Below are 72,089 nucleotides of genomic sequence, written 5' to 3' on the forward strand. Positions count from 1 at the left end.
GGGATGTGCCAACTTAGGTTTTTAAGGTTCCTCTATCCTACCAACAAAGGGAAGCCTTCAATAATTAACAATTTATTTATTTAAATTATCTACCTTGTTCGCTTATGCTCTAAATCTAAAATGCCTAATTTTTAATATTTTTACTTCGTCTTACAACAACCTCAAATAGTATCACTACATCTATTTAATACTCATATACAAGTTATTACAGAATCCTTACTCCAGACCTTCCAACAAGATCAATTTCAGCCAAGAAACTCATTCATGATAGAATTCATACAAGATAATTATAAACAATTAATAATAATAAAGTATTACTATAAATGATCATATAAGAATACAATATTTGACAATCATAAAAATAATCTTAATATAAAAATTCATGGGGAAACAAGAAGTTGAATCTGGCAGAGCCGGTTAGACAACCTCTAATCCATCCAAAAGTACAATATAATTAAATAACAAGAATAATAACATATATGGGGAAATAAGAAGTTGAATCTGGCAGAGCCGGTTAGACAACTTCTAATCCTTCCAAAAATGCAATAAAATAAATAAGTAAAGCAATAAATAGTTTGGGGAAACAAGAAATTGAATCTGGCAGAGCCGGTTAGACAATTTCTAATCCTTCCAAAATACAATAAAATAAATAAAGAAAAACAATAAAATGTTTGGGGAAACAAGAAATTGAATCTGGCAGAGCCGGTTAGACAATTTCTAATCCTTCCAAAATACAATAAAAACAAATAAGGAAAACAATAAAATGTTTGGGGAAACAAGAAATTGAATCTGGAAGAGCCGGTTAGACAATTTCTAATCCTTCCAAAATATAAAAATAAACCATTTAATAGCATACATATGGCATAACATAATCAACATCACATTTTACAACTATCACACTTGGATCTAAACACAGAAGCATATTCTCATCCAAAATTCAAAATCATACAGAAACAAAATACTTCACATTCAAGATTTAAGATCAACAAAAGTAACATATACAAGACTCAAAATAATACCAAACAAAAATGTAACTCCCCTTACCTCTATTCCAGACTTAGTTTCCTCTTCTCAAACCGTTCTCCGGAAACTTCCAGAATTTCCCCTCTTCAACTATAATTTACTCCAACTCTCTTCTCTCACAATTTCTCTAGAATTTTGGTGTAAATTTCCAGCCTCCCCCCCTTGGCTATTTATAGTAAAAAAATTACTATTCATTTTTACTATTCATTTTTACTATTCATTTTTTTATTCATTTTACTATTACAAAAAAATAATTTTTTATTTGCAAATTGGTTAATTCTGATCTCAAAGCTACGTGTAACACTTATCCTTTCCAAAAATATTTTTTTTTTTTTACTATTCACTTTTTTTTTTACTATTCACCTTTTACTATTCACAATTTACTATTCATTTTTTTTTCTAGTATTTAACTTACAAATATTTTTCAAGGATCTTACATTTTGGCAGACGCTACAGAAGGCTCTGGGAACACAATTGAGGATGAGTTCGGCTTATCACCCTCAGACTGATGGTCAAACAGAAAGAACTATTCAGTCTTTGGAGGATTTGCTAAGAACTTGTGTATTAGACCATCTTGGAAGTTGGAATGAGATACTACCATTAGTAGAATTTACTTACAACAACAGTTATCATTCCAATATTGGTATGCCACCCTATGAAGCTTTATATGGAAGAAGATGTAGGACCCCGTTGTGTTGGTTTCAAGATGGGGAAGCACTGACAGTGGGACCCGAGCTATTACAGCGAACCACAGAAAAAATAAAATTAATCCAAGATCGGATGAAAGCAACTCAAAGTAGACAAAAGTCATATGCCGACAAAAGAAGAAGACCGTTAGAATTTGAAGAAGGAGATCACGTATTCTTACGAGTAACACCAACTACAGGAGTCGGGAGAGCTATCAAGATGAGGAAGCTGACACCAAAATTTCTCGGACCGTATCAAATTCTCATAAAGATTGGGCCAGTGGCTTATGAGATAGCATTACAACCTCGATTGGCAAAATTGCATAACGTTTTTCATGTATCCCAACTGAGGAAGTATATTCCAGATCCAAAGCATGTGTTAGAAGTTGATGAAATCCAGGTCAAGGAAAATTTAACAATGGACGTTGGACCAGTGCGTATACTAGATGTTCAAATGAAAAAGCTAAGAGGAAAGGATATTCGCACGGTAAAGGTACTTTGGAATGAAGACACAGAGGAAATGACTTGGGAATTGGAAGAATTTATGATAAAGGAATATCCATATCTCTTTTGTAAGTAGTCTTTTGTTAAAAAGTCTTTTATTAAATAGATAATTTTCGAGGGCGAAAATAATTGTTGTTGGGGAGAATGTAAGACCCATAAAATATATATATATATATATTTCTAATAGTAATTTTTAGCATTTTATTAGTAATAATAATTTTAATGGATAGAAAAATGTAAATTTTTGGATATAAAATTATAGTAATTCTAGAGAGAGAGCTTCAAAATTTTGATAACTTATTTAGGATTTTTTTAGAAAAGTGAATAGTGAATAGTAAATAGTAAATAGTGAATAGTGAATAGTGAATAGTAAATAGTGAATGGTTAAAAAAAATATTAAAATAAATTGTGGAAGAGAACACTCCACGTAGAATTAATCATTCAGAGATAAGAATGGTGAATAAAAAAATAATTTTTGAATAGTAAAAGTGAATAGTAAAAGTGAATAGTAAAAATGAATAGTAAAAATGAATAGTAAAATTTTTGGCTATAAATAGCCAACGGGGGAGGCTGAAGATTTACACCAAAATTCTAGAGAAATTGTGAGAGAAGAGAGTTGGAGGAAATTCTAGTTGAAGAGGGGAAATTCTGGAAGTTTCCGGAGAACGGTTTGAGAAGAGGAAACTAAGTCTGGAATAGAGGTAAGGGGAGCTAACTTTGAGTAATTCCTTTTATATTATCTTGAGTCTTGAATATGCTATATTTTGCTTTTGTTTGATCTTAAATCTTGAATATGGAATATTTTGTTTATGTATGATCTTGAATTTAAATGAGAGTATGCTTTTGTGTTGATATCCGAGTGTGATAGTTGTAAATTGTGATGTTGAATATGTTATGTCATTTGTATGTTATTAGTTGTTTATTTTTGTAATTTGGAAGGATTAGAAATTGTCTAACCGGCTCTGCCAGATTCAATTTCTTGTTTCCCCAAACATTTTATTGTTTTCCTTATTTATTTTTATTGTAGTTTGGAAGGATTAGAAATTGTCTAACCGGCTCTGTCAGATTCAATTTCTTGATTCCCCAAATTTTTTTATTTCTTTCCTTACTTATTTTATTACATTTTTGGAAGGATTAGAAGTTGTCTAACCGGCTCTGCCAGATTCAACTTCTTGTTTCCCCAAACTATTTATTGCTTTACTTATTTATTTTATTGCAATTTTTGGAAGGATTAGAAGTTGTCTAACCGGCTCTGCCAGATTCAACTTCTCATTTCCCCAGACATGTATTGTTATTGTTATTTAATTATATCGTATTGTTGGATGGATTAGAAGTTGTCTAACCGGCTCTGCCAGATTCAACTTCTTATTTCCCCAAACATGTATTGTTCTTGTTATTTAATTATATTGTATTGTTGGATGGATTAGAAGTTGTCTAACCGGCTTTGCCAGATTCAACTTCTTGTTTCCCCATAAAATTTTATATTAAGATTATTTTTATGATTGTCAAATATTGTATTCTTCTATGACCATTTATAGTAATATTTTATTATTGTTAATTATTTATAATTATCTTGTATGAATTCTATTATGGATGTTTATTGTGATGAATTTATTGAATGAGTTTGTTGGCTGAAATTGATCTTGTTGGAATGTTTGGAGAAAGGGTTCTGTAATAACTTGTATATGGGTATTAAATATACAGATACTGTTTGAGGTTGTTGTGAGAGGAAGTAAAATATTAAAATTAGGTATTTTAGATTTAGAGCATAAGAGAACAAGGTAGATAAATTAAATAAATAAATTGTAAATTATTAAGGGCCTCCCTTTGTTGGTAGGATAGAGGAACCTTAAAAACCTGAGTTGGCACATCCCTGATCATAGAGCAGCCCTGGCCTGGTCCAGTCAGTTGTAACTAGTCATATGTGCTGGCGTCGAAGGTGAGTTTGATGCGTTCAGACATCTGGGTCCTCTCCGGTGACCAATTGGGGTAAAGAAAGATCTCTAATAGGATGAAAATAAAATAAAATAAGTCAATTGTAGATGCATAACATTATCATGGTAAAAACTTCATATATATCTTATTTGTTATTACATTGAGCCCAGACTTTATTATGTAGTTCCTAAGATATGTTGATATATTTTTGTTGATCCATAATCTTTGTTTGGTGAAAATATGTTGAGTTATACTCGTTATGGGCAAAATGAGTTTATAATATGAAGCATGATATTTGGCAATATGTTTAATTTATTGATACCAAAACGGGTTATTATGAATTCATGATTAAAGAATGAACATGATTGAGTTAGGTGAATAAGAGGGTATGAATTGTTGGTTTTATGAAATGTTGGGGTGGATATGAGAAATTCATTACTTATGAAATGATGTTACTACCGGGAGTAGTATGATCGAGTTATACCATGAGAGTTTGGTATGAACAAAGTAACATTGAGGTTTATAGAAGCAGGCAGAGAGGGGTCTGACCATAAGGCTTCAGAAAGTAAGACATAGTATATAAGTGAGGCTTAAGGAAGCAGGCAGAGAGCGGTCTGACCATAAGGCTTCATGAGTAAGCATGGTACACTTGTAAGATTTATGGGAATGAGGAAGATGATTTTGATAATGATGAATTAATGACATCGGAATAATGATATTTTATCAATTGCAAAAATACATGATTATAATATCTTTATTACAAGTTTAATGATTTTATGATATGGTTGGCTTACCCTTATTTGTTTGTACTATGATCATATAACTCATGTTATATGTGATTAGATAATGTTGCAGATGCGGTTGAAAAAGCTTAGAGATGAGAGAGATGCGGGGAAAAACTTTCAGGAATTTTTGTAAAAAGAATAAATTTGTATTGGGAAGATTATGTTGTGTAAAACTTATAAGTTGAAATTTCAATGGTGAAGACTATATTGTTTAAAGTTTGTATGTTTGGTATTGTACTTTGGAGTAATTGAAATAAAGTTTGATTGTTTATATGAGATATTAAATTAATTTAGTCTTTACTATCAGTAATACCCTGTAAAATATTTGGGTGTTACAGGGAAGCCAGTCATTGGTGGACTAGTATGAAGATGATTTTGGCGGACGCCCAAAGTCCCATCTCTTGGGAAGTATTCAGAAGCAAGTTTTATGAAGAATACTTCTCAAATAGCGTTCGTTTTGCCAAGGAAGTGGAATTCCTTCAATTAGTGCAAGGAGGGATATTAGTTTCAAAGTATACCATCAAGTTCAAACATTTGGTTCGTTTCAATACCATGGCTACGAACGAGGAGTGGCAGTGCAGGAAGTTTGAGAATGGGCTGAGAAGTGACTTGAAGTTGTTGATTTCCAGTTTGTGCATCAAGTCCATTCCTGCTATGGTGGAGAGAGCCAAAGTTTTAGAGAAGAATATTTGGAAGTGGAACAACAGAAGAAACAACAACAACAGGCATCAAGAGGACCAATTTCTTCCAAGAACAATTTGAATCTGAGGAGGACTCCTTACGCTCGTCCAGTGTTACCCTCAAATTCTGGTGGGTCTCATTCCCAGTCTTTGGTTGCTGTCGGTCAATCTGGACAGCAAGGGGCGGTGACTTGTTTCCAATGTGGAGGACCCCACTATCGATCGTCATGTCCTCAATTGGCGGGAGGAAAGTTTTGCACTCGCTGCAGAAGAAATGGTCATCTGGAAAGCGAGTGTAACATGGGAAGGCGATCGGTGATGAGACCACCAAATGCTGGGAGAGTTCGACAAGGAAGGGGTGGTCGAGCACAAGCGGCTGGTCGTGTGTATGCTATAACGGGCGCAGAAGCAGCAAGTTTTATGAAGAATACTTCTCAGATAGCGTTCGTTTTGCCAAGGAAGTGGAATTCCTTCAATTGGTGCAAGGAGGGATGTCAGTTTCAGAGTATACCAGCAAGTTCAAACATTTGGTTCGTTTCAATACCATGGCTACGAACGAGGAGTGGCAGTGCAGGAAGTTTGAGAATGGGCTGAGAAGTGACTTGAAGTTGTTGATTTCCAGTTTGTTCATCAAGTCCTTTCCTAATATGGTGGAGAGAGCCAAAGTTTTAGAGAAGAATATTTGGAAGTGGAACAACAGAAGAAACAACAACAACAGGCATCAAGAGGACCGATTTCTTCCAAGAACAATTTGAATCTGAGGAGGACTCCTTACGCTCGTCCAGTGTTACCCTCAAATTCTGGTGGGTCTCATTCCCAGTCTTTGGTTGTTGTCGGTCAGTCTGGACAGCAAGGGGCGGTGACTTGTTTCCAATGTGGAGGACCCCACTACCGGTCGTCATGTCCTCAACTGGCGGGAGGAAAGTTTTGCACTCGCTGTAGAAGAAATAGTCATCTGGGGAGCGAGTGTAACATGGGAAGGCGAGCGGTGATGAGGCCACCAAATGCTGACAGAGTTCGACAAGGAAGGGGTGGTCGAGCACAAGCGGCTGGTCGTGTGTATGCTATAACGGGCGCGGAAGCAGCAAGCTCAGGTAACCTCATTATCAGTACTTGCTTACTGTATGGAAAATCTTGTTGTGTATTATTTGACTCGAGGGCAACACATTCCTTCATCTCGAAGGCGTGCGTTGAGAAACTAGGATTGATTGAGAGTGAGATGCAGTTTGACTTGGTGGTGTCAAGCCCAGCGGCTGGTGAGGTTAGGACATCTACTATGTGCATTAGATGTCCTACTGAGGTGGAAGAGCGTAGATTTAAGGTGAACCTTATTTTCTTACCTCTTCAAGGTTTAGAGGTAATTCTAGGAACGGATTGGTTGGCTGCTAATCACATTCTTATAGATTGTGGTGAGAAGAGACTGGTATTTCCTGATGGAGAAGAAGAGTTTTCTGTAACGATCGGTCAGTTGAGGGAACATATCATGGAGGGTGTCGGTTGCTTTTTGGTATTGTCTTATCTGGAAGCAGTTGAGGACAAATATTATGGACATTCGGTGCAAGGCGAACAGACTGACAACTGTTCGATCATTAGTGAATTCATGGACGTGTTTCCTAATGAAGTCCCAAGATTACCCCCTCCAAGAGAAGTGGAATTCTCTATTGATCTAGTGTTAGGGGTCGGTCCAATCTCCATTGCACCATACAAAATGTCTTCAGCAGAGTTGACTGAGCTCAAGGGTCAAATTGAAGATTTAATGGATAAGCAATTCATTAGGTCGAGCGCATCACCTTGGGGAGCGCCAATCCTCTTAGTTAAGAAGAAGGATGGAAGCTCTCGGCTCTGTATTGACTATAAGCAGTTAAACAAGTTGACTATCAAGAACAAGTACCCCTTGCCTAGGATTGATGATCTATTGGATCAATTGCATGGGGCTGTTATATTTTCGAAGATTGATTTAAGATCAAGGTATCATCAGATTCGGGTTAAGGAAGGGGACGTCTAGAAGACTGCATTCAGGTCTCGATATGGTCACTACGAGTACGTAGTAATGTCGTTTGGTGTTACTAATGCTCCTGCCATATTCATGGACTACATGAATCACATTTTTAGGCAGTTTTTAGACAAGTTTGTGGTCGTTTTTATTGATGACATCCTCATCTACTCCAAGAGTCGTGAAGAACATGAAGAATACTTGAGGATGGTGCTTGGTGTATTAAGGGAAAAGGAGTTGTATGTCAAGTTATCCAAGTGTGAGGTTTGGATGAATGAAGTGCAGTTTTTGGGGAACGTAGTTTCGGTTGGAGGTATCTCAGTGGATTCGGCTAAAGTACGAGCGGTCTTGGAATGAGAGAGTTCAGGTTCGGTCATTGAGGTTAGAAGTTTTGTGGGGCTGACAAGCTACTATAGGCGATTCATTGAAGGATTCTCTAAGATAGTAGCGCCGTTGACGTAGTTGGCCAGAAAGGATCACCCGTTCGCTTGGACTGATCGGTGTGAATCCAGCTTCCAAGAACTGAAGCAAAAGTTAACGAGCGCTCTAGTCTTGGTTATTCTTGACACGACCAAACCATTCGAAGTCTACTATGATGCTTCTCACCAAGGTTTGGGCTGTGTGCGTATGCAAGAGAGGAGAGCGGTCGCGTATGCTTCACGAAGTTGAAGGTACATGAAAAGAACTACCCTACTCATGATCTGGAGTTGGCAGTTGTGGTCTTTACATTGAAGATATGGAGGCATTACCTGTACGGGGCTACGTTTCAAGTATTCAGCGATCACAAGAGTCTCAAATACCTATTTGATCAGAAAGAATTGAATATGAGGCAAAGGAGGTGGCTTGAGTTTCTGAAGGATTATGATTTTGAACTGCTTTACCATCCGGGAAAGGTGAACGTAGTTGTAGATGCTTTGAGCAGAAAGGTAGTTCATGTCTCGTCAATGATGGTCAGAGAATTAAGTTTGGTTGAGAGTTTTAGAGACTTAAGGGTGCAGTTCGTGTTAGAACCAAGCAGTATAAGGTGTTGTACTCTTAGGATATCTAGTGATGTCTTTGACCCAATTAAGGAAAAGCAGTCAGCTGACGAAGATCTCCAAAAGATCTTGAGCGCGATCGGCACAGACAAAGCCAAATATTTCAATACTGGAACGGACGATCTCCTACGATACAAAGATAGGACGTGCATTCCAAATGATGGTGAGTTGAAGAGGATAATCCTGAAGGAAGGAGACATCACAGTCGTCTTAGCATGCATCCTAGCATGACTAAGATGTATCAAGACCTCAGGAAGTCCTTTTGGTGGCCAGGAATGAAGAGTGATGTCGCTTGGTTTGTGGCATCTTGTCTAACTTGTCAACGAGCCAAGGCAGAGCATCAAAGACCGGGCGGCCTACTATAGCCATTGGAGATTCCAAAATGGAAGTGGGATAACATCTCTATGGATTTCGTGACTCACTTGCCCCGTACGATAAAGAACTATGATGCCATTTGGGTTATAGTTGATTGTTTGATGAAGAGCGCCCACTTTCTCGCTGTCAATTTGAAGATGTCCATAGCGAAGCTTGCACAACTTTACATCAACGAGATCATTCGGTTACATGGAGTGCCATCCAGCATCATCTCCGACCGAGATACAAGGTTTACGTCTCGGTTTTGGCAGTCCCTATAAAGCGAATTGGGTAGCAAACTGCAGATGAGCTTAGCGTATCATCCCCAGACGAACGGTCAATCTGAAAGGACCATCTAGATGCTTGAAGACTTACTGAGAACATGCGTACTGGATCACTTGGGCGTGTGGGATGAAATTCTTCCTTTGGTTGAATTCACATACAACAACAACTTTCAGTCCAGCATTGGAATGACACCTTTTGAAGCTCTTTACGAGAGGAAGTGTCGGACGCCACTCTATTGGTTCCAGGAAGGAGAAAAGGTGTTGACTGGACATGAGCTTATTCAACAGATAACCGAGAAGATGAAGTTAATTCAAGATAGATTGAAAGCGTCACGAAGCAGGCAGAAGTCCTATGCTGACAAGAGAAGAAGGCCTTTGGAGTTCGTTGCAGGAGAGCATGTCTTTCTTAGACTGAATCCAACTACCGGAGTGGGCAGAGTCGTTCGTCCTAAGAAACTGTCTCCCAAATTCATTGGGCCGTATCAGATTTTGAAACGCATCGGACCCGTGGCGTACGAGATATTCTTGCCTCCTCAACTATCCAATCTTCATCCAGTCTTCCACGTTTCTCAACTTCGGAAGTACATAACAGATCCTTCTCATGTACTGGAATTAAAAGACATTCGTATTCGTCAAGTATTACAAGAGAAAAGCCATCAGATTGGTGATAGTGGTCTGGGACGAGAAGACGGGAGACTCTACATGGGAAGTGGAAGATGCCATGAGAGACTTATACCCTCCCCTGTTTTCTAATAAGTCATAATTTTCGAGGACGAAAATTTTTGTAGTTAGGGGGAATGTCATAACCCATTTAAAACGCACCCAAAACCCCTCTAAGCGGACGCCAAGTGTCAAGCGAAGGGGATCTAGAAATCAGATAGTGGGAGACAAGTGTGGGCAGCGGAGTGGCCGTTCGTCCTTGACGGTGGTAGCAAAATTCAGTTTTTCAAAACTCACGCCACTCTCTCTACATGCAACCTTCTTCTCCAAATCTCTGAACCATTTGCTCCTCCATCTCTCTAAACAAACTCTTACTTCTCTCTACACAATCTCATTCTTTCTCTTCTCCGATCACCACTCAGGCAGCAGTTCTACTCTTCTGGTGTAGTGGACGTCCGTTTGAAGCGATTAGTTTAGGATTCTGGACTGGTAAGTTCATATCTCCCTCAGCCGTGTGTTTTCCGTAGCATGCAAACCCAGATTTGTGGTTGCATGAGTTTATCCTCCCATTCTGAGTAGTTCTAGTCTTGTGTTTGTTTTAGTTTCTTAAAGCGTGATTGTAGAAAGCTAAGGCCTCTGTTAGAGAAGAACCCTATTCTGCATTGTTGAACGTTCGGTCACGTTAAGAGGTAAGAGAAGCTTATATAATTTAATTGTATGTTAGTTTTTACGTTCATTTTAATGGATGCATGTTTGTTGAGTTGCTGAACGAATATGAAGTATGATTGTTGATATGTTTTGACTGTATGATATATGAATAGTCACTATGATATGGATGTATGAATGTATGAAAATAGATGTTGAGGAAATGAATTGATGTAAAGAATGATAAGTATGTAATTCCACATGAGAAATTATTTTCGTCACTGAATGGTCTTTGACCGTTCGATTTTCCAGTGGACTCATTTTGGAACTGGATTCTTTCATTTGGGAAGAATTCTACTTGAGGACGAGCGTCTTTGTTCTATAACATCTGTATGTGAGCGTTCACCCAAGGGTATTTATTCCTTGGTGTTTGATGGTAAACCTAAATATATCTATATATATAATTGTATATCTCATTCATTCTTGAATACTAGTTAAATAGTAATCTTATATTTATCAAGCCTTTATTCTATAATTTTTGTAGTGTTCGGTCTTACACCATGTTCTCATTCTCCTTTCTGTAATATATATTGATAATAAGAACGTTCGTCCAAACCTAATATGGTTCGCTCGCTATGGTGTTCAGTCTTTGACTGACATTCTGATTTTCTTTATGTTTAACTCATTCAAAAGCTAAGTATATATTGACGTTCAGTTTCTTCACCGAATCCAGTTAAGTCCCATTATTTGATGTCCCCTATTGTCTGTCTCAATTGGTTTCAGCCTAGAGTTTTAGTCGGCCTAGGCTTATTGGCATTCGGTTTAACTCTCGTGAGTCAGTTCATTCAATTGGCTCACCTAGTAAATAACATTTAGTTCTATGCGTCATCGAGAAATATTATGGTAATCAGTTTTTTTATAACCCGATATTCACTCCCTCGAGTTTGATACGTTTTTGGAACTGGAGACCTTTGGTCTCACTCCAAGCATTCGGTCTTGTTCAGGGTTAAAGTTCAGCGTTCGGCATTTTGATATCCTAAGAGATATTTATTCAAATTGATCTTATTAAGGTCTTATTAATGAAAGATGATGAAATATGATATGGATGAAATAACTTGAGTTATGAACGAGCGTTCCGGGGAGGGATAACTCATGAATGTAAATTGGAAATTGGTAAAGTATGAATGTGGGCATGCTAAGCTGGCGGTTCATCTTGATATTTGTGATTACTCGTTTCTCACGTAGAGAAGGGTAAGTCATGTGTGAGAATGGCAGGAGGTCCTCGTCCTTATGGTTAATTTGGACGAAACGGACTAACCTCGGGTGGCAGCTGTTGAGGGTATCCCAGTTACTACATCACCTGGGTGCACAAACATCGTAGCTACACAGAATTCATACAGTCTGGACAGTCAGAGTTTAGCATTAGGCTTTGCATGTAAAATTGAATGAAATGATCTTGTTTATGTGAATAGTGTGAAATTTATGTTGATATTTGAATTGAATTACATAAGCTTACCCTATTTCTTGTCTTGTCTTTTTGTACGTTCTTTGGTTGTCTTTCTATTGCAATGATCATCTGTATGGATGTGAGCAGAAGGAGAAGATTTGCTAGAAGAGGCATTAGAAGAAAATCTGGTCGAAGTGGAAGTTAAGGCCGAACAGTAGAACCGTTCGGTCAATTATTGATTTTTCTTGGTATGACCGTTTGATCATCTTTTGGCTATTTCTTTTGTAGGATCGTTCGGTATAGGTCTGTTGTAAACCGTTCGGCCTAGTTGTATCTAATGTGCTGTTTTAACTCTTCGTTATGTTGTAAGGCCGTTCGGTCGTAATTGTACTGAATCTCTTTTCAATGACTGAGCTGTAATATTACTAGATGTAATAATTCTATTATATGATTTTATACTATATTTTTGGATGTCACAATTGTATATGATGCATATAAATAATTATAGTTTTCGAACAAATTATAGATGATCATATAAAATATAAACCATTTTATGACAAAAGTTTCTTAAATGTAAAATATATGGATAAATTTATTACCTTATTATATTTATATATTTTAATACAAATATGAATTTAAATAAAATAAAAGATCTGAATACTATTTTATTAGAATACAAAAAAGTAAGTACTTGTTTAAAAATTAAAGACAACGTCATGCGATATAATTTATTTGTTTTATTAATGGCAGGCAACAATTTTTAAAATTAAAATAATTTCACCTAATTTTATATAATTACGAGTATATTTTTTATATTAGCTCAGAGATAGTTGTCAAAATTAAACATGAGATAATAAGATGAAATAGTGTTTTTTTTGCCTTCGTCTTCTTCCTTTGTTATACACAGGTGAGTATAAGTGATAACGTTATATTTAGTTCATTCATTGATTTTCATTTCCTCACTGAAAAATGCTACTATCCACACTTCAAACCCCTCGCTCCCTATCTCGCCTCTCGCTCACTCGCCACTCCCACTCCTACAACTCACGCGCCTCCCTTACTGACCAAACCCCAACCCTCACCACCTCGCCTCCGCCGCACTCCGAAATCCTCTCTACCCGCCAAACACTCCTCTCCCGCCGTGCCTCCGCCGTCGACCTCGCCCTCTCCCGCCTCGCGCGGCTCCGCCTCGCCGAGCCCCGTCTCCGCGCCTTCCTCCACCTCCCGGACGATGATGCCCTCCTTGCCCAGGCCCGCCGGCTCGATGCTCGCATCGCCGCCGGCGACGACCCTGGTCCCCTCGCCGGCGTGCTCGTCGGCGTGAAGGACAACATTTGTACCAAGGACATGCCGTCCACGGGTGGGTCGCGCGTCCTGGCCGGGTACCGGCCACCGTTCGACGCGACGGCGGTGAAGAGACTGAGGGAATTGGGGGGAATTGTGGTTGGGAAAACCAATATGGATGAGTTTGGAATGGGAAGCACCACTGAAGCTTCTGCATTTCAGGTTCTCTCTCTCCTAATATTGCATTTATACATTTTTTTACTATGGTTTATATTGCAATTTGAATTTTTTTTTGTTTAAAAGTTAATTGTTTGATTAACTTTGAAACTTAGTACACTGTATGCATTTTTAGGTTTGAATGAGGATTCAAGCTCAACCAAGCTCTGCTACCACTACTTCTGTTATTATTTAGTTATACTAGTATTATTGGTGTTTTAGTCTCTGAAAATTTTATAAATTTTGATTGTAATATTTAAGTTTTGAAACATTGGTTTTGGGTACTTCATTTTTTTAATTACACATATTTTCCTACCCTTATGCAGGAAAATGTTTGGATATTTGAAAAAAAAAAAGTTTAATGGGCGTCTCAGTCGTCCAGTCACAAATTATCACCACCCATATAAGTTATAAAGTCAACAAATTTACCATGTAAATGGCAATGTAACACTATTTTAAAATGTTAGTACATATTCTTTTCTTCTCTTTAAAAATACATGGGCAAAATTGATTAGTTTTAAAAATTGATAATAAAATCAAATTTTGGATATGCTTCATGGACTAAATATTCCTTTAATCCTTTTTATTTATTATTATATAGAAAGTACTTTATGTCAGAAATGAGGCAAGAGAGGAGGATTTCTGTATAGGTAGGTAGGACACTCACTGAATTTTTCCCACACACTATTGTTGATGTTTAGAAATTTAGAGTTTGTAAGATTACTTTTAGAACCCAATTCAACCTCACAAAATTAGCTTAATAAGGTGAGGTTTGTACACATCTATCTATTATTATTTGGTCAAATCCCAAGATGATATGAGATCATCAACACATCTCCTCACTTTGATAACATCAAGTATGGGAATAAAGGAGGACCCGATAATGGGTTGCACAATAGACCCTGCAAACAATGCTAAGGAAGACTCTGATATGCTTTGATACCAATTAGATGGGTTACATTTTCATCATTCCTATTTGTAATAGTTAAAACCTTTAAAAGAGAAAATAAAATATGTTGAAATGCATAGAAAGATTATGAAGATATTTTTTCCTAATTACTATGGGGATATTGAGAATATTTTTATTCTAATAATCTGCTATTTACAGAAGTTACATTAGAAACGTGATTGAAGATTCAGAAGGTTGATGTTAAATGGTGTGATCTTAAGAGCATTGTGGGATGCTGGGTGTGTCTAAGAATGTATCTTCTAAAATGTCGAATGCCCACTTTGCGTTATTTGAGGATGGGTGACTTTATGACTCTGTTTTTCATTTGTCTCTAGGAGTTGAAGTATTGATTATCTGTTCTATATTGAAAGCAGGATTTCAGTGTATGTTTGGTATAGGAAATGGGGAATGAAAATTGTCAATGAATGACTTGATGGACCTTACATGCATTAATGTGTTACTAATTTTCATTCCTGCTATGTTATTTCCCCTCTGTTATTGCAAAGCTTAATGGGATAAAAGAGGGGTTGTGTGTGGGTCCTATTATTTGTATTTCCCATTTATAACTGCGATTGGTTTACTCAGGTGCTGCATATGTTCATTCAATAGGTGACTGCCAACCCTTGGGATGAGTCTAGGGTGCCAGGAGGATCATCAGGAGGATCAGCAGCTGCAGTTTCTGCCAGACAGTGTGTTGTATCGCTGGGAAGTGACACTGGTGGAAGTGTGAGGCAGCCGGCATCTTTTTGTGGTGTTGTAGGCTTGAAGCCAACATATGGGCGTGTTTCAAGATTTGGACTTATGGCATATGCATCATCACTTGATACCATTGGCTGCTTTGGTTCATCAGTTGCCGATGCCGGGATTCTCCTTCATGCAATTGCAGGTCATGATAGATTTGATGCCACTTCAAGTAAGCAGGTAGGAGGAGTATGAGTTTTCACAAAGTTTGGTCTAACTATTATAATCCTTCCAATTTCTCATTGTTTGCAAGGCATATTAATAATGTTAGTAAATTCTGTTCCTCAATTAGATTGGTGATTTCTGAAATCAGTGGATATAAGCGTTGTTGATTTCTTCTTATTAAGCCAATGTCTTTCCAACAATATGGTTTCGTTTTTCAGGATGTGCCTGACTTCCAGTCTCACTTTGTCTCTTTGAGCTGCTTGGAAAGTAAACCCTTGAAGGGACTGAGAGTTGGTCTGATCCGTGAAACAATTGACAAGGGTGTTGATGCTGGAGTAATTTCAGCAATTCGTGCTGCTGCTATGCATTTTGAGGAATTAGGATGCTCTGTGAATGAGGTTCTATATCATCTTTCTCTATGAATGACGACTTCTATTGGTTCTTTTGAAGTTTGTATTATTGCTGTTTATATTTCAGGATGTCCTTATCTTTTGCTACGAACTTATTACAGGTTTCACTGCCATCCTTTTCCCTGGGCTTGCCTGCATATTATATCCTTGCTGTGTCTGAATCATCTTCCAACTTGTCTCGCTATGATGGTATCAGGTCAGTGACTCTAATCACCTTTCTTATTTCTCTCCCCTCTGAATACATTTTCATTGATAAACCTTTAGCCTGGCTTTAATTGACCATTTGTATATATTTAGATATGGAAACCAAGTTTATGCTGACGAACTAGATTCTCTTTATGGAGGTTCCCGAGCTGAAGGGTTTGGTTCTGAGGTACTCACCTGTCCTTCCTTCTTAATTTCAAATTTGGCTCCAAGATGAGTGGTAGCTTAATGTTACAAACACCGGTTTTAGAGAAATGGTTCATATGTGTTGGTATTGCTATTTAAGCTACCTTTCAATTTTAAATGTCTTAGGTCAAAATGAGAATTTTAATGGGAACATATGCCCTCTCAGCTGGTTACTATGATGCATATTACAAACGTGCACAGCAGGTACTAATAATATTGTTTTATTTATTTCTTCGTAGATCTCTGATCTAAGTCCTAATAATTGTGAATTCAGTTTCATACGTGTAAATACATGATGCTTTAAGAAGTTTTAAGTTTCTGGATTTAATCAATTTCATCTTCTTCTAGAAGTGCAGTATTTTATGGACAATATTCAATGTTTGTGATTATTGTTACAGGTGAGGACCATAATTAGGAATAGCTTTAAGGAGGCACTGAGTCAAAATGACATCTTGATTTCCCCTGCAGCTCCTTCAGTTGCTTATAAAATTGGTTAGCATCTTCCACTCTTAGTGTTTGCATTATTGCACTTCATTATCTGCAGTGCTAAAATTTTAATGGCCTTTGGAACTTGCAGGTGAAAAGAAAAATGACCCTTTGGCCATGTATGCAGGCGATATTATGACTGTAAGCATTTCATTCTTGAGCGAGATTTCTGTCTCATGGTTGTGATTGTGTCCAGATAGTGTTAGTTTGAGGTCTTCGAAGTGTGGTATTGAATTTCTTGAACTCCACTTAGCCCAAGCTTGAGTCATACATGAACTACTTAATTTAAACACTGCTAGCACTTCAACGGGCCTTAATCAGATCTGACAAAAATTGTAGATTAAGCCTTAGAAAATCAAGATGGGGTGCTAACTCATCCAGGAATTATCTTTGCTAACCATTAACTGTCAGGTTGGTCGCATTGCATGAGTTTATTCTCAACATGTGCCTAGTATCTAGTAGTTCGAGTTCTAGAGGCTCAACGAGGGAATTTCCTTTTGGAATTAAGTCACAATTGAGCATAACTAATTATACATCGTTAAGAGTTTGATATTCTCTGTAATGTCTGAAATTTCATTCATATACAATAACATATCAAACATAGTTTTTGACCTTTTTATTGATGATTTGTCTTTTTACAGGTAAATGTTAATCTAGCTGGATTACCTGCCTTGGTTTTGCCATGCGGCTTTGTTGAGGATGGACCTGCAGGGCTTCCTGTTGGTCTGCAAATGATTGGTGCAGCCTTTAATGAGGTATTGACTCTTCCTATCCACTGCACTGGACTCCTTGTTGATGGAGCTCTTTATATAACTGGTAGTTTTGTTTTCTTTACTAGTCTTTTAGTTCTTAAAGATATTAAATAGAGATGGTGATAAGTTTTAGATTTTTAGAACTTTAAGTTGAAGATGATAGAACAAAGATGAAGGGACGAAAAAAAAAAGATAAAAACATAGAAAACTTTTGGGCCAATGTAAAATTAAAAAAAATAATTTGATTCCTTTTTTGCCTCAAATTAGATATTTGGTAAATACAAATCACATTGATATCATGTTTCATATTGTGTCTATTTTTTTTCTTTTCGGGACGGTTCAAAGATTTTTGTTCCAAAATTCTGCTTTTCTGTGAGCATGGATGTTTTGTTTCATGCACCTAGATTTGATAGAAAATCTGTTTTTTTTTTATCTTTTTTTATTTTTGTGATGCCACAACTTGGGAAAAACGGGAAAAGGAAGTGTAAAAGTTCGAGCTGAAAAGACTATCAAAATTTGAAAGGTAAAATACTAAAGAGAGGAAAGAAGTAAAAGTTTATGAATATAATCTAATATAATAGGCATTCCAAACCTCGTGGGAGATTTCGGGACAATTCACTGAAAAGTTATTTGGTGATGTAAAAGTGATTTTGACTTGTAGAAATAAACAAGTGATTCCTCTCGTGTGTTAAAATATCCATACATCTTTAGGATAGCTAGTTTATCTGATAGGATACTGGGTGATAGGATAGAAGGCAGGGGAGCTGAAAGGTAGGAGGCAAAGGGAAGCAAGCCGAATGGTGGAAGGCGGTGATGAGCTGGAGCCGAACAGTAGGAGACAGGGGGAAGCAAGCTGAACGGAAGGCGGTGAAGAGCTTGAGCCAATCGGTTGAAGAATGACTATTGTAACTAGGACAACAGTTAGGATGGGCGAGAAATAATTATAGTAAATAAGGCCATATCCTAGGGAAATATTTAGTATAAGTTAATTGTAGTTGTTAGAATTATTGTATTTGTATTTAGATGTGAGTTGTGAGTGTGTTGTATGTGAGTGTGTGTGAGGTGTGTACCACTCACTTAATCCTATAAGTATAGGATTAAGTGAAGGGATGTAATAGCAAGAGAACCATTTTCATTCAATACAATACCATTTTCACATGGTATCAGAGCAGGTTCTCTGATCTACCTCTAGGTCTCTGCTGTCTGCCGGCGGCCGGCGGCCATGGCCGCCGGCAGCCCCTATAGTTTCCGGTGACAGCCCTCAAATTCCATTTTCTCTTCTTCTCTGTGCAGCAGTCCAGACTGAGTGTGCCACTGCAGTCGCCGCCACTTTCCGCTGCCATCGCTGCTGACTCCGTCGCCGCCGTCGCTGCCGCCGCCGCCGCCGCTGCCGGTCACCGTCACAGTTTCGACGGGTGACCAGCGGATCTGGACCGTCTCCTTGAGCGACGGCCACCCCTGCCGGAGACAGGACCAGAATCCTCCGAACGCGCCGCAACGGAGCTCTTCTTTCCGGCTAGTCCGCCGCCGGCCGCCGTCACCGTTTCGACCGGTGACCATCGGATCTGGAGCGTCTTCTCCAGCGACGGCCAAACCCGCCGGAGACAACACCAGATTCCTCTGAACGCGCCTCCACGCGCCTCCTCTTTCCGGCAGATCTCGGACGCGTATAGCCACGCGCCGCTTTGTCGCCGGCCACCGTCACCGTTCCGACCAGCGACCACTGGATCTGGTTCGCCTCTTCACGCGACGACCAACCCCACCGGTGCCGGCGACCGAAACCTCCGCACCAGCTGTCACGCGCCGCTTCTTCTCGGCCAGTCTCGGCCGCGTGTTCTGCACGGGCCGCCTTCCCGCTGCCAGAGTTTCACCGCGACACCTCCATAACCGTCGTCGAAGCTCCCTCTCTCTGTTTCGACCATCAGAGCAGCCATTGCTGCCATCTTCGTCTCCACCGTTGATGTCCCGCGCCATTTCTGCTGTCCCGCGCCATTTCTGCTGTCTGGCGCCGTTTCTCCGTTGTCCAGGCGCCGGTTGCTGCTGTCCGGGTACCGTTTTCCGCTGTCCAGCCACTGTTTGCCTCTGTCCGAGCCGTCTGCCTCTGTCCGAGCCGTCTGCCGCTGTCCAGGTGCCGTTTCCACTGTCCGGCGCCGTTTCCGCTGTCCGGCACCGTTTTGCCGTTGTCCAAGCGAAGTTGGCTGCTGTTTGGTGCTAAAGTTAGCACAGTTTGCCGCTGTTCGGTGCTAGAGTTAGCCCGATCTTCTTGCACTATTTGCTGCTGTTCGGCACAGCCGTTGTTCGGTGCTAGAGTTAGCCCGATCTTCTTGTGATACACTGCTACGTATCACCACTTGGGAGTTGTCCAACAAAGAATTTTGGACCTTCAATTTGGATCTTTGATGCCTCTGTTTCAGCATTGTAGCTTAATCTTGTGTTTTGTTTTAGTGGTCCAGCAACTGTGATATTCCACATTTCCGCCGTTCACACTAAGGGGGAGTACGTTTCCAAGACACTGCAAGTCACATGTATATGGGTGTAGTCCCTGCAGTTTTGTAGATTTCAGCTACTACTGTTGATCCCGTCATCCAGCCATCATTGATGAAGATTTAGTGTAGTCCCTGCAGTTTTGTAGCTCTTAGCTTTCAGCTACCACTGTTGATCCCGTCACTCATCCATCATTGATTGGAGAATCAGTCCTTGCAGTTTGTCATTGGAAACCAATGCTTTCCTTTATCCACTTTTGAAGTTGAAGTTTCACAAGCTGCTGTTGTCCATTTATGTTTGCCTCACACTCTTGAAGACAAATCATCTAGTTCAACACCGAGTTCATCTATTCCAAGCTTAGTACATACAATATGTATGCTCCAGCTTGAGGGGGAGTGTTAGAATTATTGTATTTGTATTTAGATGTGAGTTGTGAGTGTGTTGTATGTGAGTGTGTGTGAGGTGTGTACCACTCACTTAATCCTATAAGTATAGGATTAAGTGAAGGGATGTAATAGCAAGAGAACCATTTTCATTCAATACAATACCATTTTCACAGTAGTAAATAGGGCCATATCCTAGGAAAATATTCAGTATAAGTTAATTGTAGTAAATAGGGCCATATCCTAGAGAAATATTCAGTATAAGTTAATTATAATAAATAGGGTCATATCCTAGGGGAATATTCAGTATAAGTTAATTATAATAAATAGAATTATATCCTAGGGAGATATTCATTATAAGTTAATTATAGTAAATAGAATTATACCCTAGGGAAATATTCAGTATAAGTTAATTATAGTAAATAGAATTATATTCTAGGGAAATATTTAATATAAATAAAGCTAGATGCTATTGTTTAGGGCATGCTTTTGATTATTGAGTTTTGTTGACAGGCGGCTATGCTCCTGTGAGGGAGGTTATGCTCCCAAGTAATTGAAGGAGGTTATGCTCCCAATTACCTTGGTTTACTTTTGTTTATTCAGATATTACCATCAATAAAAGAAATTCATTCGTTCATTATCATTCGTTCATTGTTTTGTTACGTGTTGTGAGTGTGAGAGGTTGTTAGATTTCGTACTCAGGTACGTAACATTATCATTCTTGGTTTATAAGATGCATAGTTAAAGGGCAAGCCTTGGTGCAACAGTTAAGTTGTACCTTGGCATTGGGATATGTTAGTTGGATCAGATTGAAAGTTACCATACAGCCAAAGTTAACTGATGTGGTCCTTCTGATATTCTGATTGGAGACTTTTGTTAAATAACATATAAAATTGAGTAAAATGTGGTATGTGATACTCCTCAAGAGTATATTTTTGACATCCTTTGGCTTGGAATTAAATTGCAGGGAGAACTGCTGAGAGTGGGACATATCTTTGAGCAAACTCTTGAAAATTGCAGATTTGTTCCACCGATTGTAGCTGATGATGACATTGCATTCTGAGTATAATTTTATGATTCCACATTTTTGTGTTCCCTCAGTATTCCTTTAGTTTCCTGACAATGAGGTGGCTGGAGCAGGTATTTTTCAGCGCCGGTGATACTTCTCCAAATTTTTAGCCACATTGCTGAAAGAGGGTTTTGTGAGAAATTTCACTATTTGAAATTTGAAAATTTTAACAATAAACCTTCATTCAACTAGTTTTTTGATGAATTAGCAATTGGATGAATTATTAAATGTTGTGTTTATTTAGTTAAGAACTAGATAGATTGATCAGTGTAAAGGAGCAAATGGCCTTTGCTCTTACCAAACAATTGGCCCTTGTAATTTATTCTTGAGGATTTCTTTTGAATAAGGATATTTGTTAACATTTCTAATTTATTGTTAAGTTTGCTTGCCTACAAAGGCTTTAATCAATTTTTAAATTGAATTGTGTTTGTAACTAGGGAACACCTCAGACCTTAATGAAAAAAAAAATCAATTTTTAAAATTTGTAGAGGTTATGTGAAGATTTTATTCCTCGTTTCTTTATTTATTTTTTATTTTTTTTAATTAAAATGGATATGCGTTTATTGTCTTGTGTTCAAGAGGTGGGACGTGTCAAAACTTGATGAGGAACAAAGAAAAAAGATATTGAGTTCATAATATTTATTCTTTCTTTAATAGCTTATAGTGCTTAAGAAATATCGTCTTCTAGACAACTTGTACCAAGAGTGCTTGTATTGTAAGTCATTCACATAGGTATGAAGTTATTCTCTAAACAAAATATTTATAATCATATTTACTCATATGAGTGTGAAATATTGTAAACCCGTTTTATTATTGAATAGATTGAAGAAAGATGTGTTGTATATGTGTGCTTAAATTTCAGGACAATTTAGCATATAGTTCGTAGAGACTGTGTACATGGAAGCCAAAAGTAACAATGTCACTTTCTATTACTTGCGTATTACTTCTCTTGAGCATTAGTAAAACATTTTAGAAAACTTTTTGTAAACCTTCTTTTATAAAAACATTTAGATGCCCTTTTAAGTATCTAATACAACAAATTGAAAAAAAAAAAAAATCTTCCGAGACGTTTTTATAACTTTATTTAAACTCCTTTTTTATAATTCTTCATTCTTTTCTAGATTCATTAAATAACACATTTCCTCTTCTAATCTTTTCCATGCTTTGATTTCGTTTTTCAGTTTTACAGCCAAACAGTGATGAGTTTTGTAATCATGAAAATAGTTTCATACCCGTTTTTGTTGCAGAGATTAAGTTGAGTTCTTATTGCCTCTTACCTACTTTTGTGTCTATTTCAATTTTACCAAATATTACTATTTGATCATTCATAACTTTAAGCAGAATCTAATAACATTGTTACCATTAAATGTAATAAAAACAATTACTTATATGATCAACATAAATATTAGCAATGATCATAAAAAAAAATGAATAGAGAACAAAATCAAATCATCCCTTTGCATGAAACTAAAATGTTAAATTTAGGTTAATTTAAAATCTAAATATTTTTATAGTTCGCGTATAATAAGTGAATTTTCATTTTAGATCTTTTTAATAATTCAAAACTTTCCATCACTATTTTAATCCATACAATTGTGTGAAATTTGTTAATATTTTAAGTGGTGATCAATGACTATTCAAAATGACACTCACTATTCTAAAATTTTATTTCTTATTTTTTTTAATTTAAAATCCATATTAATACTGTACAGACAATGCGAATTTCAATTTCGTCAATTTTGTTATATCTTCCACTTCTCCTCTTCTAGATAATTTCAATTTCGTCACAGTTAATTCTGAAAATTTATTTTTATACCTAATTTATTACATTGAATTGAGTTAATCTACAAATAAATAAATAAATCTTAACTATTTTTATGCTTTAAATTTCAATCATTTACTAGTTTTACATCTATAAATAACTTTTTCAATCGTTAAAACAAAATATGTTTAGGATTAAAAAATCAAATAGACTTCAATTATTTTTTTCTTTATTTATAAAATATTATTTTTATAATACTTTAATGATAAAAAAAATGAATGGTAATAAAAGAAGAAAAATATTAATGAATTATTAACATTTAATGTAGATGATTTACCAGAAATACGTTAGAAAAATATTATTTATAAAATATTAAATTTAAGAATTAATTTGATGAAATTAAAATTTTAGTGTTTATTTACAAAAACCGTAAAGTTTAAGCTAGATAAATGAATCAAATTCGGAGGATCTATTTTACTAAAATTATAGTTTAGAATCTATTTATAATGGAGTGAAACTTATAAGAGATAAATACATTTCTTTTCCTTTTTATTTAAGTGAAGGTACATGGAATTACTTACTTGATAGTATGAAATATGGTGTTAAATGGTTAATGGAGAAGTGAATGTGGATTTAATTATATTTTTTCTTATTTTTGTGAGTAAAAATTTATATTAATTTTTGTTTTTATTTTTTTATTTTTTGGTTAGATATGAGATTTGTGTTTTATTTTTATTCTTGATGTGTAGTATGGTAACGTTCCATTTTAATAGTATAAAACTATTAAAACTAATGTTATAAAAATGATATCTCTTCTTGATCTAACTCCTGAAGTCAACTCCTTTTGTAAAACTTGTGATATTTGATCCTAAGAACCTGTTAAGCTTCCTCAAATCAAAATGTTATTTCTGAAAACAAAATTTTTGGAAACCTAAAACTTTGATCTTTTAACTCCCAAACTTCAACCCACTAGATTTCTATACCTTTGAGGTAAGATGTCTCAAAGGCCTTATCCAAATCTCATAAAGGTAAACAGACCAAGTTATCATTAGATCTACATCCATCTACCACTATAGAGCACTTAACACTACCATAGAGGCAAGAACATGACAAGAATCTATATAGAAAACAAAACTCTTTTTCATTCTAACAAACTCAACTCTTTCTTTCCTTAAACTTTTATCAAGATATTTTTTGTTCTCAATACTTCCACTTAGATACACAATCTACATAGTCTAAACTCAACTCTTAAATTAGAAAAGACACGAAAAACTCACAACCTCATGTCATCCTAAGGACGAATTGATGTGACACCATTAATATAACATCTCATTATTGATGTGACACCATTAATATAACATCTCATTTTAATAATATAAAACTCCTAAAATAAATGTTATAAAGATGATAATCAATTAAGTAGATGAGACATAGATACAACTACTATATTACAGTCATTCATAAAACATGTATTGATTATATAAAAAATTATAAATAAACACTCTAACATACAATAGAAATTTTCAAAAGAAAAGGAATTATACAAGACAAAAGATATTCAATTCTAAGTTATAGCATCTCACTTACTCTAGACCGGATCAACTGGAACATCTTCATCTACTCATACCAGTCATGTGATCATTGCAACAGGAAAGACAGACAAACAAATAACAAAGACTAAAGCGTAAGCTAATGTACCAAAAAAATTTAATCTAAACATTTATAAAACACAATACTCATATCAACACACATAAACAATTGACACTAGAGTCAATATCCAGATTCATGCTTTGACATATGTATTCAATGTAGGTTGCACTTGTAGTAGTATTTATACTCTGTAGAAAATCCTAAACAAAAGTGTTATCACCCTACTACTCATGAGGTTAATCCTCTTCATGTCTATAACCTAACCAATGCCCATAAACTATGATCTCATACGACTCTCACCACATAACTCATTCTACTTTATTTAAGTGTGAATACTTATTAGAGTTCATGATAATCTCACTCTTAGAACTCCCATATGTCAAAGGATACACTAACTTTACTACATCACAAAATTTCTCTTTGAAATTCTCTCAACAATATCTCAAATCATATTCTTCATCCACAGAAATAACATCAAACATATCAAGCATGCATAAGCACCACAATCCATCTTAAATTTATAATAATCATGCACATAATCTAAAATAAATCACTCCAAATAGACAAAGAATTAGAAAACTCAGAAAACCACATTGACGCTCAAAGCTCTCACAAATTGTCTCGCTCGTCGAAACCAACCTATCACTTAGCAAAACAAGATGAAAGAGATTCTAGACTTGCAGAGAAAAGTGACGCTCAACGATACTCTACCACCTCTTAGCGTCAGACTGTTCACACATTTTAGTCACTCAATGGCACAAACCTAATTGAGTGGTCTGGAGCTAAAATGCTCTTAGACCTTCACAATCACGCTTGGGCTCAACGCCACACTAGTGTCACTCAACACCATATTTCAAATAAACAACTTTAACTGATACGATCATGTCCAAGAAAGAGTACACTGAATTTGAATCCTCAAGAGGAAAAAAAATAAATAAGAGAAAAATGCGGAATAAAACAGAGATAAGACACCACAATCTAAAGATTAATAAGTCAATAGCAAACACAATAGAAACTCTACATGCCAAACTACAAATTTCAGACCAAATCAAACATGTAACATGATCCATCAAAGCATCAACAACATGAAAAAGTCGTAATTAGTTTCCACTACTTGTTAGGTGATTCAATAGGTCTAAAGATACTAAAAAAACTCCCTTAGCTTAAGAAACTCTATATGCTCTTACAAACCACAGAAACCCGATCAAGGTACGCTCATTGATCATTAAAGAATCTTATAGAGGACTTGGATGTCACATGCAATCACAATTGGTTTACATGTAAAGAAAGACAAAATATACAAAGGAAAAAGAGTAGAAAACCAACTTATTCTATATGATAAATTGATCGGTCCAAATTGAAGAGTTTGTTGCCAAGATCGATTCTTCAACCATACAAACAAATTATACCAACTTCCAGCAAAAAGTTAGAAAACTCTAGAAAAGTATTTTCTAAATATATAATATATTTTAAATAATGAAATTCGTTCGATACAAACTATTTATATTAAAACCTTTTAATATTAAAATCGTGAAACCTCACTATTTTTAAAATACATGTCATTTTCTTTTACAAATATATTCTTCTAAAAAAACTAAAATTCATATAGAAAAGTATAGTTCTTTAAAAATTTCATCGTAGAAAAAAGTACACATTGTTTTAGTGTCAAATCTTAAGAATGTGGATATGAAACATCAAATAATTATAAAAAATAGTAAAACAATTTTTTTCAAACTTTTAGAAGGAAATATCTTTGATATTTGAGTGAATTCAGTGGATATGAAACTAATTGAATGGTTGATAGAATAATGAAAAATTGTGTCGCAAAAAAGAATTTTTCAAAAAAAAAGAAGCAAAAGTAAGAATTATAGAGAGAAGATAAAATTTTTATGCTTAATAAACTAAGACTTTACACTATTAAGTTATTAAAATTGGTAGTTAGACATTCTTATCTGACAAAAATAAATAAAAAATAAAAATAATAAAAATTGTGTAACAAAAAAAAAGAGTTCTTCAAATAAAATAAAAACTATTAATTTTTTTTAAGTTACTTAAATAAATTAAAAGTGTTTTGATTGTTTAAATAAATTAAATGTTTTTTTAGTAATTTAAAACAAAGACTTGATGACAATGAGGATATATATATATATATATATATATATATATATATATATATATATATATATATATATATATATATATATATATATATATATATATATATATATATATATATATATATATATATATATATATATATATATATATATATATATATATATATATATATGCACATTGTCCCATGCTTTATTTAAAATATATACTATTATTCCTGTCCATTATCAACCTGTGTTTGATCAATAAAAGAATTTCTTATTGAGATGACAGATTCTTGAAACTGAATTTACTTTTTTATTCCACTCTTCATGGTAATGGGTACATTTTATTTTTATATTTATTTTAGGAGGAAATTTTTTAAGAAAGAAAATGTATTCCTTCCTCCCTTTTGAGATTCAAAATTTGATTGGTGATAAGAAAAAAATATTTAATTTTTTTTGGTTATTTAAATACTACAAAAATTAAATTTTCTCGATTAAAATTTCATTTTTTATTGATTCAGTAAATCATTTTTGTTTTAATTGTTTTTATCTAACTTTACATTAGTACACCAGAAGAAACATAAGAGATACGAAAACCTTGAATAACCATTGGTGAAGAAATACATTTCTTTAGTCAATTCTTTGCTGTACATTTTCTTGATTTGATCAAGTGCTTTGCTTCATTCTCAGCATTTGCACAGATTGATAAATGAGGTTAATAACTTATACAGCTGCATCGATTTAAATGACACTTTCTTTTCTTTCATCCTCCTAATCACTTCATTAGTGGAATTTGTGACACTGATTTTCAAAAGATTCTTCCACAACTTATCAGTCACAGAGCTGAGATCTCTTCACTGCAAAAGCGCATCAAGCATATCAAATAACCACTTAACAATCGGTGAAAGTGCATCGTAATTGAAAATTGAATCAAGAACAGTAAGAGAAATGGCAAAGCAATGCAGAAACCTAAATTTGAATTGAATGAAGTATAACAGTAGAGATAATTGAAAGAAGAAATGAATGGAATTACAGAACTGGAATTAAAGGAAAGAAAGAAGCGCACACATTGAAAAGAAAACCCATAGACAAAAATGCTCCAAACGTCAGAAACTAGAAAAACTGAAAAAACTAAATTAAACTGAAAAATATGGTGTGGTGTTCTGTGTCTGAGCTGTTCTATTGATAGAACTAAGAGTAATTGAGTACTTTCAGACTTCCTAACTAAGCTATCTGAACTAACTAGACTGCCAAAGGAAGTTATAAATCTGTCCTTACAAGAAGAGAATCTAAAACAATGCCGAAACAGTGTTGTCTCTTCTCTGCTGCAACTTTTCGGAAATAATTGCAATCAGCTCAATCATCGAAAATTCATGTTCTTGTATTCTAATTAAAGCTTTTTGAGTCAGGATTCTAATGAAACAAATTTCAGCTCAATTTGATTTCTGAGGAAAAAGTTATCAACCAAACAATCAGTAAAGGTCAAAGCTACAGAAATGCACTTTTATTTTTATTCAGAAAAAAATTCTATCTAATAAGCACATATTAACACATTTGGAAAAAACAGCATTTTATCTAAGAAAAATCAAATCTAATCCAAAATAAGAAAATAAGAACAAAAGAAACATCAAGGAAACAATTACTCTAGAAAAATATTAATAAATAGAGACTCATCACACTCCCACACTTAGACTTTCCCACTCTCGGACAAACAACAATGAAAAACTATACAAACTTTTTATAGACTTTAGAAGCAGTACAAACTATCCAAACTGAAAACAATAAATAAATCGAAAAAGTGAGCACTACAAATGTAATCTTTGTGAAAACAGTGAAAAGCTAAAAGTAAGAAAACCATGAAAAGTTGTGAAAACTGAGAAAAACAGTGAGCAGAGAAAATTTTCATCCATCAAAGTTTAAAGAGCTCAAACCAGTCAAAAACATGTTTCAAACATCAAAGTCTCACTCAAATCACACCATGGATCAAAAATGATAATCTCTCCGGGAAATGTATCACTCATTCTCTCAAGTGTTTAAGGGTTAGTGTTTACACTCAGCACATCATAAATACAAACATTACCATATGTGTTAGGTTTCTGAGTTAGAAGCCTAACTTTCTCACAACACCCACTCACATAAAAGCACACAAACCAGAGAGAACAAATGAAATGTATGAATTCACTGTAACAAATAACGAAATACAATGACGAATCGGGAGCCTAATCTCCCTCACAAGGTCCAAGACCTGTTTATACAATGCAAAAGGCAATCCTCTTCAACAGAATTACAAAAGGTTTATTTATACTCTCTCTCTTCCTAACAACCTAACAAACTTTCCCACCCTTTTTATTCATCCTCTACCGTTCGGTATTCGTAACCCAAAACCGTTCGGACCTTCACTCCTTCCTCCCTTACAGCCACCGTTCAGTACCAGTGTAGATACCGTTCGGCTCCTTCACTCATATTCCCCTACCGTTCGGACCCCCATTCCCTTACCGTTCAGTACTCTTCTTCCTCCTTTCATAAACTTTCCAACTCCTAACAATATGTTTGAAAAGCCTCTAATTTTCACCACTTGAAAAAAGTACAACTCAAGATCAAAAGAACTTATATGACTTGTAATGTGGTCAAGGTCAAGGTAGGATATAAGAAAGGATCAAAGGCTACAACCAGAGAGAAGTGAGGAAACAATAAGGAAAAGATTGGAAGTATAAGTGCAAGGTTCTGTTTCAATCAAGAATTATCAATCATCCAACACTTCACTCTTTTCTTTCACCTTTTATTTTTCAATTTTCTTTCTTCTTTTTCTGTTTTTCTCTTTTCAAATTCAGCACAGACCACAAATATATTCATATTTTCACATTTTTCTCTTTTTCATTCTTTCATACTACTTTCCAAACTCTTTCAATGCATCATAAAATTCAAAACTGATTCAGCACATGTCCCCACACTTGAACTTCACAATAATTTCCCAAAACAATTCCAAAGCCCCTCCCAACTCAAAGGTTGGGTCAAGTATAATTTTTCAGGTCCAAGGCTTGTAATAAACTAAAATCATCAAGAACCTTTGTTATGTATCCGAGTCAGAGACGTAAATTAAACATGATTACAGTAGCTAGAAAAAGACAATGACTGAATGATAATGAACGAATGAATTTCTTTTATTGATGGTAATATATGAATAAACAAAAGTAAACAAGGGTAATTGGGAGCATAACCTCCTTCAATTACTTGGGAGCATATCCTCCCTCACAGGAGCATAGCCGCCTGTCGACAAAACTCAATAATCAGAAGTCTGCCTTAAACAATAGCATCTAGCTTTATTTATATTTAATATTTCCCTAGAATATAATTCTATTTACTAGAATTATTTCCCGCCCATCCTAACTGTTGTCCCAGTTAGGATCATCACTCTTCAATCGATCGGCTCCAGCTCTTCACCGCCTTCCGTTCGGCTTTGCTTCCCCCTGCATCCAACTGTTCGGCTCCAACTCTTCACCACCTTCCACCGTTCGGCTTGCTTCCCCCTGCCTCCTACCGTTTGGCTCCAGCTCTTCACTGCCTTCCACCGTTCGGCTTGCTTCCCTTTGCCTCCTACCGTTCGGCTCCCCTGCCTTCTATCCTATCACCCAGTATCCTATCAAGCTTTGTAACAAAAATGGCCTAGATCATCTCAAGAGTATATCTTAAAACAAGTAGTATAAAAAAAGAGTCAATGCAAGTCTGGAACACTTATAAAACATGAGTGAATCACACAAGAAAGAAATAAACTCAAGTCTCACAAAGATTAACTGTTATCAAAACTGATCCACCGTCCAATTTTCATGAAAAACTGTCTTAATTCAATGAAAAACTTTCCAGCTCATCGCTCGCGACACCTTTGACCCATCTTTTTCCCAATCCAACCGTGTCTTCGTCCGTGTTGACAACAACCCCGTTTCCTTCCCCGACGCTGAAGATGTCGGCTTCGACGATGCTACTGGTGACTACGATGACTACGATGAAGTTAGCGGTGGCCCAGTGCCCGAGGACGTCAGGAAGGAAATTCTGGAGCTAAGTGGTTTTTGAGAACGTCCGGGAAACGGACAATGAGGGAAAATGGAAGGCTAAGGCCCCCCCTACAGATTTGGAATCGGAGGCCTTCTTCACAATTTTTCAGCGAATCAATTTCTAGGTGCAACTGGATGGCACCTTTCAGGATGGAGAAGAAAATAGCGGAAGCAGTAGAGGTAGGGATGACAACTGACTGTGACGGCAGCGACGACGGCTGACTGCAGCGGTGGCAACTGACTGCATCGGAGAGAACAAAGGGCAGTAGTTGCAAAGTGGAAACGCGAGGTGACACCCTCTCCTCCTCGCGGTTGAGGTGGATCCTCGTCAATTGTTGCGGAAGTGTGTTGCGAGGAAGATGAAGATTCTGTGAAGCAACAAATATGGTAGCAATGGCAACTATGGAGGGTCAGAACAGAGAGGAGGAGGTCCGACGAGTCGACAGGAAGCATCGCGGTGTGATTCCAACACCGGGACAGCGGCGCGTGACAAACACGCACACGAGATCTGACGGAGAGAGGAGGCGCGTGACGGCGCGTGCGGAAGAGTCTGAGACGTCGACCACCAGGGTTAGGTCGCGCTCGAAGAGACGATCCAGATACGCTGGTCACCGGTCGAAATTGCGACGGTGGCCGGCTGCGGACGGTGGCCGGTTGCGGACGGTGGCCGGCGGCGGACGGTGGAGATTGATTGGGTTGCGGCTAGTAACGACTGGTTCAATGGAGGCAGTTGCCTTTCTAGGAATCCCAGAAGAAGAGACTTTCAGTCTCTGATTGGTAGCCAATGAGAATGCCAAAATGATTGGGCATCACTTAAAATATCATTCTGAGATAAATTCTGGAAGTACAGCATATAGCTAGGTCAGATTAAAATCTGGAAGTATAGCTTATAGCTAGATATAAACTGGAAGCATAGCTTATAGCTAAGCCAGATTATGGAAGCACAACACAACTTTGTGTAGTTGTTATCAGAAAAAAAAAAAAAACAAATGTATTTGGTAATATTGGAGAAAAGCCAGAATTCTAAGGCAGAACTTGACTAGGGCAATTGGAGCCCATTAAAAACATATGTTAAAGAAGAGACTTTTAGGGGACCGCCAGCAGTCATGGCGGCCGGCTGCCGGCAGACAACAAAGACAGCGGAAGCGGATCAAACAAGCTCTGATACCATGTGGAAAATAAGACTGATTTATTATTCTCAATTTACAACAACTATCAATCAGCAAATTGAAATAAAACCTCCCCCCACACTTGAGCCAAACATTGTCCTCAATGTAAGAGTAAAAAGAAACAGAAAAACAGAAAAAACAAAGATGTTTCGATTGTGCTGCTGAATCAAATCCCTTCTGCTGCTCTCCTCCTCCAACACAGGTTTCATGAATGTTGTTCCATCTAAATCCAAAACATGTCTGGACAGGTCTACCTGAAGGTTTTGAGCTGGAAACTTCATCTTTAATTTCCATTGCACCATGAGGAGTAACATTTGGCTGAGAACAGCATCATACTGAAAACTGCAGCATTGAACAGTGAAACAGATTGAAACAGCAAAATAGTGAAACAGCAAAATGAACCGTGCTATGAAAAATAACTAGCTATATGCAATGCATGGAAAAAAAAATTATGCGATTTTTATATGAAGTCTATGGAATGTCCTATGAATCTTAGTATGAAAGAGGATGCAAAATATGTACTCACAAAATTATACAGCACAAACAAATGAATATAGTAGAAAAGAAATGACTGAAACACTAAATGGAATGTTCTACATATAAAAGTATAAAAAGAAGATCTAAAATATAAAAGCATGAAAAATCTCTATTTACTGTTAGAAAACACCATAAAAGGTTTTAGAATTTTCTGAATAGTATAGGTAAGTGAAACAAATCTCTGAAATATAGTAAAATGGGGCAAAAATACTAAGAAAATAGAAAAGATATAGTAGATGGTGGAACTTTGAAACTTTGGGACCCCAACATGGCCAGCCGAATTGAAACACAATTTCCAATAACTTTACAGTTCAACACATCGTCATTCCTGGTCCATAGCAAATGTTATGATTATTTCAAGCTTTTTCACCACCAAATTTTTCAAAACAGAATCTATGACTAATATATGCAATGTAAAGACTGTACAAACAAATACACACTAATAAATGTTAGCACAAAAAAATTGACTAAAAAATTAATTTCTACCTATTTTTAGTGAATTTTGCAAAATCAGTACTAGTAATCAAAACTGATATGGGCTAAAGCTAAAATGGAGAGGAAGCGGAAATGATTTTGTGGATGGGCAGAAACTGGACAGTGGAGACCTGGACTGAAATTAAAATGCAAACAGTGACTGGCAGCAGAAACAAAAATGTAATGCATTTAAGTTGGACAGAAACTAGAAACAACAATTGAGAGTGAATGCAGTCAATGGCCAGGCACAGTAGAAACGAAAAGGCAGTGATAAACTAAAATGCAGTGAAAGAAAAACTAAAATGCAGTGACTGAAACTGTGAAACAACAAATGAGAATGAATTATACTAATTCCTAATTCAAGACAAACAAAAATAAAATCACATCAGGTCTGGAAACAAAAATAAGAAAACACGAAAATTCAAAAACAAGAGAATATCAGAACTCAAGTCTAAAAACAGCAACAGATATGGCCTAAAAGCTACAAACTAGTACTAACTCTGAAAAATAACAAAACCAGCAAATGTAAACTAAAGAAAACTTAATTGAGCTAAACTAATGAATAGGAAAGAAAACTAGACTAAACTAAATTCTATCTAATAAGCTCATATTAACACATATTTGGAATAACAGCATTTTATTTTTGAAAAACCAAATCTAATCTAAAATAAGAAAATAAAAACAAAAGAAACCTCACGGAAACACAATTAGTCTAGAAAAATATTAACAAATGGAAATTCATCAGTCACCAGTAATCACCACATGAACAAAACCCATCTTTAAAGTGATGAAAACGGTTAGAATCCCTCACAATAATGTCCCTTTCAGTAATTTTGGATATGTACTTGGTAGCATTGTGGCAATCACCACAAACACGCAAGTTTTTAAATATCCTAATGGGATATTTTGGTGGGGTGCTGATAAGTCCAAATGCAATGGCCAGCCTCTCACTGTGACTTATCAAAATCTGCTCTTTCTCATCCTCCTCAACGTCTTGTAGGACAAAACTATAGTCTGGAACATAACCAAGGCTTTTCATTTTGGCATTCAAAACCCTTAATTCCTTGTATATCTCTGTACATTGTGGATGAGTTTGGTTCCCTGCATAAAAAACTTCAACTACACTACCTACTACAACAGAACTCCATCCAGGAGTCTTCTTCAATCCTCTATCTTTGGCTAAGGATCTTACTTTAACTGCTCCTTCCCATTTTCCAACATTTGCATAGATATTTGACAGCAAAACATAATAGCCAACATTCTCTGAATCAACTTCCAACAAGCGATCTAAAGCTAAAGTACCCAATTCTGCATTTCCATGTATTCTACAAGCAGAAAGGAGAGTACCCCAAATGGATGCATCTGCTTGTATGGGCATATTGTTTACTAAATTATGTGCCTTCTCCAAATACCCAGCTCTGCCAAATAAATCCACCATGCAGCCATAATGTTTCAAATTGGGCTTTACCCCATAATCTTTCTGCATCAAATCGAAGCACCATTGACCCTCATCAACTAAACCTGAATGGCTACAAGCCGACAACAACGATACAAAAGTAATATGGTCAGCCTTTACCCCGTCAGCTTGCATATCCTTGAAAAGTTGCACAGCTTCTTTTCCATGCCCGTGAATCCCGAGAGAAGATATTATTGCATTCCAAGGGACTGAAGTTTCCCGAGGGATTTCATAGAATAGGGACATTGCATCCTCTAACTTCCCACATTCCCCATACATGTCAATCAGGCAGGTAGCCACAAAGACATCCAAGTAGAGAGAGTTCTTGATTAGCCTCCCATGTATTTTCATTCCTTGTTGCAAAGCTCCAATATGGGAATATGCTGGGAGAATGCTCACCCATGTTCCTTGGTTGGGGATTATCGTTCTACATTCTCCCATCATGTTGTAAGCATCAATTGCCTCACTTGCAAGACCATTTTGAGCATAACCTGTGATCAAAGTGTTCCATGAAATTACATCTCTTCTAGGAAGCTGTTCGAAAACTGCACGTGCACAATCTATCAAACCCAATTTGGCATACATATTCACAAGAGCATTACCTATAACAACATCTTCCTCAAGCCAACCACGCCTCATAACAAATCCATGAACAGCCCTGCCAATCCTCCGATCACTTAACTGAACAAAAATTGAGATCAAACTCACAACTGTCAACAAATCAGGTCCCATTCCCACAAACTGCATCCCTTTAAATAAACGAAGTGCAGTATCTGGATCGTCATTCTGCTCATATGCAGCTATTATAGAATTCCAAGACACCACATCTCTCACCTTCATGCCATCAAAAACCCTCTGTGCATCCTGCAGCCTACCAAACTTCGAATACATATTAATGAAAGCATTGCAAACAAAAAGATCACTTTCCAACCCATGCTTTATCACGTACAGATGAACCAACATCCCACAAACAACATCATTCGCTTGCGCACAAACAGGAAGCACACTTGCCACCGTAACTGTATCCATCTTTACCCCTTCAACCTTCATCCTACCTAAAACACCCAACGCGCTGGTTGCTTTCCCATTCTGAAGAAACCCCGAAATCATCGCGTTCCAAGACCCAACATCTCGGACGGGCATATCATCAAACACCTTGTGGGCAACATCCACAGCACTAAACCTTGAATACAGATGGATCAAGGAAGCAGCCACATACACATCATGCTCAAAACCCATCTTCAAAACCCAACAATGCATCTTCTCCCCATCAACCACACTCACGCACGCCTTCAACACAGGGGGGAAAGTGTAAAAGTCAGGTCTTACACCCGAATTAGATAACAACTCACTGACACAGTTCATAGCATCACTGTATTTCCCGCACTTAACAAACGCAGCCACCATAGAGTTCCATGTGAAAATGTTCTTCCTCTGAATGTACTTAAAAGTGTTGCGAGACAATGAGAGGTCCCCAAGAGTGGCATACAAAGTAACAAGCCGAGTGAACAAAACGACATTTTGAGCCTTACCCAACACCGTAAAAAGCGCGTGAAGCTGCCTGGCAGTACCAATGTCGGTGCAAGAATGGAATACAAAGTTGGTCTTGTTCTCATGGTCATGTGATACCTCTTGGAAAGAACCTGTAACTGATGAAAAAATGTGGTGAATCCAGCGTTTCAATGGGAACACCGTGGAAATTGGCCTCAAATTGCGAGGTGGCAACGATTTGCGAAGAGAAAGCATAGAACATTGGTGTTATTCACTGTGCAAATGCTTAGTGTTCACCTACAGTTGTACGGACAAAATGGCAACCATATATCTTTTTCTTTTTGGGTCCCCTGTTTTAACAACTAAATTTTAACACACAACGGTCATGTGTCAGCAGCACATTGATCCATTTTTTTTTCTTTTATTCTGAAATTGTGACGTTGAAATCGATGAGGATTTTAGAAATTTGAGATTTCAAATATATCCCTTACCTTGTTTTATTAGAAATATCGTCTCGTTCACCATTTTCGTTTTAGGTCTCTCTTTTCGTTTTTGCTCTCCTTTTCCTTGTGATTCTCGCTCTTCATTGTCGTTCTCCTTCTACGTTTTCATTGCATCTCTTCGTTTTGGTCAACGTCGTCTTCTTTGTTGAGTGTATTGTGCAAAATGACAAGTTTCGGTAACCATGGTCCTTCGACGAGCAAGGTAAATGCGTTCTTCCTCCATTTTGTTCATCGCGTTTTCGGTTTGGATTTTGGGTTTTCCCTGTTCTGTTAAATTTTTTGTTGTTTTCGTTTTAGGGCTTTTATGTTTTGGTTATTTTGTTTGTTGTTGATGCACTTGAGGGTTAGTCACTCATTTTCAACAAAGTATATTTCTACTTTCAACGAGCGTTTGACAGAGGAGCACCGGTCACTGATTGCGGAGACTCCTTTTTGGTGGTTTTTAGATTTGAGTGGTAAAGTTAAAGTATGTAGGAATATTTTGAGTAAGTTATTGGTTAAATGGGTGGATTCCAGTAGTGGTTTTTTAATTGGAGATAAACTTGTGTCTATGAATGAGAAGGAATTTTGTTTAGGCTTGTGGTTGAGTTCAGATGGTCAAAATATTAACTTAAAGGAAGAAATGGGAAGAAGTACATGTGTGAAATACATAGGCAAAGGAACAAAATATTTGAATTTAGTATACAAATGTTTGATGAGAAAAAAATAAAAGAAAGATACCTTCTTCTCATTTTTGTAGCTTGTACATATTGGTAGGGATATGTGAGATATTATTTCCACAACATAGCGGAAGAGTGTTTCCCATAATGTTTGAAATTGTTGATAATTTAAGTGGTTAGGGTAATTATTGTTGGGGTAGTTTAGTGTATCATTATTTGGTACGTAGTTTGTGCAAAACTTCAGATGCTTTGAAGAAAGGAAAAGGTACACACAACGTTTATGTTGATGGTTCCGTTTATATGTTGCAAGTAATTTATATTTATTGATTTAAAATGTCAAATTTTTTTTTGGGTTGTGGGTTGCATTGTGTTTTTGACTAAATGTTAAGATGAACAGTTTTTTTAGGTATGGTTTTGTGAGAATTTCAGTCCTCCCAAAGGTCCAATAGAGAAATTTCCAAGAATATTGCATTGGATGAATATAAATTTGAGAGACAACTTCGTGAAAGGAGTTATGGAGACGGGTGTGGTATGTGGTTTATTGTTTGACTGTTGTATGTTATGATATATTCACTAAACTTTGATACTATGATATGTATTGTTCAATTTCAGGTTTGATACGACTGTCGCGGTCATACAAATTTTATACAAAAATTATGCAGTATAGCTAGGATGTGACTCCTAGGTCGTCTCTCTCAAGGACCAAATATGGTTCAGTTTCGAATCAAACACGAAGGGGAGTTTTGTGATTGTGTTTGTTGTGGTAAAATTAAAACTGACTGGAATTTAAATAAGACAACTGAATTTAAAAACACTAAAATAAATTTTAACGACGGTAAAAATAAGTGGTAAAAGATGGTAAAAACGGAACAGTAAATATGCAGAACAGTAAAACGCAATTGACAGATTTTAACGATATGGAAAACAATAATTTTGAAAACGGTAAATTCAGTTGAAATCGTAAATCACGAGTGCAGTGAAAATAAAAATTGAGAATCAAATGAACAAAGTTTTGAAAATGTAAATTGAAAGCTGACAGAATTAAAATTAAAACGCAGAGTGAAAATTACACGATCATTAAGAAAAGCTGAATGGAAATTACAATTAAAAATTTAATCCTTGAAACTGAAAATTAAAAGAAATCTAAAACCTCCCCCAGAAGGGAGGAGAAAACCAAGCCAGAACGTAACCTAAACCTACTCCTAAAATCTAATAGTTTGCTTCTCTGCATGCTGCTGGATTTATAGCCCAAAAATCTGAACCCGTGAGCAAATAGGGTGAGGGCCCCTTCATTTTGCACCTCTTGTCATCTTGTTCACCACTTTGCCGTGAACATTCTTCTTTTTCGAAAATGGTTTTCATGGCTCCCATTCCAAGCTGTAGGCTCCTTTCTCCATTCATTCTACTTCTATTAGGCCGTGACAAGCACCTCACGCTCCAACCAAGGTGAATGAAGCTCCTCTGCTGAAACAAGCTTTGCTGGATGTGCTTTCTATTCATCAACCGTGGGATCCCATCCAAACTGATGTGGCTTCTTCTGCTATGAATGCTTGAACGCCACTTCTTTTCTTGCTCCAGCTCCTCTCCGGTGGTAGCTGCATGCTTCATTCATGCTTGCTGGACCAAGTATCTTCAATCAAGCTGGATGTGCTGCTCCAGCCGTGATGCTCCTGGACATGGTTTTCTCTACCGTGGTGAAGCGTTAGGTGGTGAATGGTCTGTGAGTGTTGCTGCACGTGAAGCTGCTGCCTCTGCTGGTTGAGTGAAAGATCCTCATGAAATCAGCCCTTCATCTGCAACACTCCATTTATTCTCATCTAAGGTGGCTGCTGGCTCCTGGATGTTGGACGTTGTGTGGAGGCCATGGTTGTGACGCCTCCCAGCTGGACCGTGGTATGTGCTGTCTCTGCTAGCCAAAGAGAAGAAACATTGAAGTGTTGGATGAAAGGAATGAGTTGTTCCAAGGAGCTATCCTTTACGTGTTGCCATGTGTGCAGCTCTCCAATTTAATTGTTCACGTTTCAGCAAAGCAAATAATGTGATGGCAAATTAAATTGTGCATGGGCCGTGTGCTTGATAATGCTAAATTATACCATATTTTAAGCATCATTTTAGTGGCAAAATCAACTCCTTTCTTACTTATAACTTGCTTAATCCTCTTGTTTTCTAAATATTTGTGTTTTTGGCTACTTTGATGTACTTTCATCAATAATCCCTTATTTTGTAGCTAAAAATGAACTTGGAAGACTCTCCAACAAACGATAGAACTGGACCAAGAAATTAGCACGAAGAAATGCCATCAGCAGTGCAAGAACGCTCGTCCCAGGAGAGCGGACGCTCGCCCAGAAGGCAGAAGAGCGGACACTCGTCCAGAGTGGAAGCACGAGCGGACGCTCGTCCAGGAAAGAGGACGCTCGTCCAGGAGGACGCTCGTCCAAGCCAGAAGAGGACGCTCGTCCATGCAGAAGAGGACGCTCGTCCATGCAGGAGGACGTTCGTCCAGCAGAACGCTCGTCCAGAGGAGAGGACGTTCGTCCCAGGCAGAGGGCGCTCGTCCAGCCAGGCAGAAGTGGACGCTCGTCCAGAACGCTTGTCCAGGAAGGAGGACGCTCGGCCAGATTGAAGGACGTTCGTCCAAATGCGAGAGGCTCGCGCTCGGGCGCGAGAACAGAGGGGCGCCCGGGCGCGACATTTCGCCAGTTTTCAATTTTTCCAGAGAGTCTCGCGCCCGGGCGCGACTTTTACTGATGTGGCAGACAGCTTATTTAACCTAAAAACGCGAAGGGTTAAGGGTCTTTGGTCATTTGGAGGCGCGATTTCACGGCTGGAGCTCATGGAGGGCGTGAGGAGCTTGTGGGAACATCTCCTCCTCTTCCTTTGGGTCTCCTTCTTCTTCCATCTTCCATGTTTGTAAGCTTAGGGTTCTCCATGGAAATGGAGAACCAAACCCATCTTGTTGGGATTAGTTGTAGCCTTTGAATTCTTGTGTAATTGTTGAATGATTTGATTATATATATGCCTTTTCTATCAATTGCTAGTATTCTTGTTTCCAATCTTAAAGCTTGCATGTAATGGGAACGTTCATGGCTTGATTTTGGAGTTTTATGGATTATGGGAACGTAAGATGAAATCTTGAACTGAAATAAGAGTCCTTGTGGGTCATTGATTCTAGGAATGGAAGATGATTCACATGTTGTCTTAGATCCCAGCTCTTTAATGCGGGTTTTGCTTGTTAGATTGCCAAGGAATTGGGGTTTGATAAGGAAAACCTAGGCTCTTTCATCTAAGGAATTAGGGCTAGAGTGCTTTAGTGGATTGACTTTAGTAAATTGATAGAGAGGAGATAAAATTGGTTATACACAAGAGTGCATTGGTGAAAACTAACCTTAGCAATGTCATTTCATACCATTTCGAGTCTTTTCCATTTCCAAGTGCCTTCAATACCAAAGTCCAACCTTGTAATTATGTATGAATTTATCTTCCTGCACTTGTTCTGTATATTGATGTTATGTTATTGAGTCTATATGAGTTGTTAATCGCACAATTCTCTAGTATTACGAGTCTCTTGGGAAAACGATACCCGGTCTTACCGGTTTATTACTTGAACGATTCGGTGCACTTGCCGAAATCGAGCCCAACAAGTATTTTTTGAGCCAACAAGTTTTTGGCGCCGTTGCCGGGGATTTGGGGATTGAACCCGAGTCCTAGCAATGGTTAACAAGTTAAATTGGGCCTCATCAGTGCTTTAGTTCTTTGAAGGAAAAAAAGATTCCCTTTTTGTGTAGCAGGTTGCAATTGTCGTGTGATGTGTTTGCTACAAGACAAAGAATTAAATTGATTGTTCTCTCTTCACGTGCATCCCATATAGCATTTTGAACAGTTTTCTTTTCAGAATTTGGAAGTATGGCTGTCTTTGTCTCATACCAATTTATCATTTTAAATTTCAAAAGATGTGAGCCGTGACACCACCTTGTTTAGTCAATTCATCACATTTCTGATATTCTCCCAAGGCATCAAAAAGCCGCATGATGTGCTGTCTCCCAAACATTCTCTGGACGGTGCTGGCTTGCCTCTCACAATCAACAAAACCGTGAGCTATAATGGATGTGTGAAAGATGCCTTCTTGGCAGCTGCATGGGGCCGTGGAAGTGCTTTGCCTTCATAATATCAATTCAATAGAATTCAGTTTTGTAACTTGGAGCTTCTTCATGTGCCGTGATTTTGTAAAATGGTGACATAATGAATTGTCCAAAACTGTGACATTACTGCAAGTCTCCTAAAGAAAATTAAATTCACATCTCTTAACATTTTGGCTCAAAATATAATTGATGTCACATTTTCACTCTCCAAATTTAATCCAACAATTTTCCCTGCAATTACTAATGCAAATAATTAGCTCAGATAATTCAAATTAAGTAAAATAAGAATTTCTGATCAAATTAAGCACAATTAGTAAAAATAGGAAAATACTGGACATTTAAGCACATTTCCCAGATTAAATTCGGTACAATAAACTAAGTAAAATGTAGAAAATATTAATTCATCAAGGTTCATCATGATGTTGATGTTGGTGCTTCAATGAAGGATAAGAAGGATGAGAAGGATGACCAACCAAGACCAAAAATGAAAGATGACCAACCAACACCAAAGAAGTTACAAAAAAGAAAACGCAGAGAAAGTTTTATGCGTGCTTTAGACAAGCAAGAAAATCTAATTGCAGAACTTAAAAGGAGGGTTGTTGTCTTGGAGGCGAAGTTGGCCGAAGAGAAAGCTAGAAGAAGAAATAAAGACGATGGTGGACAGAGTGTGCCACGTGAAGAACCGTCCATGAACACTAGATTTTTTCCCCGGGAGGCATGTCCACCAATCCACCTCCAATGAAGAAGTATGTGAGGATGGGGTCACGAAGGCGTTACAAGAGCAAGGGCTTAGGACTCCTTACACTGGATTGCTTAGAATAAAATACCAGTGATATTTGTATAGATTTCTTAAGAGAAAGTAATACAAAATTGTACATAGATGAACAAATGTTTGTAATTTGGAATATATTTTGTTCAATGTTATAAAAGATGCATGTTTGCTTGCATTACATATTATTAATGTTAATTGAATTTCCTTTGTTATTGTCATTGTGAAATGAGGTTTTGTTTGAATTGTTAATGAATAAAGTGGCCACTTTGATTTAGTATTGATGTATTTGATGGACGAATGAAACAATGCTTGTGACATGATGAAGTTAGCAGAAGTGGTGAAGGTTCTGCACCAAAAAACACACTTGTAATCGATTACAACTCCTTGGTAAACATCACACAAACAAAAAGTGGGATTTGTACAGAAACTTGTACTACAGGAGCCAACTGTGGTAACATAGGTGACCATAGTCTAAATATTTAAATTTTTGGCATAAATCCAATGGTTTTGGTATGATTTTGTTGTTTAAGTGTGATTTTAGTGTGGGAAGTCATGTTTGGACACCCCACATTGGACATAAGAAACAATTTTGTTGAGTTGAACAAGTTAGGTGAAGTCTTGGAACTTCTGCACCAAAAAACACACTTGTAATCGATTACAACTCCTTGGTAAACGATTACATGAACAAAAAGTGGGATTTGTACAGAAACTTGTACTGTAGGAGCCAGCTGTGGTAACATAGGTGACCATAGTCTAAATATTTAAATTTTTGGCATAAATCTAATGGTTTTGGTGTGATTTTGTTGTTTAAGTGTGATTTTAGTGTGGGAAGTCATGTTTTGGCACCCCATGTTGGACATAAGAAATAATTTTGTTGAGTTGAACCTACATCATTGAGACCAAGAAGTCATAAATATACTTTTATTCAAATATAAAAATTGAAGCACATGAACATAAATTGATGTTGTCTTTTGTGGTTCACACTGATATTGGGTGATTAATATTACAATTACATTCATTAATGTGAACTTCAACTATAAGATCATTCCAATGGTGGTCAACCTCGAAGACAACAACGTCTCCTTCCTTCAAGCCATATTGGATGCAAAATTCTTTCCATCCTTTTCCAAATTTTGTTGAATTCCTAGTCTGTGAAACTAAAACTTTGCACATGATGCCATCCTTATAACCAAGAAGCATAACCTCTGTGAACCCTTTGTTCCTAATTTCATTCCCAAATGTAGTATGCAAGTCCTGTGCAACAAGTAATATGAAGTGAATGACATTGTGAAATTATATTATTTTTCACAAGTATTGGGAAAATTTGAACTATTGCAGACGTACCAAATGACTTCCTTAACATTGTGATTTAGTCAATTTGACAACAAATAATGACGACTCAGGATTAGTAGTACACCGATGAATGAATGATTCCCTACTCTTGTCAGTGCAAGGACCAAAATAAATTATAATTTTGAAATTGTTGTCACCCAAATATTGGAAGGTCATGTGGGCATCATTAAGCCTTTCATGGTATATGTTTTTCATCGAACACCATCCAGTCGTAATTCTAGGATCTAATTTATTCATGTTATAAGTTACCACATGTGTGTGACCATTATTGTCCACCAACGACCACGTACTTCCTAATTCATTTGAAAAGCTGCAGCGAAATGCCTATCGACATACCCAAAATCCTGAAGAAATACATGTAAAATTTAGAATAACATTACATACATGAAAAAATTTATAACAAAACAACATGTTTACCAAATCAGTTAGGTGGATGGTGACAAACTCCCACAAAATTGTTGAGGGTCCTACGCTGGATGATGCAGCCATGATTTCCAAAACGAAAAAATATATATGTTGATATGTTTGGTTGATATGTTTCTCTTTGTTCATTCCACAAATACCTGCATAACAAATATATAGTTCCTTAAGATGTTTGTTGAACAGTCCTAACACTATTGGTCAAAGCTCTCCATTAAATGTTGCAAAAAAACTAAGACTTGACTCCTGTTGAATGGGTTTGGGAAAATGTTGGATCGTTCAAGGCCCTTCAATGTACCATTAATCCAGTCAAACCGTTTCACAACCCAACCAATCAAAATTTAATGCGCTCTAAACCGTTTCACCACCTAACCGTTGAACATGGTCATTGCCTTCCCTAGCATTTATTGCTATATGAACGTAATTTCAAATAAAAGACGGTCATTGCCTTCCCTTTCATTTATTGCTATACGAAAGTAATTGAAAATCAAACATGGTCATTGCCTTCCCTATCATTTATTGGTATACGAAAGTACATGTCAAATCATTTTGGGAACCCCATTATTCAGAAAAGGAACAATGTTTACGAGATGAGTAACTTAGGTGAAGTCCTGAAACTTCTGCAACAATAACCTCACTTATAATCGTTTACAGCTGCTTGGTAATTGATTACACGAACAAAATCTAGGATTTGTACACAAACTTGTACTGTAGGAGCCAGCTGTGGTAACCTAGGTAACCATAGTATAAATTTTTAATTTTTTGGCATAAATTCGATGGTTTTGACTTGGTTTTGTTGTTTATGTGTGAGTACAGTGTTACAAGTCATGTTTGGGAACCCTAGTATTCAGAAAAGTAACAGTGTTTATGAGATGAACAACTTAGGTGAAGTCAAGAAACTTGTGCACAAAAAAACACACTTGTAATCGTTTACAAGTGCTTGGTAAACGATTACACAAACAAAATCCAGGATTTGTACAGAAACTTGTACTGCAGGAGCCAGCTGTGATAACCCAGGTGACCATTGTCTAAAATTTACATTGTTTGGCATAACTACAATGATTTTTAATCGATTTTGTTGTTCAGAAGTCCATTATAGAACTTGGTTTATTCATGTACGTATTTATCAACAATAATCCGCAAAAGGTTGATGTATACATTCATGATGAGGACTTTAAATTTCCATAAAGCACTTGAGTATTAAAAACATTACAATAGTAAAGTAGCAACATAGTAATCCATGAATGTTCAAAATGACAATAAAATAATCTAAACAACCAATTCTAACTACGAGGTTCGTTATTAAAGCGGGTGCGCAAGTGCTGCAGTTGGTCCTCAATGTTCCCAACTCGCGATTCCAGCGCATCAAATCTGTTCCCCATTGCGATGTCCATGTTTCCAAACCTTGTACCAACAAAGGTTTGCAGTTCTTCGATGCGGTTGATTACATCATTTAGTGTTGTATAAGAACTGCCTTGTTCATTATCTTCTTGTTGTTTGCCTTCACGTTCTTGATTGGGGGGGTTCTCTTTTGGAACCCACACTCCCTCTTGATTTTGCACATAACCAAATGAGCCTATAACTTCAGATCCCATCCTTTGTTTGGACTTAATTTGTGTACAAGGATCACTCTCAGTAGGGACTTGAAAGTGTTCCAAGAAGATGGTTATCAAATGAGGATATGGTAGTCTGGCGTTGTCCTTTACTGCCCTTTTCATCCTGTATCTGATAAGATGTCCCCAGTTAATTTCCATGGAATTGAAAAGGGCCTAGAGCAACATAATATCCTCTTCGGATGCCTGACCAATATTGGTTACACGAGGAATTAATACACGAGTAAGAACGTAATGAAATATCTTAGGTTGAAACTTCATTTGCCCTACCAGTATTTTGCCTTGTATGTCAGCATCATCTCTACACACGAGTTGCCTAGCACTTACAGAATCGTAGTGCTCTTTCCACTCATCGACAATTCCTCCTTCATAACTAACACCAGTGGATGTGAGGGAAGTCAGCTCATTAAATACTTTAGGGCTTATTCTGATTTTGACCCCTTTGACTTCGCTTCGAATAACACCAGCATCTGAAATGTCCATGTTGTTGTAGAATACTCTTACTAATTCTGGGTAGAAATCTCTTCTTAAGGACACAAATTCCGTCAGCCCAGCCTTGGACAATATGTCGTAGAATTGAAAATTTCTTCCTTCAAAGTAACCGTCTTCGAGATATTTGTTTTCCAAGATTTCATAATTGAAAAAATGGTTAGTAAATTTCTCATGTTGTTCATCAGAGGAGAAAAGTTCATTGTTTGGTGGTGGTGGGGATGGTGTTGGACTGCGTTGGCGATGACGTCCACCAAGGGAAGAAGATGCCCTTTATTTCTTCCTTGCGCGATCAACCATTGCAGGATTCTTAGGGTTTTCAGATGAAGATTAATGTTGGAAGGGTACTTGAAGAACTTGAAGAGTGGGTAGTTAAGTACACGAAACCTAAAGTGGGGGACGTAGGGACAAAACGTTGAAGACTGGGTAGTTATATGGACGTAGCATGAAACCTAAAGTGGGGGATGTGGGGACAGATCGTTGAAGAGTGGTGATGAGTCGATATTTTATTCACTTCACTTAGTTTATTGTGCTAAAATTAATCAGGAAATTGTGCTTAATTGTCCAGTATTTTTCCATTTTACTGAATTGAGCTTAATCCGATCGGAAATTCTTATTTTGATTAATTTGAATTGTCTGAGGTTAATTATTTTCGTTATTGATTACAGGAAAATTTTGGAATTATATTTTGGGACATTTGGAAACATCTCCCTTCTAGGAATTTTTAAGAAGTAAAAATTGGTTTGAAAACATATTCGAGATACGGCCATTCACGGTTTATTTGGAAGCAATTTCAAAATGAAATGTGCTGAATTTTATTGAAATGCTCACTAGACCAAGCTCAATTGCTGAAAAATCATGGCTGAAAAATACAGAATAGTACACGGCACTTTCTTACTTTTTGTCAAAAGATGATAGAAGAAAATTGTAAAAAATGGGACATCATGGGGCCTCCACTAACGGTTTTGGATGCTTGGCAAAATACAAATGTGTCCAAAATCCAATGCTGAAATATTTGAATAAAAGTATGGGCTGCAGGGAATGTTATTCTCAAAAGTTGAAAAGCATGACACCACCATTCATTTTTTGCAGCAATCAAGCATCACATGATTTGGGATGTAACAAGGGTCCACGGACAACTCAAACACCACCATGGCTGGAAGAAAGAAGGCCATTCCACAGCCTAGTTCAACAAGGAGCTGGCGTCCCTTTGATGCATTCAGCAAGCTTGACAGCAACGTTCATCACGGTCACAAGAGAAGCAGCACCATCCAGCTGAAGAAAGAAACCTTCACTAGAGGAAGATGAGGTGGTGTTCTCGGTCCAGCAACTTGTTGAAGCAACCACCTGCAGCGTGAATGAAGTTGGCAGTAAAAGCAACAGCGTTTGATACCAGTCCAGCAGCTGTAGATGCAGAGTGAGTGTGGAAGAGGAGAGAACACGGATCATTCAGCAACACAGTAGTAGTGCACGAAGAACGCATCCAGCAGTTGCTCCATGCAGAGAAAGAGGAGTCTTCATGTTCCCAGCTACAACAACACAAAGCTGTTAAGGCTGGAAGCAGATGGAGCTCTCGGTCATCTTCCATGACAGTAGAAGAGCACGTCCACTTGAATGGAGGGCAGCGGTCCTCAAAGAAACAGCAACGCCCATCCAGCATGTCTTGCATCCAGAGCTTGGGAGACACTCACAACACACATCCACCCACCGAAATGGAGAACGGTTGAGTTGCAGCTACCGAGAGGGAGAGCTAAAACGTGTGCACAACAAAGAGAAGTCTTCATCTTCCAGCACCTTCACGCAACACTTGAAGAAGCCAGCTCCAGCACTTCCCGGTGGCAGCAAACTTCAAGCTCCAGCTCTGGCCTACAGAGCAGCTCACGGTCCAGCCAGTAGCAGTGGTCTTCACGGAAGCAGGCTAGCAGCAAAAAGGTGGTGATGACTGGAATGTTCAGAGAATGGATGTGCACGTGATGGACAACATGGAAGTGAGAAAGGGTTCCCCATCTGCAGAGAAGTTGGCAACAAATATGGAGGTGGATGAAGAAGCCACAATCACGGCCTGCACAATCAAGCAGCTTGGGCAGTAGCATTTTGGAGGGGACCACATTGAATCAAAAGAAGGTCACGGTTTTTACTGGAAACTCACGGGTTTGGGAGGCCAGCAATTCACGTCCAGAGAGTTTGGGCTATAAAAGAGTATCAGCAAGCAGAGAAGAATCATCAGTATTAGGAGTAGGATAGTTAAGAGTGCAATTACGTTCTGGCTTTCCATTTTCCTACTCCCCTTTGGGGGAGGTTTTAGATTTCTTTTAATTTTCAGTTTCAAGGATTGAATTTCCATTGTAGTTTCCACTCTGCATTTTCCAATTGAGGTTGAATTTAATTTTCATTTACGCACTCCGTTTTCACGTTTAAACTTTGGATGAAATTCTGTTCTGTTATGAATTTTTAGATTTGCAATTTTAATTCTGTCAGGAATTTATTTGTTTTGCAATTTAACGTTTTCTTAATTTAAGTGTTCAATCTTTGGTGAATTCCATTTTCAGTTAAATGTTTTTATCTGTTAAGTTTATCGTTCATGATTTTCTGAACTGTTAAATTCTGTCATTGCGTTTTACCGTTTGTTTTATTTTCAGACGTCTTCTAATTTTTACCGTCTTTTACCGTTCAGTTTTTACCATCGTTAAAATTTATTTCAGTGTTTTTAAATCCAGTTGTGTTTAATTTCCAGTCCACTTTTAAATTTTATTTACCGCACAAAAACATTCACAGCCCCCTCCCCCCCTTCGTGTTATAAATCTAAGACTAAACCTACAAATTGGTCCTCGAGAGACGACCTAGGAGTCACTTCCTAGTTATACTACATTCTTTATCTGTATCAAATTTGTATGACCGCGACAGTCGTATCAAATTTTGGCGCCGTTGCCGGGGACCAATGAAGGTTTGGTTTTAGATTTTTGTTGTATAAAGTTTTGTTCTGTTAATATGTTTGTTTTGTGTGTTTTGTATATTTTTGTAGGCGACAACGACACCTTCAGCAAATTTTGGCGGCGTTGTCACTTCAGTCCAGGTTCTTGTTTTAGATTTTTACTGTTTTTGTTTTATTACGTGGTTGTAATATATGTTTTGTCTTTTATATTTTTGTTGTGTTGTGTTTTGTATTATGTGTGTTAATTAAAAAAAAAATTAAAAAAAAAAATAATTTTTTGTTCTGTCTTGTTTGTGTCTGAAGCATGTTTAATTGTGTTGTGTTTTATTTTGTGTTGTGATGTAATGTTTTGTGTTGTGCATGCATATCGTATGAGTTTTGTTTTGTTAATTTAAAAAAACATGTGTTGTGTTTTGTATTTAGCTCTTCTTTCTATATAAAAAAATATTAGTTTTTCCCTCCATGTTATGTTTCTGTATATTTCTTTCTATACAATCTTTGTTTGAAGAGGAAGTCCAAGTCTGAGATAGGTTTTGAACTACAATAGAGGAGATGACAGATTCTCAAGACTGGATGTATGATCTAGTCAAGTGTCTTCCCAAATTCCTTGGGTTGGCCCATGAAGATCCATACAGGCACCTCAAGGAGTTTAGTTTGGTGTGTTTTTCTATGAGGCCTGCTGGTGTTTCAAAGGAGGAAGTGTTGATAAAAATGTTTCCCATGTCCCTTCAAGATGAAGCAAGAAACTGGTTCATATACCAGTATCCTTTTAATAGTTGGCAGGAAACACAACAAAAATTCTTCGACAAGTTCTTTCCAGCAGCAAAGGTGAGCAGCATTAGGATGAAGATCACTGCCATTGAGCAGTTTCAAGAAGAAAGCCTAGCAGATTATTGGGAGAGGTTTAACAGGATCTGCACAACTTGTCCAAACCACCAAATTCCAGAGCATTTGCTCTTGATTTATTTTTATGAAGGGCTCCTGGACAGTGAAAGGATACTTGTAGATGTAGCTTCTGGTGGATGTTTGATGGATATAACCCCAACAGAAGCGAGGAAATTGCTCTGCAAGCTGACTGGTGAAAGTCCAATTGAGGTAGCAAAGGAAGAACCTGAGCAGCCTGTTCTGGATTCTTATACTGATATCCCTGAGGATGCAGCTGATGACTTACAGATTGATGCTATCAAATGTGAGTTTGATGACAACAATGCAGAGTTAAAAGAGAATGCAGGTGCTGACATTAAGGAATGCACGATTAATGAAGGAGAGTATACTGCTACTTCTTTGAGCGAGCTAGAGAAATCTATTCTGGTGTCACACACTCGACAACTGCTACTGGAAGGAGGGATATTGTTGCAACAGTTTGCTATGAAAAGAAAGAAGAAACATCTTGCTACGGATGATAGGGCAATACTGATGAAGCAGTTCTTCCTCAAATTTTCCCTGCTGAATCCTGTGATGAAAAACATCTCCCTGCTTGTCCAAATTTGGCAACTGCCACCATAACCAGGGAAGTTTTCCTATTCCTTCTTACCTTAATTTTCTTAGTTTATGAATTAGGGGAGAATTCTGATTTTCTTAGTTTACGAATTGTTATTTTTTTTTATTTAAAAAAAAAAAAAAACAAAATTTAAAAAAAGTAAATGTATGTTCTCTTTCACGTGTGTTATTTTCTTAATGTATGTATTGTAAATATGTGTTTTGTCTGTTGTTTTTTACATTTGCGTTTTATGTGTTTTAATTTTTTGTGTTCGATATTAGGTTTTTTGTTTTGTTAAATTACGTGTTCTGTTTTATTTATTTATTTAGTTTTTGTTTTTGTTTAAAAAAAAAAAAAATTTAAGAAAAAAAATAATTTGTGATAAATTTTTTGTGTTTAAAGCGTGCCAAATATGTATTCTGATATGTATATTTATTTTTCTTTCTTAGTTTTCAAATTGTTATCCTTAAAAAAAAAAAAAAAAAAATTCAAAATTTAAAAAAAAAATTGTTTTGCGTATTCCATGATTTTATTTCGGCCCTCAGTTTCTTATGATTTCATACCATTAATTCATTGAAAATTTTCACTTCAGATCTTATTTTTTTTTCCTTATTTTCTTCATTTTAAATATATTTTCTTAGTTGTTTCACACAGATTTTTGATTGAAAATTTTTAGACTAAGAAAATATTTCATTCATAATAGCAAAATTACAGTAGTGTGGAAAATTGGAAATTGAACAGATCTGAAATTGAAATTGCAGTAGATATATATGAAATTTAAGATGTTCGGGGGTCGATCATTTCTGATCGTTAATATTACAAGCCATATAATAAAAAAACACATAAATAAAACATAAAACATTAAAATCGAAAGTATTCTCGAGCTGGTTGTGGTGGTCTAAGGGAGAGCTCCGTTGAGGGAGCTCTGGTACGAAAAGTCACGAGCGGAGGCGGAGGAATCTCTGTTTCTGGATCGATTATGATAGGAATGGGGAAGAGGTCCAACAGCCTCGGTGCCCTCATTACCACCCAGCCATTTTCTTTCAAAAAAAAAAAACAAAAAAAAAATCTTGTTAATAAAAAAAAAAAAAGAAAAAAAAAAAAAATTTCAATAAAAATTGAGATCTGATGAGAGTTCTTACCGTACATATACAGCGGTAGTTGTGAAAACTGAGTGCCAGTGGGGTCTATCTCCGCTTGCCAGCGCCTGACCCGATTGCCGTGGTTGTTGAACCAGCAGTGCACGTTGTATTCGCTGGCATCTCCGTAGGTCCTTAGTCGAGACGTGATCTCGACGACTTGCGCTCGGCTTGGATGAGTGACCCCATAGTTGAAGATGTTGGTCATCATCTTGACCTGATCATGTGTTGGGCGCCACCGCTGACTCGTGTATCTCTCGATTTCCATCTCACTCATCATATTTTCTAAATAAAAAAATATATATAAAAATAAAAAGAACAAAAACAAAAAAAAAAGAAGAAAAAAACAAAACATAAAAAAATAAAAAATAAAAGGAAAAACATGAAGCATAAAAAAATTAGATTAGTTGAGTGTTTTCTTTATTTGTTCTTGTTTCCTTTTAGATTTATTTGTCCTGTCTGTCTTTGATTGTTTTTGTGTCTGGTCTCAGATCTGTTTCACGGTCCTTGCAAAGGGGTCCTAAATGGATCTACGTCCAATTGTCCTTGTCCATATTGTTCATGTTATTAAGTTTCTGTGTTTTATTTATTTTTTTTTTTTAGTGGGGTACGTGGCGTTGTTCTACCCGATTGTCTCTGCAATACCTTCAATCGAAGGGAGATTAACGTCTGGTTTCCAGCCGATATACCCCTTAAGTTTTAAGACAGTTGTGTTTTATGTGTTTAAGTTTTTTTTTTTTTTTTTTTTCAGTTTCAGAAAAATAAAAAATTGAAGAAGAAGAAAGAAGATAGATCGGGCAAGGGGAGAGGACCAGTATTGCAGAAATGAAAAAAAAAATGAAATGAAAGACTGGAAAGCAGTAAAGCAGGAAAGCAGGAAAAGGGAGAGGGAGAGCAGGAAAGAAGCAAGCAGAAAGAAACAGAGATCCAGGTGCAGAGGACTTACCTGGAGTAGTAGGCTGGCAGAGTAGCTCCTCGCTGATCTCGGACTCTTCAGATGACACGGTGACAGAGCTTCCTCGCAGATCCAGACGCTCGAGAAGAGAGCAGAGAGAGAAGAGAGAAGAGAGAAGAGAGGAGAGCAGAGAGAGGCTAGGTCAGGAAATGGCGCTCTGACGCTAAGGAGGTACCCTTTTATAGCCAAATTGTTTCCACTGTAGCAACAGTTCCGGTCGTTGCCACCGAGACTGTTGTCACAGTACCGGTCTCCTTTTTCAAAAAAAAAAAAATAAAAAAAAAAAAAAAAATCTTATTAGCATCTACTGATGGGTGCTAGGTGATTTAGGCATCTGCTGATGGATGTCATTGACGACATCTACTGATGGGTGTCACTGAAAATTTCTTCCCATTTCCTAACTTTTTATTGCACTTGTCTATATTATTTGACTGCTCTGAAATTGTTAATCTGATGATTGTTACACACTGAGGACATTGTGTGATTTAAGTGTGGTCTACTGGGAAGAAATTCTGTTTTTTCTGTTAGTTTCTGTTAGTTTGTATTTTGTGTGCTAAATTTTTTCTGTTTTAAGTTGTTTTTAGTGTGTTTTGTGTGCAATAAATTTTACATTTTCTCCTGATTTCTGGATTTTGTCTAAGTTGTAGATTTTTCCTTCACTTACTTAATACTTATAGATTGTAATCCTTGCTTTTCTTTGCTTGGAAAGATGATTATACGTTTGAGAGGTTGATTTGATTGTGACGAATACCCTGTGTGAGATTTGAGCCACTTAATTTTCTTTCTTGTGTGTGATATGTATCTTGAATGCTTGCACATATGCCTTGGCTTGATTCTTTTTGATATACTTGATTTATATGCATTTTTGGAAGTGATAAAGGCAATTTTATTCTTGAGCCTCTTTAGCCAAATAAGCCTACCCTGTTATTATCCTTTGAAACCCCTTTGAGCCTATACTGTATTTATTTCCTTGTGATTAAAGCTCATACACTGATCCTAAGTGAAAAACAAATGATTACCTTAACCTTAGGAAGGTCTAGAGCTATAAGAGTATTTTGTGAATAAGTGTGGTCTCCTTGGGAATTCTGATGAATTGGCTAGTTGGTTCCTCATCATGTTTTGAAATGAAAATTTATATCCTGTTGTGTGATAAAAAAATAAAAAATAAAAAAAAAGACAGGATAAAAAAAAATGATGAGAAAAAGAGAAAAAATTGAAAAATAATTTTGTGAATAATGGAGTCGAGAAGAGGATTGAATTAGAGGTTTGGGTGAGATTTCACTGTGTTTACATTTTTTCCCTAGTGCACCTCTATTTCTTCTGAGCTATAGCTACTTATCCAAATTTATCCTCCCCTGTCCTTGGCCCCATTACAACCCAGTAAAGACCTTTTGATCTGAACATGCATATGATTTAAGTATTGATAATTAGAAGCTTGCCAAGTCTACTTGTGTTTGTTTTCTTGAGTACATCGAGCTGATATTATTATTTACCCTAGACACTTGAGAGAAACACTGTGAGTGCATCTGTGAGGTTTTGTTATTTTTAAATCACCTCTTGAACTGATTAATCATTTTGCTACGTATTGAATTGCTTGGATGATTTCTGTAAGTATGTGCTTTTCTTGACTATGTGTTGGATATTGTCTACTTCTTTTCTCTGTCCAGACTTCTTGAGAACTTTGTAAATCCTGTTTATTTTTCTCCTGAGTCTTTGTTTTCTGTATGCTGAGTTTTGTGTCACTCCTTTAATGTCCTTTTGAATTATTTCCTGATTTGCGTCTTGATTTTGCCCAGGAGTGCAAAAGACTAAGTGTGGTCTATTTTGATGAGTCGATATTTTATTCACTTCACTTAGTTTATTGTGCTAAAATTAATCAGGAAATTGTGCTTAATTGTCCAGTATTTTTCCATTTTACTGAATTGAGCTTAATCCGATCGGAAATTCTTATTTTGATTAATTTGAATTGTCTGAGGTTAATTATTTTCGTTATTGATTACAGGAAAATTTTGGAATTATATTTTGGGACATTTGGAAACATCTCCCTTCTAGGAATTTTTAAGAAGTAAAAATTGGTTTGAAAACATATTCGAGATACGGCCATTCACGGTTTATTTGGAAGCAATTTCAAAATGAAATGTGCTGAATTTTATTGAAATGCTCACTAGACCAAGCTCAATTGCTGAAAAATCATGGCTGAAAAATACAGAATAGTACACGGCACTTTCTTACTTTTTGTCAAAAGATGATAGAAGAAAATTGTAAAAAATGGGACATCATGGGGCCTCCACTAACGGTTTTGGATGCTTGGCAAAATACAAATGTGTCCAAAATCCAATGCTGAAATATTTGAATAAAAGTATGGGCTGCAGGGAATGTTATTCTCAAAAGTTGAAAAGCATGACACCACCATTCATTTTTTGCAGCAATCAAGCATCACATGATTTGGGATGTAACAAGGGTCCACGGACAACTCAAACACCACCATGGCTGGAAGAAAGAAGGCCATTCCACAGCCTAGTTCAACAAGGAGCTGGCGTCCCTTTGATGCATTCAGCAAGCTTGACAGCAACGTTCATCACGGTCACAAGAGAAGCAGCACCATCCAGCTGAAGAAAGAAACCTTCACTAGAGGAAGATGAGGTGGTGTTCTCGGTCCAGCAACTTGTTGAAGCAACCACCTGCAGCGTGAATGAAGTTGGCAGTAAAAGCAACAGCGTTTGATACCAGTCCAGCAGCTGTAGATGCAGAGTGAGTGTGGAAGAGGAGAGAACACGGATCATTCAGCAACACAGCAGTAGTGCACGAAGAACGCATCCAGCAGTTGCTCCATGCAGAGAAAGAGGAGTCTTCATGTTCCCAGCTACAACAACACAAAGCTGTTAAGGCTGGAAGCAGATGGAGCTCTCGGTCATCTTCCATGACAGTAGAAGAGCACGTCCACTTGAATGGAGGGCAGCGGTCCTCAAAGAAACAGCAACGCCCATCCAGCATGTCTTGCATCCAGAGCTTGGGAGACACTCACAACACACATCCACCCACCGAAATGGAGAACGGTTGAGTTGCAGCTACCGAGAGGGAGAGCTAAAACGTGTGCACAACAAAGAGAAGTCTTCATCTTCCAGCACCTTCACGCAACACTTGAAGAAGCCAGCTCCAGCACTTCCCGGTGGCAGCAAACTTCAAGCTCCAGCTCTGGCCTACAGAGCAGCTCACGGTCCAGCCAGTAGCAGTGGTCTTCACGGAAGCAGGCTAGCAGCAAAAAGGTGGTGATGACTGGAATGTTCAGAGAATGGATGTGCACGTGATGGACAACATGGAAGTGAGAAAGGGTTCCCCATCTGCAGAGAAGTTGGCAACAAATATGGAGGTGGATGAAGAAGCCACAATCACGGCCTGCACAATCAAGCAGCTTGGGCAGCAGCATTTTGGAGGGGACCACATTGAATCAAAAGAAGGTCACGGTTTTTACTGGAAACTCACGGGTTTGGGAGGCCAGCAATTCACGTCCAGAGAGTTTGGGCTATAAAAGAGTATCAGCAAGCAGAGAAGAATCATCAGTATTAGGAGTAGGATAGTTAAGAGTGCAATTACGTTCTGGCTTTCCATTTTCCTACTCCCCTTTGGGGGAGGTTTTAGATTTCTTTTAATTTTCAGTTTCAAGGATTGAATTTCCATTGTAGTTTCCACTCTGCATTTTCCAATTGAGGTTGACTTTAATTTTCATTTACGCACTCCGTTTTCACGTTTAAACTTTGGATGAAATTCTGTTCTGTTATGAATTTTTAGATTTGCAATTTTAATTCTGTCAGGAATTTATTTGTTTTGCAATTTAACGTTTTCTTAATTTAAGTGTTCAATCTTTGGTGAATTCCATTTTCAGTTAAATGTTTTTATCTGTTAAGTTTATCGTTCATGATTTTCTGAACTGTTAAATTCTGTCATTGCGTTTTACCGTTTGTTTTATTTTCAGACGTCTTCTAATTTTTACCGTCTTTTACCGTTCAGTTTTTACCATCGTTAAAATTTATTTCAGTGTTTTTAAATCCAGTTGTGTTTAATTTCCAGTCCACTTTTAAATTTTATTTACCGCACAAAAACATTCACAACCCCCCCTTCGTGTTATAAATCTAAGACTAAACCTACAAATTGGTCCTCGAGAGACGACCTAGGAGTCACTTCCTAGTTATACTACATTCTTTATCTGTATCAAATTTGTATGACCGCGACAGTCGTATCAAGTGGGTAGTTATATGGATGCAGCACGGGCTATAATCGTTTACATATTACTAGTAATCGATTACCAAAAGGATTTTTGGTCTAATCAATTAATTTAAAACAGTAACTATTGTAAGCATTGTAAACCAAACAATTTCAGGAACAGTAAATCAAAGGGTTTTTTGACAATGTTCATCAACCAATGGATTACCATAAAAATCATGTATTCATTTACACAACAATGTCATATACATACAAGAAGAAGTAGGAAGTTATTTACATCAAACAATGTTGTTATAGAAATTATTATGTACAGTTGACAACAAAGACATAAATCCGGAAGGAGGCACTTCAGATTGTGGTGATACTTGGTAAGATTGGGATCTAAATTGTACGACCTCTGGACTTTGTATCACATCAGGTATTCTTGTCTCCTGAATGAACACAATTATAATTAGAATACATGTAACAAAATGACGTAATAAATGGAAGAAACATACAATTTAATTACTTACAGAATCTTGTACGAATGGTGTTGAAGTTTTTTGGATGAAGCAGTTTTCCCTTTTTTGGTTCTTTTATCAACGACTGACTTTAACCTGTTGGTGCGTGGTCGTCCTTTTTGCTTCACTGCTAAAGGGCTACAGACATGTACATCAACACTTGCACCAGCAGTGTCGGGTATTGTACCGGTGACCGGATTGTCATACCGTAGTTCACCTCCATCACTAATGATGTTATTTGTCATGGATGAATTGCATCCAAACTTTTTACCCAGCAAACGAAGTTCTTTTTCCAACTCATTAGAAGCAGCTTCCGACTCACAAGCTACCTCAGCTATTTCATAGAATCGTTTGCACAAAATTTGGTATCTTTGCATCGCCAGTTCATGATTGGAATTACTATACGCTGCTCTAATGAGAGTGTGCCTTCTACGGATATTTTTGCTCCACCGCCGTAAAACGTATTTTGAGAATACACTGTAAACATCTTCCTGACCGAATAACAAAAGGCAATGGCGACAAATGATGCCTCTAAACTCAAATAATAGGCAAGAATAGGTGGTATTTTTTGTGAGTGGATCAAATTGCACTTTATAAAATTTATCTGCACATTTACCCTCCCACATGCGCTCCTCTTTTATTGTGTAAGTGTTGAAGAAGTTGTCTTTTACGGTTTCTTTGATGAAACAATTCATCCTTGACCGAAACTCTGTTTGCACATCCTCAAACTTTGCATGTGTGTACTCTAGTTGAAATTCTCTCTCGATTGGTGACTGAGAACCACATGCAACTGTGGTGTTGAGGGAGGAGAAATCAACTTGTATTTCTTTTTGGGCCTTCATTCTGAGGGCATTGTCGTATTGAACCACAAATTGGTGAAGTGTGGTATTAGAATTGATAAATCCATCAAAGAAAGCATTCATTCCCTCACTTCTTTGAGTAGTTGACATGCCCGCCCATAAATGATTCCTCAAGTAACAAGGTACCCATTTGTGTCTCTCCTGATACAAAGTACATAACCATTCATTCTCCTATAATCCATGTCTGGTCAGTAGTTCTTTCCAACCATTCTCAAAGTCCATTGGATAACCACAGTCATAGACAAGCGCGTTTAGATCGGTTTGGATAGCCACATATTGTTTATAGCCTTGAAATTTTTCAGGCAACTTTTTCATTATGTGCCATAAACACCACCTCTGCCTAGTATTTGGAAAGACTTCTTCGATGGCATTCGTCATTGCCCTACATTGATCAGTTATAATCCCATTTGGGGCCTTATTACCCATGCATCTAAGCCAAGATTGGAACAACCATACAAAAGAGCCAGTGTCTTCCGACGATAGCAATCCACATCCAAGTAAAATGGAGTGTCCATGATGGTTAACTCCGACGAAAGGCGCAAATGGCATGTCATACTTATTTGTTAAGTAAGTGCTGTCGAAAGACACCACATCACCAAATTCTTCACAAGCAGCTCGACTTCTTGCATCTGCCCAAAAGACACTACAAATTCTATTTCCTTCATCCAATGCAATGTCATAAAAGAACTCGTTATTTAAATCTTTCATTGATGAAAATTGTCGTAGGAGGGCTTGTCCATCACCATCCTTACATAAAGATCTTCTGTGTTGGCCAATGTAGTTTCGCGCATCTCACTCCATGAAGTCCATGTTTTCAAATTCACCTGCATTGCTCACGATGCTAAGGAAACTCTTATTAATCTGGACTTCAGCATCATCGTTCAGCTCCAATGTGCGCTTAGCTTGCATGCTCAATTTTCTATTGCCAGGAATTAGCTCGGAGGTATTTGGGCATAGATCATGGTTGTGCTCTAGGACAACGGTCCTTATAAACCATTTATCGTCCTTCCTTCCAATGGTTATGCCAGTTGGACATTGATTGGTTTGGCTAAGAAGTGTTTTCACCTCGAGTTTGATTGAAGAGACATATTTTCCTTCCCTTGAGCAAACTAATCTCAAGTAGTTGACATTGTTGTTGTTATCTTTTTTAGAAGTTCTTGTGCGCACAACAAATCCACATCTAATGGGATAATTTGTGTAAACATGTTTTGCTTCTTCCATTGTCTGAAAACACTTATGCAATGTTGGCTCCAAGTCCAAAAAGCTTTCAATAGGGTCATCAATATTGACATTACACTCAAGCAGTTCACTCACATAACGACCTATAAAAACATTATTAAAACTAAGAAATGGAAATAAAAAAAACTATTTTAGTGCCTCTTTATTGCGCCCTTTAATGAAGCTAAAGCTTTCCTCACCAACCTCCAGTGAAGGATTAAGTGCACCCTTCTTAAATGTCCTCCTCAACAACCTCCAGAAGAAGATAGTAGAATGTGTCTTTAATGAAGAGGAATGGTAAAAGGCACAAAGTTCACGTAGAAGGGAGAAATATGAAGTATTTTGGAGGGAAGAAGTCTGTGAAGCAACAAAAACAAGCTACGTTGAAAGAGTGTACATTCAGTTGGTTTTCTCTCTCATACCTCACATTAATTGCAACTTACTTTATCATTCCCCACATTTAATGCAAGTTCATTCAAGCAAGCAAAGAGATTTTCTCTTTCACCAATTTGTGCCAAAAAGTAACTGGCTCGTTAATCAACGAAGCTTTTGTCATTAATTGAAACATGAAGTAAAAAAAGTAATAATATTATATTATATTAATACATTTTTAAATTATAAACCAATAACTTGGTCAAGACATCTTTAAATATGTCGCACATACCCATTCTTATGCAATCAAGTTCAATATATTTGTAAGTTCTTTAAAATTATTTCAATTCTTATGTCGTAATATTGTCTTCACAATGTTGTATTGTCCATAACCTGGAATTCAAATTCTTGCAGATTATTGAAGGATAATCATGGATGCATGGGAAGACCTTGTTTATGATGATGACGTGTTTGAATCATTTCTAAAAAAATGTGATGCTTCAGCATCGCTTATACCTGGTCCAGCAGGTAATGTTCAAGCGGCTTTCCTGAATAGGACAAATACAAAAGAACCTAAATCGACACAAGAATTTGCTCGTGATGTTGCTCACGCAACATATGAACGAGATTTCAACTCAAATGCGTGGAAATGGGCACAAATGTTTATTGAACACCATGGTACAACTTTTGTTGAAATCATGTGAATAAAAATGTTTAGTTAGACAATATGATATCTTGTTCACATGACTTTGACAATTGCAGATCTCGTCACTGATGGAAAATTCGAGAACGTCAACTCCCTTAATGAGGCAAAATCATCACAGGTCCTTCCATTTGTTGCTTGCATATTGAAAGAGTGCAAACTCAATGGTTTGGGAGACATGCAGTTGACTATCAAGGTATTATTTATTTTAAAGTACAACATTTGTTGTTTATGTAAACTAATCAATGATTAAATGTGACCAAGACCCAACAGCGACAATGAAGGCTTCGTTGCACAAGAAAGTTCTTCAAGATCCTGAATTTGGAGATAATATTGGAGTTGGCTCCGTTATACTCAATCTTGTAACCCATCCCTTCACTACTTAAATTAAAATAAGTTTTAATTACCTTTGATGGATGTTTTTGATATTAATTATGTATGTTCATTTAGATACAATCCTTCAGTGCATTTGAAATAAACTATTACCTTAATATCGTGCATCGCAACGTAGTCAAGGTTTTTCCAGCTGAAATTTGTCCTCCCACAATTGAACTGGTCAAGGAAACACCAAAACCTGTCATTCGACTACCTATGTGGGCAGAAAACGATAAGAATGTGGATGACATCCTCCGCAAATTCGTTCCACCATCTCACCAACCATCATCATCCAAAGAACCAAACAATAATTAATTGTTTTATGATATAATTTGATAAATATTTTCTAATGCGGGTGAACTTATAAGTTCTACGGATAACTGTAATATTATTTTATGACCACTAAAACAATTTCTGGGATTACTGTAATATTAATAACCTAGACTTGCATGTGTTGTTAAGGTTGACTTTATGTTTATGAATGTGATGTTATGCCGTAATTGTACTGATTTTGGTCACCTTAATGCAATGTTTGATATTCTTTTTTGCCATATATTGTTTCATTCTTCCCTGAAGGAGTGTCCAAAAAATGTTAAAAGCAATGGGTTTAAGACAAAAAATTATAAATCTTGACTCTGGTCACCTATGTTACCACAACTGGCTCCTGCAGTACAAGTTTCTGTACAAATCCAGGATTTTGTTCGTGTAATCGTTTACCAAGCTGTTGTAAACGATTACAAGTGTGTTTTTTTGAAGCACAAGTCTCTTGACTTCACCTAAGTTGCTCATCTCATAAACATTGTTCCTTTCCTTCTTCATGGGGTGCCCAATACATTACCTCTCACACTATAAACACAGTTAAACAACAATATCCAGTGAAAACCATTGGACTTATGCTAAAAAATTTAAAATTTTGAATATGGTCACCTAGGTTACCACAGTTGGTTCCTGTAGTACAAGTTTCTGTACAAAACCCAAATTTTGTTCATGTAATTGTTTACAAAGAACCTGTAAACGATTACCAAGAACCTGTAAATGATTACCAAGTTTCTGTACAAATCCTACAGTACACGTTTCTATACAAAACCGAGATTTTGTTCGTATAATCGTTTACCAAGAACCTGTAAACGATTACCAATGTGTTTTTTGATGCAGAAGTTTCAGGACTTTACTTAAGCTAGTGAACCATTGCTTTAATTTAAATGAATTATTAATATAGTGCTTTCCTTTGTCATCAAAACACACACAACGTAAATAAAATGACATTGCACATAAAGTAATCATGAAAAATATGATCTTATTTCAATAACAATCTGTACATATATATCATTGTTTGTTACAATCTGTACATATAACAATCTAATTGGGAAAAATCCAACTTTCTCTAAATACATAAAAATATTTAACAAATGTAAACAATCCTACAACAATCCATATTCAGCTAGCGCTTCCATTCTTCTAATGTTGTCGTTGTCTAGGATCCAATCCCTTACATAATTCTTCCTAATTGCACGCAACTCCTCCTGAAACCAAAATTTTGTAGTTTATAAATTAACTCAATCACAAACTATTTCTAATAATGAAAATGATACTTACATTCGTATATTGAGGCATGCTCTTGCCGTTGTATTTGTCCTCTCCATCCCAAATTTCCATTGCTTTTAACATTATAACTCCACAATCATGTCTGAAAGAATACAACCGCAAATATAGAAGTTATGACAACGAACATTAATGACAAAACCAAATATTTAAATACAATGGTTATAACAACTTACAAGTTTGGTTGGGAGGGGATATTTGCTTGTTCAACAGACAAAGGTCTAATACTCCCTTCCGGTCTATTGTACAAGATGCAAAAAAATCTTGCAATATTTTCAGCCTACCAAAGAAGAAGTACAATAACCAGTTCAAAAAGACAACATTAATTGACAATAACCAATTTATTTGCAAACATAAATTGTGCAATCATACAACAAATTTGTCAATCCTTTTCCAATCTCTAACACCCTTGCCCAATGAGTCAATCACAAATATTTGTAATGTGCTAAGTTTCACTGAATAACACCATCAATGTTCATCATGGACAAATGGCATAAACAACTACAAACAAAGAAAACCAAATGTCAATACATGAACAAAGAAAAATTGGCAAACATAATCATTACAAATTAAACCTAACTCACAAAGTCAACTGTGACAATGTCTCCAAGTCCAAAATGATTAGAATGCATATAGGTCTGGTAATTATGAAGGGTATAGACCTGTTGATTTTGTGGACGTTTCCTCAAATCACTAATAACATGGTTCTGTGGACAATTTCAAATTCATCAATCCACAATGCCTTACACATTATTTCTACCATCAAATATATGATATCAAAAAAATTATAATTTACCGCGTATAATGAACTTAAATGAATCCTCTTAACAACACCGCTCAACTTATTCTCAAAGTGCATAAAAATTGTAGCAGCAAATAACACCACCTACACATTGAAAATTTTCCAAATAAATAACATAACTACCAACATTAAACAATAAGACATGTCACATAATAGTTACCATGTTATCAACATATTCGAGTGGCGCTAAAGTGTGAACTGAAGTTGTGCTCAAGGTCTGCCAATGGTTTCACATAGAACTCTGAAAAAAATCAAATATCATTCAATCAGAAACGATCACCTTTCACCAATGACAAATGAAATTCCAAACAATTACATATGTCGTCTGTCTCTTACGCTGACTACATAGTACAATTGGTCAACATCGACAGTAGTGCTTGGATCACCAATAAAACTGCGCAAAGGGGGGATCGCCAATGGTACCTCCCCTTCATCATCATCATCATCGCCATCATCAATTTCAATACAAACACAACGATGCTTCTCCATCTTCATGTGCTGAGATGCTGCAAGTTTGTCATCTTCATGTGGTGGTTCTTCATCCCCTGCTTCTTCATTATAGGGACCTACAGGGTGTTCATCATCTCCATCAGCATCTTTTTCATCACCTCCATATGTAGGTGCTTCCTCTTCAGCACCAACACCTTCTTCATCATGACCAAATGCAGCTTGTTCATTAAAGATTGGAGTTTGACGAATGTCAATTAACTCCCTCGTAATGACAACAATCTTGGCATTCAATGTCATAATATCATGATTGTTTTTCCTCATTCTCTCCTCAACACCTGCTTCCCACGTGCCGTCATCGGAGCTTTCATCATATGTTTCCTGAACCCTGGATCGTTCAGCCATCGATCCTTCACCCATCCCTCCGTCATCCATGTGGAATGTAGCACGGATTTCGGGCACTTGACGATCTTGCTTACTTACATACCACTCCAGATTTAACTATACCATACACAAAGAACCAAATTAGTGAAATAAGACCATCAATATTTAAAAAAAAATTATAACAAAGGTTGAAAGACTTACATCTCCAATCTTAAACATATTTTCAATTTTTTTTGTCCTTGCTGTAACACCCTGATTTAGGCGTTACAATTTATTTTCCACAAAAAATACATATATAACTTTTCTTTAAGAATTTTCAACACCAACAAAATATTAAGTGCTTTATTACAACACAAGTCTTCTAAAATAAAATTTCACACAGTTCATAAACTTCTGAAATTTAAAATTCCACACAGTTTGAAATTTCAAACATATTTATTTAGAAATTCCCCATGTCTCTTTTCCCCACAGATCTCTTATCTTCTAAGCAAGTCTAGAACCATCTGTTAATTCATCTGAAATAGTTTCTGCTCCCGTATAATATCACACATTATACGATCATTGCATTCACATACACAAACACAAACAATAGGGTGAGCTAACTGAAACAAGCATACAATCCATTCACAATCCGTTAATAATACATCCACAGTATTCAATACAGTTAAGCACACCCACTCAACATATTATCACAATATCATTGCTCAACAATTTTACTATTCCACTTATCAAAGTGTTACAACTTCACCTCATCCGACCTACTTACCAAAGTAGTACAAACCAAGTTATTCTCTCTACTTATCAAAGTAGCACCGCAAGACAATACTGTCTACTTATCAAAGTAGCACAGCAAGACATTATTGTCTACTTACCAAAGCAGTATAGTATAATTAATTCGCCTACTTACCAAAGTAGCATAAAACAAGATCTTCTGCCTACTTACCAAAGTAGCGCAGCAAGACAATACTGTCTACTTACCAAAGTAGCACAGTATAGTTAATCTGCCTACTTATCAAAGTAGCCCGCATTTATATCATTCTCTTTATCTCTTCATTCATCATCTCATCCTGCCTACTTATCAAAGTAGCGCAAATCACCCTGCTTACTTACCAAAGTAACGCAGACCCAACATCTACTCGCCTACTTACCAAAGTAGCGCAAACCAACATCATTTACATTATTTCAACAAATTATTCATAATCAACCACAACCCATCCAAAACTAATCATACTCAACAAGCATAAGAGAACCGGTGAACTTTTCTCAATTCCCTTCTGTCTACTTACCAATGTAGCACAAATTAACCAAATTACATTTTCCTAACATATCATTCATAACCAATCACATGCCATCTCAACCACTAATCCCAAACCAATCATGCTCAACAAGCACATAATAACCAATCAACATATCTCAGTTTCAATTATGCCTACTTACCAAAGTAGCACAAATTAACCAAATTACCTTTTTCAACATATTATTTATCGACGATCTGAACCAATCAAACTAATCAACAACATGTTTAGATCATGTGGTAAGCTTTTCAGTCCAATCCAACGGTTAATGAGGCGGAAATCATCAATTTTGTATAAATGATCCAAAACATAAATTAAGCAGTATTGAGATCCCTGAGAAGTTACGAAATTAATATCTCTAAATCGGTACCTCCGATCTAAAATCCGAACGGTCGAAGTATGTCCCTATCTGTTAGGAACTCCATACTAACGTTTCAGGTTAATCTAACGGTTAACTAAGTAGATATGAAGGTTTTACCGAGGTAACTCAGAGAAAGAAATTTAAGTGGTTCTCGGTTAAACTCAAAAAGCGGAATGAATTCCTCTAAGCACAAACATCTAATCCCAAATCTGAACGGTCAAGATCACTTAATATGTCTTATGAACTACATACTAAAGTTTGGGCTCAATCTAACAGTAAATGGAATATATATGAAATTGTTACCATTATAACTTAAGAACAGAATTGCAGTGTTAATCAAATATTTCAAACTTTCGAAATTTCTTTCTCTAAACATAGACCTTCAATTACAAATCCGGTCGGTCAAATTGTATTAATATGTCTTAGGGATCATATATCAAATTTTGAGGTTGATCCAATGGTCAAATAGGTAAAATTCTATATTTTTACCGAGACAACTTAGTAACAGAACTACAGGGGTAACTAATTTACTCAAACTTGCAGGATTTGTTTCTCCCAGTACAGACTTCTATTTTCAAATCCGAACGGTCAAGGTGTAGTAATAGGTCGTAGGAGTCACATACTAAAATTTTAGCTAAATCCAACGGTGAAAACAATTAATAGAAATTTTTCACCACAGTAACTCGAAAATAAGAAATTATAATCATGAAACCCAAATTTTACACAAGTCAATAGATAACTACCATTACCAAATTTTAACACATTCATACTCATATTCATGATCATAACAAGAAAGGATTAGCTCCCCTTCATCAAAATCAAGCAATTGGAACCATATTTCTAACCACAAAAGTTTAGAAATTAAGTTGAGTTAGCTCCCCTTACCTCTTCTCCTTGCAAGAAATTCCTCACTCTTGATACTTCTAGACCACCACCCTTGCTTGCTCTCCTTCTCAAATGTAAAAGTATTTTGTAACTTAAATCTTATTTCTCTTGCCTTCTCTTCCGGCCATATAGATTCTATATAAGGAGAAATAAATTCTCTTTGGCAGCTAGCTTAGCAATCGTTCCATAAGAAAATAATGGAAAATGAAGGGTCCCATGTAAGAAATTTTTGCACCCATGATTGAAAGTCTTGCACTCATGTTTCACGGAAAGCCAATTTCCATAATTCAAGTTTTGTCTTCTTCTTTTCACATTATTATTATTTTATTTTATTTATGACCCTCCTTGACCAAACATGGACCACACAATTTGCATTAAATTTAAATAACTAATACAAGACAATGAAGCTAAACAAAATGGTGGACAAAATACAAATAATAATCTTTATCTTAGATATGAATGCACACCATAATTAATTATTCAAAACCATAACATTCATAGAATTATTTTGACTTTTATATGGGTCTTACACTTGCCGTATAAGGGAACCATCGCAATATGCACGGAAACCTCCTATGAGAAGAATAACCGTGCAAAGATAGTCTTTCAACCGCCCAAGCACTAAAATATCAAAATAAATAGTTACCCAAATTTCACAATGTTGTACATCTCATTCAGTTAATCAATTATAAATCATGTTACCTGCAACACGGCCACATTTCCACTAAGACTGAGTGACTCGACGATTCCTCCAAACATTATTTTCTTCATACATTTATTTAAATTTTGTACAATATGTTTATGTACACCAGTCGCCCAATCGTATAGACATAAACTATCTAAGTCATCTAACACTACACAAGGCATGTTAGAAACATAGAAAGACTTCCTAGGAAAATAAAATGAAACCAAACACACTAATATATATAACCTACACACTACATCAACCTCTATGTTTTCATCCCGGACAATCAAATTAAACATGTGAATGAGCTCCTTCAATGTAGTGGTTTTTGGATTAAACATTTAACCAACCAATCCAACTATTGATTCATCAAAAGGGATGTCTAAACCACCTATATCTAAACCTGTGGTCATGAACACATCAAGAACAATAAATGGGACCAATTGTTGACAAGCCCTAAAACTAACATCATGCCCAACCCAGCGTTGGACCATCATCTTCAATAATTTCAAATTCACCTCTAGAGGATTCAGAATGTGCAAACACCACTTAAAAGGAGTCATCCTAATGCGCTCTACATGAGCGTCTCCTAGTAACCTATTCATTTCAACAATGGTCGATGAATCCATCGAGATACGAAGGTGCCACTACAAAACATTAACAAAAATTTATTATTAACTAACAGTTAGAGGATAAAATATCATCTATAAAAATATAAAATTACATTTCATCTTACATTTTTTTTTGGGATGCCATTGGACCTACAGTTATAACATAAATAAAACAACAATGTCGACAACATGGATAGGGTTTGCAAAAGAAGAAAACGTCAATGCTGGAGAAGATGGTTAAAGTACACGCAGTTCTACTAACCAAAAAACACCACGACAGCGAGAAGGCACAAGACAAATATGGGAGAGGGCTTCAATGGTGCAGTGGCCGGACGTCCAAGAGAACGAGAAGGTGAGGCTTTAGGGTTTCAACACGAGACAGATCAGAGAACGAGAGAGATGAGAGAACGCGAGAGAGATGAGAGAGCAAACTGCGAATGAACGATGAATAGGGAAACCGCGAAACGAAAATTTGTATTTTTCCCTTCCAATAATACCCTCGCCTGATGAAAAACCTATTCATTCTTTTTTTAAAACATCACCCAATGGACAACCGCCACGTGGCGTTGTCAAAACTGTGTCAAAAAAACGTTGTTAAAGAAGTGTTTTCGTTTTCTTTTACCATATCACAACCATTGGTTTGGATATTAAAGAATTCCGTAAATTCATAATATATTTAAGAAATTACGTGAGTTGTGATTGGGACGAAGAGTAATCACTTTTTAAGCACATATTTACATGTGACTAATAATAGGACTGTTGTAATAATGATATTTGTTAATCGTTTTAAAATAATGAAAAAAAGTATTTTAATGTTAAAATAATTTAATAATATAAATAGAATTTAATGAACATGATTTATAATCTTAATCGTTCTTTTATAAATTTTTTCTTTGACTTCCATTTTTTTTCTAAGATTTCTTACTCATTCATCTGTTTGACGATTAGGAGATACTTAGAACAATCCATTCTCTGTTATCTACTGATAAGTTTTTCTTATAGAGCAAGTAAGTTTCAATTCATTTTTTCTTTAACTCTTAGTTTAAAGCCATGCATAGGAGTTTTTCGCATGTGTCATTTGATTTCTTTTTCTAGCTCTTCGTCGATCAGAGGTCCCAAAGACTTACTCTGATAATGATTCTGTGATTTTTAGGTGTTTTTAGAGTTCTTTGAGTTGAGACACGGGTAGTACGTTATATAGAGTTGTGCGGTAGCATATCTCAGTTTCAATTATGCCTACTTATCAAAGTAGCACAAATTAACCAAATTACCTTTTTCAACATATTATTTATCGACAATCTGAACCAATCAAACTAGTCAACAACATGTTTAGATTATATGGTAAGATTTTCAGTCCAATCCAATGGTAAAAACAATTAATAGAAATTTATCACCACAGTAACTCGAAAATAAGAAATTATAATCATGAAAACCAAATTTTACACAAGTCAATATATAACTACCATTACCAAATTTTTTTTTTTTTAACATATTCATATTCATGATCATAACAATAAAGGATTAGCTCCCCTTCATCAAAGTCAAGCAATTGGAACCATATTTCTAACTACAAAATTCTAGAAATTAAGTTGAGTTAGCTCCCCTTACCTCTTGAAGGCTCAAACACCTTAAATTCTTCTTCAAAGAGAGCAACTCCTCTCCTCCTTGCTAGACCAAGTCAGCCTCCACACTTAGGACACTTAGGATTTCGTTCACCTCCCACCAAGGACCTCTCTACTCTCCTCCAAAACTCCAAATCTGATTTGGAATTAAAAGAAGATGCCTTAGACAACTAAGGACCCATGCACTTGGCACTTAACAATAATAAACAACCAATGGACCATTCTAAACCATTTTCCAGCCCTAAAACATGGTAGGAAAGTCTCCAAAGGGTCCCAAAATGTTCTCCTAGTGCAGAACACAACTTACTCACTCCAAAAAGTTGCAACTTGTAAAAAAAATACACCTAAAATTAAGGTTGGACGCTAGCCCCTGGACAGCAAAACTGTCACGTTTTCCCCAGCTCGGTTAGACCCCTTCCCGAAGTCCAAAATATGCGTATGAGTAGTCAAATTGAAGCTCTTTGAATCTAGTTTCCAATAAAATAAGAATCAACTCAATTGATATTTTACTAAGAATAATAATTTCACTCCCTAGAGTCCCAAAATATTTTCGAAAACCATTGCTCTGATACCAAAATGTAACACCCTACTATTTTAAAGGGTATTACTGATAGTAGAGACTAAATTAATTTGATATCTCTTATAAACAATCAAACTTTATTTCATTTAATCCAAAGTACAATGCCAAACTTACAAACTTTAAACAATATAGTCTTCACCATTGAAATTTCAACTTATAAGTTTTACACAACATAATCTTCCCAATACAAATTTATTCTTTTTACAAAAATCCCTGAAAGTTTTTCCCCGCATCTCTCTCATCTCTAAGCTTGTTCAACCGCATCTGCAACATTATCTAATCACATATAACATGAGTTATATGATCATAGTACAAACAAATAAGGGTAAGCCAACCTTATCATAAAATCATTAAACTTGTAATAAAAATATTTTAATCACGTATTTCTGCAATTGATAAAATATCATTATTCCGATGTCATTAATTCGTCATTATCAAAGTCATCTTTCCCATTTCCATAAATCTTACAAGTGTACCATGCTTACTCATGAAGCCTTATGGTCAGACCGCTCTCTGCCTGCTTCCTTAAGCCTCACTTATATACTATGTCTTACTTTCTGAAGCCTTATGGTCAGACCCCTCTCTGCCTGCTTCTATATAACTTACGAATCATATGTTTATGTCAAAGCCTTATGGTCAGACTACTTTCTGCCTGCTTTCATAAACCTCAGGTGTTACTTTGCTCATACCAAACTCTCATGGTATAACTCGAACATACTACTCCCGGTAGTAAACATCATTTTATAAGTAATGATTTCTCATATCCACTCCAACATTTCATAAAACCAACAATTCATACCCTCTTATCCACCTAACTCAATCATGTTCATTCTTTAATCAAGAATTCATAATAACCCGTTTTGGTATCAATAAATTAAACATATTACCATATATTATGCTTCATATTATAAACTCATTTTTCCCATAACGAGTATGACTCAACATATTTTCACCAAACAAAGATCATGGATCAACCAAAATATATCAACATATCGTAGGAACTACATATTAAAGTCTGGGCTCAATGTAATAATAAATAAAATATATATGAAATTTTTACCATGATAATATTATGCATCTACAATCAACTTGTTTTATTTTATTTTCATCCTAGTAGAAATTTTTATTTACTCCAATTGGTCACCGGAGAGGACCCAGATGTCTGAACGCATCAAACTCACCTTCGACGCCAGCACATATGACTAGGCACAACTGACTGGACCAGGCTAGGGCTGCTCTATGATCAGGGATGTGCCAACTCAGGTTTTTAAGGTTCCTCTATCCTACCAACAAACGGAGGCCCTCAATAATTAATCAATTTATTTATTTAATTTATCTACCTTGTTGTCTTATGCTCTAAATCTAAAATGCCTAATTTTAATATTTTTACTTCCTCTCACAACAACCTCAAACAATATCTGTATATCTATTTAATACTCATATATAAGCAATTACAGAACCCTTACTCCAGACCTTCCAACAAGATCAATTTCAGCCAACAAACTCATTCAATAAATTCATCACATCTCAACATGTACAATTTAACAGTTTCAGTTATAACACCCAATATAATAAAAGTCATAAAACAGTTTCGCAAGAGAACACCAGTTCAACATTCGTATATTTATAAATTCATACAAAAATAATTAGTTGCCCTTACCATCAAAATAATATTAATATAAAAATTCAGGGGAAACAAGAAGTTGAATCTGGCAGAGCCGGTTAGACAACTTCTCATCCTTCCACAAAGATGCAATAAAAAAATAGATAAGACAATAAAATTTCTGGGGAAACAAGAAGTTGAATCTGGCAGAGCCGGTTAGACAACTTCTAATCCATCCAAAAATACAATATAATTAAATAACACGAACATTAACATGTCTGGGGAAACAAGAAGTTGAATCTGGAAGAGCCGGTTAGAAAACTTCTAATCCATCCAAAAATACAATATAATTAAATAACACGAACATTAACATGTTTGGGGAAACAAGAAGTTGAATCTGGCAGAGCCGGTTAGACAACTTCTAATCCTTCCAAAAATGCAATAAAATAAATAAGTAAAG

The 72,089-nt window shown here is 36.5% G+C and overlaps 4 protein-coding genes across 8 annotated transcripts; 2 read left to right on the plus strand and 2 right to left on the minus strand.

Moving 5' to 3' along the window:
- The first annotated feature begins 6,586 nt into the window (after positions 1–6,586).
- Positions 6,587–7,618, plus strand: LOC128197472 (uncharacterized). The gene has a single exon (XM_052879517.1). The coding sequence runs from the start codon at positions 6,587–6,589 to the stop codon at positions 7,616–7,618; it is 1,032 nt and encodes a 343-aa protein (XP_052735477.1).
- Positions 7,619–12,915: 5,297 nt separating this feature from the next.
- On the plus strand, positions 12,916–21,732 carry LOC108343378 (glutamyl-tRNA(Gln) amidotransferase subunit A, chloroplastic/mitochondrial). Its single transcript, XM_017581629.2, has 10 exons — positions 12,916–13,539; positions 15,092–15,403; positions 15,607–15,786; positions 15,900–15,994; positions 16,096–16,171; positions 16,315–16,392; positions 16,587–16,680; positions 16,766–16,815; positions 17,316–17,429; positions 21,261–21,732. The coding sequence occupies exons 1-10, from the start codon at positions 13,003–13,005 to the stop codon at positions 21,354–21,356; spliced, it is 1,632 nt and encodes a 543-aa protein (XP_017437118.1). The 5' UTR covers positions 12,916–13,002; the 3' UTR covers positions 21,357–21,732.
- A 5,786-nt stretch (positions 21,733–27,518) lies between these two features.
- On the minus strand, positions 27,519–36,382 carry LOC108343350 (pentatricopeptide repeat-containing protein At4g33990). 5 transcript variants are annotated; one of them, XR_008249991.1, is made up of 3 exons: positions 33,914–36,382; positions 32,346–32,433; positions 27,519–27,730 (listed from the first exon to the last, which is right to left on the minus strand). XR_008249991.1 is itself a non-coding variant. In XM_052879336.1 (3 exons), exons 1-3 carry the CDS (start codon positions 36,302–36,304, stop codon positions 27,728–27,730), a joined length of 2,448 nt encoding a protein of 815 aa, XP_052735296.1. In that variant the 5' UTR covers positions 36,305–36,382; the 3' UTR covers positions 27,519–27,727. The 5 variants fall into 5 exon arrangements, 4 of the variants coding, with proteins under 4 accessions (XP_052735296.1, XP_017437066.1, XP_052735294.1 ...); XM_052879336.1 differs by having other exon boundaries at positions 33,948–36,382; XM_017581577.2 differs by having other exon boundaries at positions 33,862–36,382.
- A 19,251-nt stretch (positions 36,383–55,633) lies between these two features.
- LOC108341420 (protein FAR-RED IMPAIRED RESPONSE 1-like) lies at positions 55,634–58,174 on the minus strand. The gene is made up of 2 exons (XM_052879518.1): positions 57,237–58,174; positions 55,634–55,844 (listed from the first exon to the last, which is right to left on the minus strand). The coding sequence occupies exons 1-2, from the start codon at positions 58,172–58,174 to the stop codon at positions 55,634–55,636; spliced, it is 1,149 nt and encodes a 382-aa protein (XP_052735478.1).
- Between the last annotated feature and the right edge of the window lie 13,915 nt (positions 58,175–72,089).

This window comes from Vigna angularis, chromosome 6 (assembly GCF_016808095.1).
Source record: "Vigna angularis cultivar LongXiaoDou No.4 chromosome 6, ASM1680809v1, whole genome shotgun sequence".
NCBI classification, from domain to species: domain Eukaryota; kingdom Viridiplantae; phylum Streptophyta; class Magnoliopsida; order Fabales; family Fabaceae; genus Vigna; species Vigna angularis.

Excerpts from the sequence above, each read along its gene's own strand:
- LOC108343350 (XM_052879334.1), bottom strand. The coding sequence starts at position 36,304 with ATGCTTTCTCTTCGCAAATCGTTGCCACCTCGCAATTTGAGGCCAATT. Across the intron at positions 32,434-33,947 it reads GATTGCCACAATGCTACCAA|TTTTCAGTATGATGCTGTTC; the intron begins GTACATATCCAA and ends TCAATGCTGCAG.
- LOC108343378 (XM_017581629.2), top strand. The coding sequence starts at position 13,003 with ATGCTACTATCCACACTTCAAACCCCTCGCTCCCTATCTCGCCTCTCG. Across the intron at positions 15,787-15,899 it reads TAGGATGCTCTGTGAATGAG|GTTTCACTGCCATCCTTTTC; the intron begins GTTCTATATCAT and ends AACTTATTACAG. Across the intron at positions 16,681-16,765 it reads TTCAGTTGCTTATAAAATTG|GTGAAAAGAAAAATGACCCT; the intron begins GTTAGCATCTTC and ends TGGAACTTGCAG.
- LOC108341420 (XM_052879518.1), bottom strand. The coding sequence starts at position 58,174 with ATGTCAACTACTCAAAGAAGTGAGGGAATGAATGCTTTCTTTGATGGA. Across the intron at positions 55,845-57,236 it reads CACCATTCGTACAAGATTCT|ATGGGGAACCCTTTCTCACT; the intron begins GTAAGTAATTAA and ends ACTTCTCTGCAG.
- LOC128197472 (XM_052879517.1), top strand. The coding sequence starts at position 6,587 with ATGGGAAGGCGAGCGGTGATGAGGCCACCAAATGCTGACAGAGTTCGA.